Genomic DNA, 72,089 nt, shown 5'->3' with positions numbered 1-72,089 from the left:
ATTTTAGTAATTTTAATAGTTGAGATCATGAGTCAATTGAAGCTAGACCACCATGGAAAACCTGGAAGCGCTTGACGGCCGTTTCATCCTATCGTGGGACTCCTCAGCAGTGCGCATCCACGATCCCGTATCGCGGGATTCGAACCTAGGGCCCACAAGTCTCGCGCGCGAATGCTTAACCTCTAGACCACCGAGATGGCCAGCATCCAACGGTATTAATGTCTAACTTCAACTAATTCACGAAATTGAGCGACACATCCACCATTGTCTTCAATGAGTTAATATCTCACAACAGACTCGGTTGAACTCCACTGGTCACTGCTTCTCACTAAAACTCCAATGAGTACCTCATGGAGCCAGTCACTAGTGAGCATATGATTATCAGAAGGGGTCGTTGTAGTGACTTTAGTAATTTCAATAGTTGAATTCATGGGTCAATAAATATATATATATATATATATAAATTAAATGTTTATTGTGAAAACTATTATTCTTTATGTCAATTTGTTTTGATGAACTTTTCCCTTAATTGAAATCATTATTTTCTTTATTATCACCATTAATAACACAACCATTGAAATCTGAACAAAAAGAAACTTATGATTGTGTTAGTTGAACCTCTTTATCTTAAAATTCCTAACATCAACATAATGAATACTTGATAACAATTGCCCTTTGTATATCGGTCAATTTTCAAAGAAAAGAATTATTAGGATTCATAAATATGGATTGTATTTAGCTTTAATACCATTCAGACGAAACTATGTCATTAAGAAATTTTACGTCAAAAGAATCATATAATATAGGAATGTATAATGTCGTTAGTCTACATTCCTCGTAAGTTTTGATTAAGATATTCGAAAAAAAGGTGCTTAAAAAGTACGCAATACGTAATTATTAATGTGCATTCCTAAACTTTTGAAAATTGCCAATATTTTTCAGAGTATTACGTAATTATAGGAATAATATATTTTTAAAATCTCAGCGAATGAATTTGAAGTAAATCCAACGTTTCGCCTGGCAATCTGGTTCAAGCTTTGGAGGATGTGAAAATGTTTACATATCTGGGCAACATCATCGATGAACATGGTGGATCTGATGCAGAAGTGAAGACGCGGATCGGCAAAGCAAGAACAGCATATTCACAACTGAAAAACATCTGGAACTCAAATCAACAACTGTCAACCGACACCAAGATCAGAATTTTCAATACAAATGTCAAGACAATTCTACTGTATGGGGCGGAAACTCGGAGAACTACGAAAGCCATCATCCAGAAGATACAAGTGTTTATTAACAGTTGTCTACTCAAAATACTTCGGATCCGTTGGCCAGACACTATCAGAAACAACCTACTGTGGGAGAGAACAACCAGATTTCAACATAGGAGGAAATCAAGAAGTGCTGCAAATGGATAGGACACACATTGAGGAAAGCACCCAACTGCGCCACAGGGCAAGCACTCACATGGAGTCGTGAAGGTCAAAGGGTAAGAGGAAGGCCAAAGAACATATTACTCCAAGAAATGGAGATAGACATGAGAAAAATGAACAACAACTGAATAGAACTAGAAAGAGGCCCATGACAGTGTGGGTTGGAGAATGCTGGTCGGCGGCCTATTCTCCATTGGGAGTAGCAGGCGTAGGTAAGAAGGTAAGTATTCAGTAATCAATATTTCAGAAGATAGTTTTTATCACAAAAAAAAACAAAACAAAATCGGTTAATAAACTGATAAAAGACAAAAAGCATTGATGGTTTATTTGAACTTTTTTGATGCTTTACTTATTGCAATTTTCAACTATACTTAATCTACTATACATTATGAACTATAAACAGTTTCATCATTGATATACTACTTTACTTATTGGTTTGAATAACTTCATAGATGATGATTGAAATATATTTGTTCAACCTTTAGAAAAAAAACTGTCTTTTCACTTTTCTTCTACATAAAACACTTTCATAAAAAACCAAATATGTTTGTTTGTTTACTTTACTTTATTTCTATTAAAAATAACAAATGTCTATCAGAAAACATTATTTCAAAACAAGGAACTCAGTAAACAACTTTCTAACCATGCGGTTAATTGCATATATACATATATCCACCTATTCAGTTTGCTTACTTTATAAATAACACTGTTTTCTCATCATCGATAAGATAGATACAATTAAGGTGAATAAAATCTACCACATCAAAATCTAGAACCGAAATTTTGTCAGATTGTTTAGAATAGAACTTTATTTTCTTTTTTAAAGAAAAGAAACAGTAGATACCTTTCAGACTATTTTGTTGATAAGCATAATTTATTAGTCGGAATAGTAGTGAATTGATCACGTGTAAACAATTTTATCAATTGATAAAAGGTAATACTTTCTAATCAACAATTGATAAGTTGATTATGACTAGCTTCAAAACACTTAATCATATTATTTCATTCTATAAGGGTTGTTTCCACTTTTGTTAAAGGGGATACATATTTGGTTTAAGTGTATCTCATTCAATGTATTGAATATACAACATCTTGAACGAGACAAAAATCTAAGTCAGTAAGGCTGGGTGAAAATTATGGAAATCTAAATTATTAGGAATTATTTTTTGGCGAGACTAAACTTTACGGACGACCTTTGAACGAATCTTAAATGACCTTGAGAAATATTAGCCAATCAGAAGACAGTATACAGGAAAAATATTTCATACAAAACTCAAAAATTAAAGGGGATACTGTTCTTTTACTTGACTCAAAAACTTATCAAGGTTAGATATAGGTTCAGAAGTTCTAAAATCATAGTGCATTCGGTACAGGAACTCATCCATGTGGCTCCATAGTAGTCGACCTCTGGAACCATGATAAGGTCTTAAAAATTCTTTTAGCCTCGACCACATAGCTTCAATGTTGTTGGTATATTGGTATGGTTTAGGGTTTTGGGTTAGAGTTAAGGTTTAGGATTATGGTTTAGGGTTAAGGATGAGACTATAAATTATGGACGACCTTTGAGCGACGCTAGAGTGACTCTGAGAGTGTCAACATAATAACTAAGGCTAAATGAGGGTTATAAACCCGTGTGAAGAATTCAAATTATGATTTACAGTTCATGGTTAAGGTTAGGAGTTATACTTAGGGTTTTCATCACGAACTGACATCAGCTATAATGCCAAAACTCTATTGGCTCCAGGATGATTTCCTGAATTTCTAGTTAAAAGTCGTGACCAGTGGAGTCCAATCTGTGTCGGGTAGAGACAAGTATCTACCTTAGACAATGGATGAAAGATTACGCAGCCATTCATGGGTCGATGGATGTTAGACATTAACACCGTTGGGTTCCAATTCAGTGGTCTAAAACTTAATCGCTTGCGCACGAGACCGAAGGTCCTGGGTTCGGATCGTATGTGCGGGGTCATGGATGCGCACTGCTGAGGAGTCCCATACTAAGAAGAGACGGCCATCCAGTGCTTCCAGGTTTCCATGGTGGTCTAACTTAGATTAACTCATGAATTCAACCAGTGAAATTACTACAATCTCTACAAACCCGATTCTAATAAAAAAACTTCTGAATCATTAGTTTATACTAATCAAGCTTCTTTTAGAAACAAAAGATGAAAGAAAGTCAGTAAATATGAACCATTCAGTGGAAAAAAAATTTAGAAAGGAACATATACATGTGTTACATAATATATATCTTTATTCATAAGAAATAACTGATAATTGCATATTGCATCCTACTGTGCTTTGATAAAACTTACAGTAGTCTAAAAGAAAATTGTATCACCAAATGAACTTGTTTTTAGGGAAAATAAAAAATAGGAAATACTAGAATTTGATTTTATCTTAATTTGAAAATCCTCAAAATGATGTGTTTAAAACTTTCCATGAAGTTGAAATTCAGGTATTATAACGGAACCGACGCCCAGTAGTCCGCATTCATAACCGTAGATGGTTTGTAATAAAACTTGAACGCTATTCAATATCACTGGTGTATAATTGCTTCACTTTTTAATTTATTCAATCCAGTTTTCATAGATTGTCAATAAAAGCCTTTCATTATAACTTAAAAGTATCTGACAACAAACGTTCTTTGTTAACTCACTCAATCTATACTATAATAACTAACATGAACTGCGAATCTCAAATGTACTAAACATTCGATGCTAAGTCATCATGGGGAGTTGGGTGGAAATCTTTTACCTAAGTTCCGTCATATCTGGTGTTCATCAGCAAGAAGTTCCTACAGTTCTGGAGTGGGAATTGATGCTCAATCTAGGAAGGCTAACTACTGTACAAGCATAATACTGGATACCTATCAGTGATCATAATTATTGAACATTTTTGATCAATTCATTGTAAACTCGATCGTTCAAATATAAATCAAACGATCACATAAATTCGAATCAAACATACAGTTACGTTATTTGTAAACTTATTCACTGTAATTATTATGATCACTAGCAAATGATACTAAAAGACCATATATATATATATAAGCCAGATTTTTCTTTCAAGAGATACACTAGGTTCATTTTAGGTGTATTTAAGAAGAATACAGTTATGTATAAAAGTGATGCCAAAAAGTGCACTAGATTATTTTTTAAGTGTGAAATACATGAGACTGTTTCAATGAGCACAATAAATACACAGTTTTTTACAGTATATATACCGATATATGCAATTCCTGAGTAGATTCCTCGTTATTATTTAGCTTCATTTTCTTGACAGTGTTCAGGAATAGCAATCATAGAAATTTTGAAAAAAAATAGTCTGTACTCTTTTGAACTCATCAATTAGATATCTCTACAATATGTATGCAGATCAGTTGACTACTGTGATATGATAAAGCTTATTTCTTTTACTTCTATTCAACATACCAGTGGGTAACTTTCAGGTATATCGAGTGACTGGTGGTAATATGAGTATCTGAATCAAAGAACATTCTGATACATTAAACTGACTATCAGCTACTACCAAGTATTAATTACTTGACGATGATAGTGACATCAGTAATTCACTTATATTCCTTTAATCTAACTAGTCAAATCATAGACTTGTGGTAAGAATACTATGGTCACCTGTCTATTTGAATATGTGTTTGTAAAAAACTGGACTATTTTTAAGTCAATTGTTTACTACAAACCTAATTAATTAAACGTAATCATGGTCTGTTATAGTAATACAAACGCTTATAGTCATGTATTTTAGTCTAGAAATTTACCTAACCAGATGAAACGGTCTCAAGTACGAAGTCATTCGATCTAATACATAAGTATTTATCTTTTCATTCCTATCTTGTTATCTTTTTATTCTCTATTGTTATTTTTATCTTATTTATACAATTATTGTTTATTCATTCAATAATATGTTGGTAAACAAATTTCCAGTTAGTTAATCCTGATGAAAAAAATATTCACAAGCCTTGTGTGTTTGGCTAGTTCTAATTCAATTTGCTTATTATTATTATCGTTATTATTATTACTAGTATTATTTGCGGTAGTAGTGTGGTGTGTGCTACTTATGTTAGTGGACATAAGTAGCATGTAACACCTATAGAAAGTGGAATACATGGCAGCAGAAGGTAGAATAGATGAGAAAGGGAACAGAAGGTGATTGGTATGGAAATGAAAGAACAACAAAGACTGAGACAATTGATGAATATTTTACCAAATAACTCTGAAATTTTGTATTCAGATAGTCATGGTTGTGCATGCTGATGTTGTCGTTCACTACGATAGTATCGACACTCATTTGTAAGATAAATAAATCGTACATTGATTCTTCACATCATTGGTTGAATGAAATAACTATAATCATTCTAACTCGAAATATTAACGAGTTATATTACATTGACCTAACTCAAGACATTTACACAATGAATGAGACGAAATATGAACAGTTTTCTGTCTCTTAGTCATATGATAATTAAGCGTAACATTTAAAAATTAGATAGTCGTGAAATTCACTAAAAGGGCACAGTAATTATAAAGGTATTAGTTTGAATTCATACACGACTTGAGCTTTCATCGAAAATTAACTACTATATTCTTTTGATTAGTTCAATTCAGAAACAAAGAGAAATCAGTGAAGAAAATTTTCTTCTATATTCATATTTATAGTTGTATGGTAAATATATGTCTATAGAAGGATAGAGATGATTGCATCATAAAGTGACTCGAGACTCTAATAATCCAACGAAGTTATGCAATTATCAAGGGGTAAGAGAAGAATATATGAGGATGGAAATAATTTGCGGGTCAGAATTATGAAAGATAATTGTCCACTTGACAGATATGAAGAAAAACGAAAAACATGAAGGTCATAATAATCAAGACTGAATAGTAATCAAGAAAACATGTTTAAGGATAATAATAATAATAACTGATTACAGTTTACAATTACAAAACACTAATTTAAAAAATCAAAAAAATGATAATAAAAAACCTCGAAACATACTACGAAAGGGAACTAGAGTCAAGGAGGGATGGGAGGTTGGATGTATCGTTTATGCACACAGAGTTCCGTCTTGAGTCGGTGGATTGCTAATACCTTAGCAGTGCATAAGTTTTTGATTCAACCTCCCTTCTATACAATTCTTTTGACTATGTAGATTATTTTAAAAGAAGACTCCTTGCGAGCGATGTGTCCATAGTTGATTAAATGTTCCTATATTGAATTAGTGATTATTTTGCATTCTCCTTTTAAAATCCATGCCGTATAATGTTCTGAGATGCGTTTAGAAAGTTATCGACTTGTGCAGCCAATGTAACCTGCCTCACACGAACAAGTAAATTGTTAGATGCACATTGATGAGACATGACAATCATTGAAACGACTGAATATTTCATTGAGGTTCATATCTTCACAAATAATGAAAGTATAATCCATATATTTCTTACACAAATGATATCTCTCAATTATCGGTCGAAGTACCACATTTTTCAGATTGGCCATGAAACAATCAGCAAAGAGGGGACCCAATCGTAAAATCATTGCAACTTCATCTGTTTGTCTATAGAAATCATCATTATATCTGAATTGCACATTGATAGTACATCCTAGAAGTAACCTTTTTAGGTGTCTTGGGATACAAATTTAAAAGTTATTATTTTCAATATAGTCACATAAAAAACATAGTTTCCGTGAGTGGGACATTTGTAAAGAGAAGAGTGGCAACCAATGAGATCGTTCTTCAACCATTCACATTGATATTTCTAATTGAATCGACAAAGTTAAGCTAATCAAGAGAGCTGTATCTATTGATGTGATGTCTCACGGGTTGTAAAAGAGTCAGCTGACCATTTGGCGATCAGATGATACGGAGAGTTATTCATATAAAATATAGGACGTAGGGGGACATTCTTCCTAAATGCATCTAGTAATTCACTTGTTCGTGTGAGGCAGGTTACATTGGCTGCACAAGTCGATAACTTTCTAAACGCATCTCAGAACATTATACGGCATGGATTTTAAAAGGAGAATGCAAAATAATCACTAATTCAATATAGGAACATTTAATCAACTATGGACACATCGCTCGCAAGGAGTCTTCTTTTAAAATAATCTACATAGTCAAAAGAATTGTATAGAAGGGAGGTTGAATCAAAAACTTATGCACTGCTAAGGTATTAGCAATCCACCGACTCAAGACGGAACTCTGTGTGCATAAACGATACATCCAACCTCCCATCCCTCCTTGACTCTAGTTCCCTTTCGTAGTATGTTTCGAGGTTTTTTATTATCATTTTTTTGATTTTTTAAATTAGTGTTTTGTAATTGTAAACTGTAATCAGTTATTATTATTATTATCCTTAAACATGTTTTCTTGATTACTATTCAGTCTTGATTATTATGACCTTCATGTTTTTCGTTTTTCTTCATATCTGTCAAGTGGACAATTATCTTTCATAATTCTGACCCGCAAATTATTTCCATCCTCATATATTCTTCTTCATAAAAGTGAATGTAACTTCTTTAACTGAAAGAATTCTTTCTGGTTGTGTTTTTGCTAACTGAACTGTTTCCCCTAATATTATTATTATTATTTCACTCTCATACATTAATTCATGTTTGTTGTTGTTCTTTTTTTATTATAAGCACTTTACATTATCTATCTCTTCATAACCTCATTGTTATCGTATGGTGCATATGTATCTGGTGCCCTCTTGTACCAATGTTTATGTGTTCAAATAAATAAATAAATAGCTCGTTTTCTGTTGATATTTTTATAGTTTGAAGACATCGGCTAGAGAACCTTTAAATTATTGTCTTACTTGAAGAAATGATCATCAGTTCTAATCGGAGTTTCGTACTTAAAATAAAAATATATACTAAGGATGTTTTTATCTATATTGTGGTCATTAATTCCAGTAGAAAATTATCGTATTTTAATTGTGAAGAGAAAAAAGGTGTTTCGTAGGTTTATTACTAGCAATTAATACGTCGCAAAAGCGAAAAAATAGTTAGGTTTTATGCCGAACCAGATCTTACGGTTATTAAGAGCATATGTTACTAAATATATGTTGAAAACACGAAACAATGATCTTAATACCGAAATTTTCAAATAATCAAGTAGTTGGAGGTCAAATGAACAAAACAACGAACGGGAACAAAATTGCATTTGTTCATAATGAGATCTATAAAAGGAGTCAGTTGAAACTGGGTAGTCAGAAATGACTAATTTAATACATGTGAAATAATTGGAAAGCTTACTTCTGTTTAAAGTAGAGTATGATGATGTTGTATAGAATGATAATGAAAGCTTCATAATCGAATCATCCAGTTTAAAGATGTCAAACACAGAAATTTATGAATTTAAATTTATTCCAGCGTTAGTTTTCACTTGGGTTTACTAATATGCAACAGAAAATAACTTTCCGAAAATATACTAAGATAATTGGAAGTTTTTATAAATGTGAAAAAGTTAGCACGGTTAGTTGATTTTATTTACGGTTCGTTAAACTAAAGAAATATCATAACTGAAAGTACTTTCGATTCGTACCAGGGAGAAATAAGCTACAATTTGAACACTTCTTATGCACAGAATATTATTTTTTTTTCAAATCCATAAGTTTATGTTTTAAGGTAACTGCTTAACTACTAAGGTTACATATTTGGATAAAGCAATTAAAATTTTGAACACATGCACATACCAATAAAAAACTGACCAGCTGCAGTCTTAAATATAAATGGGAAGATTCAAACAAATAATACTAAGTGAATTTAAACTTCACCCCATTTCACAAGCAAGTGGCTATCAGGACTCAGTAGCTGGGTGGATAACGCGATGGCGTTTGGAGCGAAAGGTACTGGGTTCGAGTCCCAGAGTGAACATCAACTCTGAGATGCAGGTACATCCAGCTGACGAGTCCCAAATAGGACGAAGCGCACGTCCTGGATTCCACTGCTAGCCACTATCCATCTTTGTTTATAATGCTTGTGAATTAAGGCTGTATCGAGGCAATACGCACAGTATGCACATATGCCAATAAGAAACTGACCAGTTGCAGTCCTAAACATGAATGTGAAGATTGAAACAAACAATACTAAGTGAATATAAAGGAAATTTTTGTTATAAAACTTCACAGCCTAATAGGTCATTCGACTAGTTTTGATTCTGAAGAAAACTTCAAGTTACGAATGTTTTAAGACTAGATGGTTGAATATACAACGTCTGCACAAAACCAACAGAAATTAGGGTATTTTTATTGTTTGACCGGAATCGAATAAATGTGCAAACTCATTAATAAGTATATCTGTTTCCTTCAAAAAATTAGGCCAGGCTTTAGAACAACAGTGTACGTCTGTTTCCACAAGAAGTTTGACCAAATCTCTGTCAATAGCGTTCAACCATCAGCATTATCGTTCGTCATTTTGGCCTTGAACTGATATACTTGACTCGTCCAGCGTAGAAACTGTAAGTCCCATTATAAACCATCACATGTCGGTCTCTCAAATATCCACTAGCACAAAATATTTCATTTAATTTTCCAAATACTTAGTTGCTTTAGTAGTTCAAAGTAGCATTATCGCGATAACTGAACAGTTTACTATTCTATAGCTTATCTGTTTTACGTAAAAACTATCAACATTCCGTCTGTGAATTTTAAGTCCTATTTTAATCGAAGTGACTAGGTAGTGTCATTAGATTATGTACTTAAATTTTGACTCATAGTCATATAAGTAAACCTGTACTTGATTGACGAGTTTATTATGCATGAGTTTTAAACGTGTTCTAAGTTGATGTTGCTTACACCTTCAAATATTTGAATAATACTTCGTTTTTGCTATTTCTACAAGCCTACATATATATATAAATGCACAGTTTGTTATTTATTATGTGAAAAAATTCAGTTATTTGAACAGCTGGTTCAGAATCGAAATTATTAATAACTGTTTTACACTACTTACTTCAATATCAATGGTTTATAATCATAAAAAAACACATCATAAAATGGAAAGTTTGTGTGATTGAAAACAGTAGGGTGATTGTATAACGCTTTTTATGATAGATTATGTATACCCTGTTAAGGTCGTTTTTGATAACACAAAGTTAATATACTTAGCTAGCATTATTCTTACTTATTGTTCAATCACTTATAACTGTACTTAGTTCCTTTGTATTATTGGATATCCCAGTGAAGAACTGATCATCAGAATACCATATTTATCTCATCTTATTCCCCTTTTTTAAACCAAGTTTTGAAATATAGATTTTGATAATGAAAACTTGTACAAGCAGTTCAATACTACAATAATAGAAATGAAGAGATTGGAAAATAGTTCAAAGGAAAATGACATACTGACCATTCCACTATGAATAATGTAATGAAAATAAGATCACAGAAGTCAGTGAGAACACTCAGCTAGAAATCAGAAAATATATTTCAATAGTACATTTATTCTGCTGTCATGTGGATTTAAATAGGGGCTTTCAGATTCACAATAAAATCAATATTATAATAATAACATATTCTGTAAATAATGGTTACAGAATTCATTCCAGTTTGCAGGCATGATCAGTTTGATATAGATAGTAATATCAAATGTAGAGAACAGATATATGATATTAGATTGTTTTTAAGTTTTCTACTTGAAAATTTGTTTAGGTAGTACATTTTTCATAGTTATTACAGCAATAAAAGGCATCAACCGGGAACTTTTGATTCCTTTTAAGTTGACAGCTAAGGTTACATTGGGAAATATCAGATCTACTTCTACATTAGGTATACATTGGTTATCTGAGGTCACTACAGGTTTAAGTGGCAAGTTAGCGTTCGTCATTGATAAATCAAAGTATTGGCTGACGTGTGATTAGCTAGTCGCACCAATGGGTCCCGATGCTGAGGTAAAGGAATCCGCTGCAATTTATACATCGTTATTTTTGTTTAAGCTACTCTTTTGAGTAAGGCTGTGATTGGAGGTTTATCTGAGACTATACGAGCATTCCTAAACTTTGAAAGTGAGCAGATTAACCGTTCAGATTCCTTCAGTTATCTAACTAATAGATGTGAATTGAATTTAAACAAGGTAGGGCAAGAGAACTGCTGATGTTTTTTATTAAGACAAATAGATTTACATGAACTACCTTGAAGGTTAGCTGCTTTTAGTATCGAATTCCTACGGATTTAAGGGCGATTTTTTCTGGTATACTATAAATAATCCCGTTATTTCGTGAAATCATTCGCTTAGTAACTTCGCAAGCGATAAGATTGATAGCAGATGCTGCTTTAATAATGTCTTCAAGTTCCGCAGAAACCACATCCTTCGATGAAAGTGGCTTTATGGGTGATAATGCTTTCAGTTCTTGTTCAAGATCTTCATGCATTGATAAAGAGCCCTCAAGTGACTCCATTTTTGAAATCATCGCTCAACTGTCTAAATATACTGTCTAATTCGCCCTTTATATTATCGATGCTAATTGATCCTAATGTAGAACTCCTTATTAAATTATAGACTGAGTCATCCAGCAGCATATGTGTCGTAAGTCCAGACCTAAGTTTATCAGTTTCGAAAGGAGTTACTGGGCTTCGGTTTAGGTGATAACAGAGTTGTTACTATTCGAAGTATTAGGCCTTTTCTGGTCTCGTTATTTTGTTATTAATATTGATCCTAATGTTATATAAACATTGTATACTAGGATTCAATAATAACTATATACTTCCCATCAGATGCCGTATTATTGCAACGCAAAGATCATTATTAAGTCTCAGCTCCTATCGCTAATATAGTTGCTTTGATTATCCGATGCTTACTTGTTGTAAACTGATGAATGAAACGACTTACAGTAAAACTGAGCAGTAAGAAAGTTAAATAACCACAAACTTCATATGAGAATATATAATTGAAGTAAGTCACATAGTAAATATAGTAACTTCTTTATTAATCATTTATCATATGTTAGATTAACTACTCAGATTGTTTCGATACTTTTCTTCTAAAGGGAGTTCAAACTTTCGTAATTCAAAGGACAAATATTAGCTTGCAATACAATCTAGGATGCGTATTTCATCCCATTCGAGACTTACCAGCTGAACATACCTCCATTCAAGTGTTGATATTTGCATTGGAAATCAAACCGATTCCTTACTAACAAACTAGAGAAAGCTGAAAACTTATATATGTATAATTACATACTTATTAGACAAGTTGGTGGCTATTTGGAGTCAGTGACTCAGTAAATAATGCACTGGTGTTTGAAGTGAAAGTTACTGAATTAGAATCCCAGTATGAACAACTCTAGGAGCTGAATAGATCCAAATGATGAGTCACAAGCAGAATAAAAGGAACGTACTGGATTCCATTGTTAAATACAATCCATTTTAACTGTAACCCATGATCAAAGATATTATTGAAACGATACTCTTAGAATATACATGTATCAATTATAGCTTTTAATAATGAAAACGGAAAACCTCAAGCGTTTGGTTGTATATTCTTAGTTAGAACTATAAACTATGATATATATATATCTACAAAATATCTAATGATTTTATGTTTTTTCAACCAAGTAATTGTGTTTACTTTGTTTACCTTATTATCATTGTTAATTGTTTACTCAGAATCTGTTCTACTTTTTTTGTATCTCTTAACTTATATCTGTTTTAATGGTACTACTACTACTACTACTACTACTACTTCTGATAATAATAATCTATCCTTTTAAGGTTTGGTTGTATATTCACATTTTGAAGTATTTGGTGAATAGAATCTACCTTATCAGATTTTAGGAGTGAGTCTGATTATACTTGATTAAAAACTTATTTTTCTTTTAAAAGATACTGATCTTTACAATTTTCTAGGAACTTTGGTTAATGAAGTGATGATATTGTTTATCAGTCCTTACTTTTACTGTGCATCCGAATAGATGAATGAATAATCATCGTTTGTACAAGCTAGTGAGGGATAAGGGATAAGTGGTTTTCATGTGGTCTAATATGCTTAGAATAACAGTTAAAAGTGGATCAACGAAAAACCATAGTTCTACCCGAAAAAGTAAATAAAGTTAGAGATATTATTTTCCAGTTTGAAGCACACACAATTACTTACAATTCCGGACATTCTTCTAGAAATCAGAAATCAGTCCGACTCCTGGATATAAGACTCACTTGGTATAGCAACGTAGAAGAAAACTTCACTCAGTTCACACACTCAACTATTTCTGAAGCTGAGAAATCAACAAAGGTCTTACGGTTCTACTCAACATCAAATGAACGTAAGGTCGAACTATATGAACATTGTTCAACTTGCTAACGTTATTGTATCCAACTCCCTGTTTGGATCACTTTGTATATCTATAATTACATATGAGTTGTTAGTACTTTTTTCCGGCATCTGATCATATGACTTTGTACACAGCTTTATATTCATCCTTTGTCCATTTACGATGGTCTGGTATGAGGTGTCCACACAATATGAGCAGAACTTCCCTATTCATTAAAAATATTTCTTTTAAACATCAAACTATTTGGTGAGATATTTTGCATTGCCATTATTGTACATTTAGATATCAATTCATAATAAGTAATCATTTTAAACAAAAGTCTATGCTATGGAGCTTCTTCGTAATGTATTCAAAGAATCACTGAAACAGGACTCAACTAAATTGTAGCTTACAACTGAATGTTCTTTACGAAACGATTCACCCTTTAAACTAGTGAACTGAAATTGAATATAAAATAACAAGTGAAAAGTATATACTGAAATAAGATTTTACTGTCAATAATTATTGTAGTAAATGATATGTGAATATTTTTCATTGATAACTAATGTAATTATGAAAAAGGTTAAATTAATTATTAACGGAAAAGGGAAATTCTTCACCTATTTAAAATATATTGAAATGAATCAATAATTGTTCTTCTCAAGTTCCGATTTTGTTAAATCATAAATCAATTGAAGCTAGACCACCATAGAAAACTTGGAAGCACTGAACGGCCGTTTCGTCCTTTTGCGGGACTCCTTGTCAGTGAGCATTCATGATCCCGCCTTGTGGGATTTGAATGCAGGACCTATCAGTTTCGCTCATGAATGCTTAACCTCTAGACCACTGAGCCGGCATCCAAGGATAATAATGTCTAACTTCAATGCTCGCACTCGCGCGTGAGACTGGTAGGTCCTAGGTTCGAATCTCGCAAGGCGGGATCGTGGATGCGCACTGCTGAGGAACTCCACAGTAAGATGAAATGGTCGTCCATTGCTTTCAGGTTTTTATGGTGGTCTAGATTCAATCGACTCATGATTTCAACTATAAAATTACTAAAATCTCTACGAAAAACCACTTCTGATAAATCATAAATGAATGATCATAGTAATTTTCTTATATTTTAATTAAAAGATCAGCTACAAATAATGGATAAATTTTATCATTGTAAAATTTAATAATTCTCAATTATTATATTATTTAAATAACTCTCAAGGGATATAAAACATATCTATATGTAGAATACAAATACAAAATATATGAAACAGACAAAGTTAAATTTGATAACCGATTGTAATATCATGAAGAATAGTTAGTTTTATAAGTAAAGATGGATAGTGGCTAGCAGTGGAATCCAGGATGAGCGTTTCGTCCTGTTAGGGAATTGTAATCAACGCGATGGTGTTTGAAGTGAACGGTATTGGGTACGAGTTGGAGAGTGAACATCAACTCTGAGATGCAGGTACATCCAGCTGACTAGTCCAAAATAGGATGAAACGCGCGTCTTCGATTCCACTGCCAGTCGCTATCCATCTTTGCTTAAAAAACTTGTAACTTCAGGCAATATCGAGGTAGTCCGCATAGGATGCACATACGCCGACAAGATACTGATCAATTACAGTCTTAAATAACAAAGGGAAGATACAAGTAAACAACACCAAGTGAATTTAGAATAGTTAGTTACTATACTGCATAATGCCTGTAAGCATGAAAGTGTTTGCGAAGAAGATTGAAGTGATAAGCATAATAAATTTCATATTGAACTAAATAGAATTTTCTGAAAAGCAATAATTGCTGTTAGTTTGGATTAATTAAATAAAGACAAAACAATAAGCGAGAAATGCTGATAGGAGCAGGCTGTTGATAAGTATCAGGCTTCACTAACCAAGGAAATAGACTGATATCATTGGCAGAGAGTATAGCTTCTTTTTTTGAGGGACACGTATCTATGTTTTTGATTGAGTTGTGCATTCCTTCTGCAGTCGGTACGTCAACAAAAGCTTCCTACTCGATGATACGCATATTTCCTATTGTATAATTGTTAAGTAACTTAACTATTAATATTCATGTTCCCTTTATTATGAGCTTTATTTTGATCCATAGACTATTACTGTAAAATTTACCTTTCCTTGATTTATATCCAGTCTATTAATTACTGTTCCCCCTACTCACAGCCACATTTGACCAAATTTTGTACAAATATTATTTTCTATTTTATGAACGATGTGGTCTGTCTGATTGATATATAAACCCAGTATGTTTGAGAATAATGATTCATATTGCAGAGGCTGTTATTGGTGTTTTGGACTTAACTGGCTGGGCTAGGCAGATAGCAGGATTGATAAGTACTCAAGACTGCTGGTACGGTTTTCGTGTATCATTGCTCTGATCGATAATTCACACCTCTCTGATAGACAGGAATAATCACGTCATATTAAACAGGGCACACACACACACGATATAACAGTGGGAACTAAACTGATGCAAACAGATCTTTCAAAATATTTTATTCGATTTCAGTCATCGCACATACAATGTGAAGCCATAGGAATTCATATCCATATATTTGACTGATGAATCCGTATTGAGCATAACGTCCTTTTATTTTGACCACTTATCTCATTATACGATCACTGTGTGAATACAATCACATTTTGTAGTTTTTTATTCTTCTAATTGTGTTATTCATTTGAAGAACTCATCAACTGACTAACTTTTTTCCTGTTTAGTTACTAACATACTTTTAATTTTTAATAAATAGAACTAAGTTTCGAGTCAGAGGGGGTTTTGCAGAGATGCGCACTGCTGAGGAGTCCCACAACAGGACGAAACGGCCGTCCAGTGCTTCCAGGTTTTCTATGGTGGTCTAGCTTTAATTGACTCATGATTTCAACTAAATTTCAAGTGTTAATTTTAGTGTGTACATTGTCATTTGATCGATACTGATTTGAAATATTTATTTAGAAACAGTGCACAGTCATAATGTGATCCACATTGAAAATAAATGTTTTCTCACTCAACTTTTTGATCTTATTACCAGCATTGTAATGTTTCATTTATGATCAACTTTATGATCAGAAGGAAATAAACTACTGTATTCAATAAAGTGTTATAATCTAGTTTTGTGAAATAATCACAAAGTTCACTATCAACTTACTGATTATTTCTAGTAGAATAAATTAGCTGCGAATTCAATATGTGCTTTTCTTTTAGTATTAAAGTATTCCTAATAGTAAGTTAATAGTTGAATTCATGAGTCAATTGAAGCTATACCACCATAGAGAACTTGAAAGCACTGGATGGCCGTTTCGTCCTATTGTGGGACTCCTCAGCAGATGCGCACTGCAGAGGAGTCTCACAATAGGATGAAACGGCCATCCAGTGCTTCCAGGTTTTTCCTGGTGGTCTAGCTTCAATTGATTCACGCTTTCAACTATGAAAATGATCAGTAATAACTGTAAATTTCATCTGTTTGATTGACACTTAATAGAATTTTATAAAATAATTAAATGGATTATAAATACTTTATCTGTTTTACAATACTTATGAGACAAGTAATTCGTTATGGCTTCAACGTTTACATTATAAAAAAACAACAACATTATTCTACCCACAGTTTCCTGACTGAAGCAAGTCTCAAAATGTATTTATTTCATCTATTTGTTCCTGTTTATTAGGAATCAACAAACAATTTTTTTTTGGTAAATAAACATAGACGAACATATTTACTTGTACTTTATTAATAGGTATCAAATATCAAATTAAATGTCTTATACTTTAGTTGAAAAAAGGCATCAAACTAGACTTACATTCAGCACCCAACGTTTTTGTCGATCGGAGACTAAATATGAATCAAGATCAGTTGAAGTGTTAATAAGAATGAAGATGATCTGTTGATTTTATTTATATGTATATTAAGTGTAGATTAGAAACTTATGTAAATCATAATAGAAGGCATGGTAAACTCTTTCTCAAATTACAAAAGCTTTTTTCAGAATCTCACATCGACATCTGTAGGATAGGATACCTGACCATGGATTTGTGGCAAAACTGCCACTCTACTGTCAATGCATGTGCAATATTTAGTGTTTTTTTGTTCATGTAATGATTGAGTGCTGTATCAAAGAGCATGATTTTCATTAAGAGATTCAAATTCTAACTTTTACTTTCTTCCCTGAAAACTAGTGTGCTCTATGGTAGCTTGTTTTCAGTAGCTTTAGATTAATGAAATAAAGTCTCCAGACTTTTAAATGCGGCACTGAAACAATAAATGACCGGATAAATGCACGAAAATGTAGATTACACAATTCTAATGAACATTGGAAAAGGATAGGTATCTTCACTCACACTTTAGCACTTAGTAGTTTACTAAATTGGTTGAACTTTTATCGAACAAATTTAATGAGATGAGCTGCTTCGATTGAAAGAGTGTTAAACGTAATTCTGTCATATTAACTAGATTAGTTTATCCATTTTTCAATCAAGGTTACCTGAATTTATGTTGGCAAAACAGTAATAATCGTCAGTCCTTAAACCAAATCCACACTGGTGTGTTAAATATAACATCACATCACATAATTATAGACAGTAAAACAAGTAACAGCAAATTTAAGATTGAGACAATCTTGTCTTGATACTCTCTAACCTACACGGACGTTTCTGAAAGATTTTTGCCACAAAGTGAAACTTATACAGATATGCATTACTGTATACTTCTTGATAAATCATAGAACACTAATACCTTGAATTTTTATATTTTGTGCCACAGTCTGAATTAGATTCTTCAAAAACGCGATCGGACTGAAAATAGTAATTAGTATGAATGTGTATTGTTGTGAACAAAACCTGGTGGTAGCCTTCTTCGTGATTCGTTATCTTCGTAGTCTTTATTTACACCGCTTGTCTTTGTAAATCAGTTGATTATCTCGCTCCGTTGACCTCTAAAAACAGTGATGATAAATATTTTTGAATACGTTGACTGATTGGGCCTATATGGATGTGTTTATGCAATGATGGCTGATCGTCATGTCATAAACTACTTAGGAATTTCTGGGGATTTACATCTTCGTACTTACAAACACCATCCAGTGTGATTAAGCAAAGGTTTAGTCCAGACAGATCATAGCGCCAGGATAAGTTAAATCATTATCAATAATATATGGGGTAGTTTTCTAACAAAGTTGGTCCGACTTTAAGTCCACTAAACAATAGAAACAGTGGCCATTCAGATTAAAAAAACAGGAACCATGTATGCAAAAGAGATATGTTCAACCCCTCCTTGTACCTTAGGTAACCTCAAGACCAATTAATCAACAGTAATCTTGACTATTGAATGACCTAATTTGCCTGATATGCATACATCATTTCTTAATCAAATATCATTGTTCGTATGTGATTGTGAATATTGTTGGGTTTTAATTGAGGTAACGAACCGATCAGTGTTAGACTACCATAGCGCAATATCGCCGATTGGTTGGAGTTAGACACCAACATCGGTTGGTGCCAGTTCATTGGTCTAGAAGTTAAGAGTTCGCACTCGAGAACGAAGATTCTGGGTTAGAGTCCCGCGTGCGGAGTCATATTACTGATTAGTTCCATACTAGGACGAAACATCCGTCCAGTACTCCCAGGTTTTTAATGTTGGTCTAACATTAATCAGTTCATGATATTAATTAAAAATATTGGTGTCTTTGTCATTTTTATTCACATATCTTTACATTGTCATTATTATGATAGTTCACCATCACTGTTAATCTTTCAAACTCGTGATTAATTTGGTTAGTACTCACCTCATTTTATTATTTCTTATTAAATTTCCATAGCCTCATACACCATAAAATCTTCCTCTAAACATTTGATACAATTTGTAATAACTTTGCTATTTCTTACACCCTATCTTACTCATATTTATTCTGACTATTAATCTTATAATTTCATTCAAGTTAACATTACATATTAGTCATCTCAACATGAACAATTCGATTTTGTTTTACAACTCATACACTACTATTTTAAACGATGTATTTACCTGTAAGATACTGGTTTTTTTTAATTATTAGTTTAATTGCACAATTATAGAAACTGAAGAGAATTTATTGAATATATTCTTCATCTATATATCATTGTTTTAACATGATGAAGATCTTTCAAGTTAAAATATTAAACCAAGTCACATTACATTCACTTGGTGTTGTTAACTTGTATCTTCCCATTGTTATTTAGGACTGCGAATGATCAGTCTCTTGTTGGCATATGTACATCCTATGAGGACTGCCTCGATATTGCCTGAAATCACATGCTTTATAAGCAAAGATGGATAGTGGTTAGCACTGAAATCCAGGACGCACGTGTCGTCCTATTTGAGACTTGTCCTAGAATGAACATCAACTCGAAGGTGCAGGTACAACCAGCTGACGAGTCCCAAATAGGGCGAAATGCTCGTCCTGGATTCCACTGCTAGCCACTATCCAAGTCACATTACGTTGTATTATCCACTAATTCATCATATTTTACATAATAATAATGAATTTATTGCGCCGTGTTTATTATTTCGAAATAGGAAATTTAAAGTAGCCTTTTTATTGTAATTAACAGTGAAACCATTGTGGTACATTTTACCTTGTTTCCAATAGATATGATAATATTCTATTAAAACGTGAATTAGATTTCTCATATTTAGGTTAATGAAATTTCTTATTTATTTCTTAGATTTTAATTAAGTAGTTAATTAGAATTTACTTATCAGCATCTGTTAATATATGATGATGTTATCGTCCTTATGTCTTTATTATTATTATTGTCAATAGTATAAGAATACTTGAAGATGATAGATCTCAGTGGAATATAAAAATGTATGTTACGTTCAAAAGAAGTCAAATGTCAGTATATATTATTGTATTTCAACAAAAGTCAAATATTTCGTCTAATTAGAAGATAAGAAAAATATCCCACATATGTCCAATAATTTCTAGTTTTCAATAGTTTTCCACGCCTACCCATTGGTCTAAGTATTAAGCGTTCTCACTCAGAGCCGTAGGTCTTGCGGTTCGACTCCTGGACGAATCGGTCGTCGATGTGCACTTCTGAGGAGCCCCCTGCTAGGAAGAAACGGATGTTCATTGCTCCCAGTTTTCTAATGATAATTTGACTGAGATCCGTTTATGATTTAGACTACGAAAGTTCTACAATCTCAACAAATCACCCTCCAAAAACCATTCGAATAAACAATATTACACGTCTAAAGACCACTTTTCCTACAGAATTCGGACATGAAAATCCATTAGTTTGGTACGAGCCCACTTATTACAAAGATGAAAAGATTTCTAGAGGCATATATTGTTAAAATATCTTAAAACACGGATTCTATTGCTATCTGACCATCTAAACGAGGTATATGGTTCACTTGTTCACGACTGTTATTTTGGTCTGAATAGCGATGATCCAATAAAAGTTGATGACGCTATATAAAAACGCTAAAAACGTGAGATTTTGGATGGTTATATTGACTACGTGTCAGATGAACACACTAATAACAAGAATAAATATTACTAGTGATTCATTTAATAAATCCAATAGGATCTGATAGTGATTTGTTTGACAAAAAAACTGATGAAATATGACAGCTGTAAGCAAATAACTGAGGTGTTTTGTGTTATTCGTTACTCAAGAACGTAAACACAATCATGAATTGCATTACTGTTCCTGCAATTTTATTTTAAACAATGAAGTCTGACATCTTAGACCGTTACAACCGGATGACTCGCGCAGCAACCTCAGTTTCTAGATCGAAGTCTGTAATATGGAAAAACAAAAAAGTCACAACTGCATGCAATATATTCGGTTCAAACTACATTATAGAGATGAAACATTTAGAGTTAGAATAGATGCCTCAAGATTACGGTGCATTGATTGAAACAAAACACCAACAATATATATCACATGACTGATTTCAGTGAAGTACTCTATAACTTGAACGAAGACCCGACTACTCCTCAAGAGTAAATCACTTACGACTTTTGCACAGTGGTGAATGACAAAAGCCGTTTTTAAAAACAACAACTTCATAGTCTTAAAGTTTACTTAATTTGACCTCAAATCAGGATCGAGAGCCACAAATGATCCGTGGTCCCATATTAAATTATATGGTTCTTCAGGAGCACTAAATAAACTAGGCATATAAATGTATATACAAGTATACTAAAAGTCTAATTATAATTATTCAGTACAAACAAGTATGATTATAGAAATAGACATTTTATGTTTTCTAGTCAAAGAGTAGCTTGGAAGAAAGCTAGGCGCGGCCAAACCAAAACATGGCACCAGTTCATAAAGTTATTGATATTTGGACTGAGCCACCTTAATGGGTGTAGATTACCTGTCTGTGGTCCATGTGATTATCGTAACAAATGGTCAGGGACTTTGAATGAGATGGCTTAAAATCGTTGCAATGGCACAAATGTATCCATTCTTTGCCTTCCCCCAACTTCTAAGCTCTTGAATTCCTCGTAGTTTTTTTGCTTTTATTTCACCAACGTATATTTTTTCGAATCGTATCTTCGGTGTCTAATCCTCTTAAACATTGTTCATACTGTTGCCACCTCTAAAACTCTGAGATTTGGCCAAACAATTTCATCTCTCTGAGCTAATGGGGTATGGCAACTTTAACCACTGTACTTATGTACTAGATTCTGCGTATAGACATTACAGATTTTCTACTATGAGCATTTTATCGTTAAAGGACGAGCTAATTGCTGTTTTTCTTTTATCTTCATACAATCCTAGGGTACTGGGACATACTGAATGATCCATATCAGCCTTAAACAAAAATCAATATGTAAAAATGAATGTCGTTATTTTTAGAAGTCGGGAAAAGAGTTATGGGCTGATTATGCAAGGTAGTACAAGTAGCTCTATCATAGAGCATCTATAACCACTCACATATAATTGATAGTGCTTAGATCGATGATAGACTTGCTATCCAAAAAGTGTTGATTGCAAGGTAGGCTGGACAGTATCCATACTGGAAACTTTGACTATGACAAAACATTTAAAACTAGTGTTTGAGAATCTTCGCGTACTTTTTTAGGCGTCTTTACAGTGTGATACTATAAACAACTGTAAATTAATTTTATAGTGGAACAAAATATACATAATAGATATAACCTGCCTACTTATTGAAAAAATATTGCAACAATAAATCCGTAAACGATTATCACCAGTCCAAAGTAAGAAACATATTTATGACGCAACTTACATGAAACATACAAACATTTTCACCATTTTTACGAATAACCAAACGTTCTTTCATATTTAACGACTTATGATCATTGACAAACTGACGTAAAGAACTTTCAGCTAATTCACACCCAATAATTTGACGACCTATTTTGATAAAGCCATTCCGTGTCAACAGATTTCCACAGAGTGGAATAAATAACCTGTTACCTGGATTATCATTCAGAAATAACTCATTCCAAAACGTTGTCAAACTACTGTGCGTGATAAGGATAAATATAGTTCTTAAAAAATCATGAAGAAACAAATAACCAAGTTGATTTTTTTATTTTACAAATAATATAGAACTATGTTGGCATATGTACATAAATGCTTGGAAATAATCCCAAGTAGTAATCAATGTGTGACTTGAACTTTCGGGAAGGACAGAATTGTAGTTAACAAGATCCACTAATAAGTGCACTAAACTAGATGCTGCTGATTAGGGCTAAAACATATTACTCTTAACTAATAGGGGAAAGGTCTAGTTCCCTTACACTTACTTCCGTCTTGAGCGAAAGGTAGTACCACTAGTGACCGAACGATATTGATCACAGTGAAGCAATTGCGTTTAATTTCTACCGTCCTCCAAATCTTTATTTTAGTATAAGTTTACACTTGACGTTATTCGATTTTGTTTGAAAAATTTCCGTACTTAACTTCTCATTGTAACTAATGATTTTTTCTACCGATGTTTTCACTCAAATAATTTTCTTTTTTCATGCACCGATGAGATATGTAGCCTTTTGGATCGATACGAATATGTGCAGGATTATACGCTGAAAATAAATGAATAGCGTTTACACAAACATTGTGACTCAAATCCGAATACTTAAGCCCGCACTTAGGAGATGAGTATCATTATGTAGATGCTATGAAAGGATTAACATCTAATCTCGTAACTACTCTTTGAGTTTAGTGTTTATCACAAATATGTATTTAAGGCTTATGGAAAACGTGTACTACCAAAGAAGTACTATTTAACAAGAAAAGGTAACAAGAGGAAGGTAAAAGAACTTTTTACGCCGAGAAATAGAAGCAGATATGAAAAGGATGAATAACAACTGGTAAGAACAGGAAAGGATTGCCCAGGACAGGGTTGGATGGAGAAAACTAGTATGCAGCCTATGCTCCTCCACGATAGTAGTTAGACTGCAATCTGTAGAGGTAATATGAATGTGATCATTCTTCAATATTTTATCTAATGTTCAGTGAAGCTACAAAAAATCTAGTAATCATATAACACATGAGTATGAGTTGATTGGCAACAAGTACACAGAATTTATGAATATAGAATCATTTTTCTGCGAGGTGAACACAGTTTCTGTAACAGGTTAAAAAACTGAGGTCGTGTAAAATACAAAGACAAATAATAAACTCTGTATGCATTAGAAGTAAAATGAGGTTCACAGTCAGTGAAATATATAGTACTTAGTATGCGAAATTGTCCTCGATAACGTTGTAGTGACCTACATTTATGACGAGAATGCGATTAGTATAATGGAAACAATTATTATTATAACCAATTGTACCAGTGATTGTTTTTACTGTACTTGCTTGTTTAACTATACCAAAAACACTTTTCCTTCCGTTGCCTGTGACCTTGCACAGACTTGCTTACTCTCGGCAGTTCCGTCTGTAAACTTTGGCACGTTTCGGTATTCTTACTATACCGCAATATCGCCAACAAATCTATATTATTGCAACCATTAACAGCCATCTGGTTTGCGGCCTACCGAGGGATCCCAACCTAGTCACACCAGAAATCAGAGATGAAGTGGTTCAAAGGTATAAAAGAAGGCTATAGATATATCAGGAAGCATCTTGTGTAAACTGTCCAACAATTAAAAGAGATGCATAACATGGTTTACTCACTTATTATCTGCTGCGAATGCATGACCTAGAGGGCCTCAAGCCAGGTGTGTGCAGTAAAACTGGTGAGGTCAGCATCAATGTCGATAACTCATGGAACTATTTATTTTGGGATTTATTTACCGCTACATGTACATAAGTAAGGCTATCCTAAGGTGATTTCAGTAATGTTACGTAACCATTCATTCGTTTGGTCAGTCATGTTCGAACAAAACACAATAACGCAAAGGAGGCACTCAGCTGTTTCGAAATAAGTCAATAACGGGAGAAAATATGATTAAGTGTGCCCTGAGAAGGAAGGAATTTATTCATATGCTTGACCTTCTCAGGAACTGCAAGTTGTGTGAGGATTGATCACAGGTATATTTATGGAAATATCACTCTCTAGCTTTCATAGTTGTGATCTCAAATAAAATTTAGAGTATCGCATTATTTCAGCATCAAAAATGATTAAATTTTGCATCAACACCAATAAACAGAGAAAAAGCACAGAACGAGGTAAGCTGAGTATCATTGATTAAAAAAATGGGGGAAGTGATAGTTCTACATTCATTCTGATTAATCGCCAAGCAAACGAACGAAATTAGGAACCAGGGTTTAGTTTATTAGAGTCTTCATCACTAACTGTTTTAAACTATACTTGTTTGAGGTCACAAGCTGAGAGTGACTTTAAGAGCCAGTACCTTTGCTTTCGTAATGTGGCGACATATTCTCAAGTTTTTTTGTTTTACCATGATGATTTTTTATATTAGCCAGAAGTTCGGCGACGCACATTTTCAAACGTTCAAGGTTGTATATCGTAACGACTAGATAGATGCAAATTGTGATTTGCAAAATACTGAATAAAAGATTGTCCGCATCAGCACTCTATGTTCAGTGACCGCAATTCGTTAGGCGTTCATTAGGTGAAGAGTTTGTAATCACCTGATAATTCACTCTAACCGCAGCCATCTAATCGAGTTGCACCTAGCGATGTCAAATTTACCGATTTCGGTAGGAAGTGGATACTCTTCTTTGGTTAGCCTTCAGTCAGGCGAAATTATTTGTAGACTGGGTTTATTTTCCTTTTCAACATTATTGTTGGCACTGGCGTTTTGACACTTCCAGCCGCGTTTCAGCAAGCAGGATGGTTGATCTCTTCATGTGTTGTAGTAATCCTGTGCTTTTTGAGGTGAGTTGTATACTTCCTATTCTCTCAGCTTTTTGACTTTTACATTTGTCATTGAAGCGTTATCTATAACCAATGCACTACACAAATCTAAATGTCTACGTGTTCGCAAGTTTTTATCGTGTTTAAAAGCTTACTTTGCTTTAGGAGAGTGAAGAGCAGGAAGACAATAAAAGTTTGATTGGTAGAATGTCTAGTGGTACGTCATCGACTCTCTTATATGTTCTTTTTTGAAAAGTTACTACTAGAATTGATCCAAGTGACTTCGAAATTACGGAGAAATACGAGCTTGTTGGTGTTTTCCCTTTTTTAATGCTTCTTTTTCAGGGTCAAATGTCGCTCTTATACTTCGGCAAAATGGGGAATGTTTTGATGTACATCAACATTTGTGCATATTTATATGGTGACCTAACCATTTACTCTTCAGCAGTTCCAAAGTCGTTACGCAATGTTATCTGGTTAGTCAGAATTTTATCTATTCACACTAGTCATTCAAATTTTCTGCATCTTTTTCTTATAACCTATCTATTCTGGTATTTATCACTTGGTCAACTTTTGTTTGAAACTAGTTTATAAGAATTTGGGTTTCCGAATAAATCGTTTATTCTGAGTTACTTGGACATTTTAGTTTTAGTCTTATTTTTTTGCAAAGCAATTATTATCCTCTACGAGTACCCCTTCAGCTCGTGAATCTAGATTAAAATTCACATTACATTCCTCTAGTTAATATACCCTCACAAATATGAAAATACGACTGAAAACTTATTTTATTTATATAAATGACCAACTTTTATATCTATACACTGGCTGACATGTTACCTAATCTATTCTAATATTACTAGCTACCCTACCGTATTTATTCATATTTTATTGTTTCTGTTTTTTCGACGTTTTTCCATCAATCTGTTGAGAAGCTGTTTATGAAATGGGCTATTAGATTACTATAATACGAAGAATTTATGTTTTATACTTCTATCAAATCTTTACGTATTCCAGTGATCTGCAAGTAGAAGTTTTTTACGGATATTTTTCAGGTGTAACTGGACATATCACATTTAGACGACCAATTCATTCATAAGCCTTCATCCAGCTTGTTTCTTGGTAGCATTACTTTTTCAGCTTTCTTTTACTTGGCAACTGTCTTTTACAGAAGTATAAATATATCATATTGTCTAACATTCTCACTACCCTATTCACTTCAAGTTGACAACCCTATGGACTGACTCACGCTTTTAACCTTGTAGACACATTTTTATCGACATCCTTTACTTGAAAGATGGTGTTATCAAATATTTCCAACCTTTCCAATGGTTAAAAATCACAGTATTTATCTATCGCCGGCAGCTTAATTGTTTAGTGATTGGTATTAAAAATTTAAACTTCGGCACTCGTATGAAGAAATAATATTTCGGAGTGTGCTTGAAAACACTAAATAGATGAATGTATATATGGCAACAGTAAATTTATTTATTTGTAATGACAAAGTGCCTGTTTTTTGCCTTGAAAGATACTAATCATTTTTTTAACGTATTTTAGTTCTTTTAATAACTCACGGGATTCTTTATCGGATTCAGATCTTTGTTGGGGATCGTTATCTCTTACTCGCTTAGATGTATATAGGATATTAGTTGTAAGTTATTATTTTGATCGGTAATATTGGTCATATATTACGCATTGTTATCGGTTTCATACGATATGTCAGTTCATATTATAATCAATACAATCCCGGCCACATTATTTACAATGTCTCATGTCAATTGACTAGCACATAATTTTAATCTTTTATTTCACAATTTCTCATTTTATGTCATAGTTGCATGGAGTTTTGTAGTAAATTTGTCAATGTAACCAGTGTATTGTACAAAGGTGGCGTTTGAAAAATGATTTTTCTTTGGCCTAAATTATTATTTTGTGAAGTCTTAGTTTTATTTATTTCAACACAAACATTGGTAAAAGGCGCCACATAATAACAATAAGGTTGTGAAGAGATAGATAATGCAAAGTGCGTATGATAAAAGAAGAACAACAACGAGCGTAAATTAGTATATGCAAATGAAATAATAATAGTAATAGAAACGGGAGAAACAGTTCAGCTAGGAAAAACAACCAGAAAGAGTTTTTTTCAGTTCAAGAAGTTACATTCAATTTTATGAAGAAAGTAAAAGAAAGTTACAACAGTAACGCTACTGACTCCTCTTCCGAGTCATGTCGGATAACGTCTCTAGACAGTGTTGCACTATTTTTAGGACCCTAATCAGAAAGCCTTGAAGGACCGACAGAAGTCAGTCCTGCACAGCTTTCTTCCATACCACGACACTATGTCATACACTGACCACCCGTCCGCTTTATACAACCAGTCCCAGAGTCGGCAATTAGTGCAAGATGTGTAATTCTCTGGGATGAAATTCGTAGGACATGTTAAAGCCACCGAATTCGATGTTTTAAGGTGGTGAGACTAATTGAATTAGCATCGCTGTGCTCGAGTTTACTAAATTAGTTTAAGTAATTTAATTACCTATGTAATAGAGTAGATCAGTCATAGGGATTATAGAAAAATACGATTTTTGTAGCTTAATTTGAACAGTACACCGAACATGAATTTCTTTGAAAATATTTTTCATCACCTACTAAATTCAAACGACAGAATTATTAAAAAACAGAGACCATTGATCAACTGTTTTGTGTTAGTTTGGAAATTATCGAAAGGGCTCACTTTCGGCCTTAAGAAAGATTGTCATCGTTCTCCAATCCGTCATAAGCACTTGATAAAATTTAACTGGAGTCTCCAAAAAACTACTTGCAAAAATGTTTCCTTAAATTTCTTGACTTTTTTGGATCAAACTGTCTTCGGATATATGCACATTAAATACACAGCAGTTTCAAGTTAGCTGTGTAATCAGATCGTGGAGCAGTCTTCATAAGTAATTAAAGGTCATGATCAAAACATGTTAATGAATGATAAGGTTCAATTTGAAACCATGGCTATTGTAAGTAGTTTGTTCATTTTTTGTTATTCAGTTATTGCTAGGAGTTCTCAACATTAGGGAAAAGTAGGGTTATTATAAAAATTCTGTTTTTCGTTTAGTAAATGGATTTGGTAAAAGAGTAAAACTATCTTTTTAAGTAGATAACTGCTCACATCATTTTCATAGTATAATGGAAAAAAGATACGTTTCGAAGTTGGGAAATTCATATTTATTTATTTTTATTTAAACGTATAAATATTGGTACAAGGAAGCACCAGGTACATATGCGCTGCACAAATTTCATTCGATTTGTGTGAGGACTGTGATACTGCCCAGGTGCCCAAACTGAAGCAGGTGGTTTTCTTAGTGGGCCACACCCCGAGCCTTTGACCTAAAGGTCTGATCCACAAGGCAGTGGAGCATCGTGAGGAGATGCAGTCCCATGGTAGCCGGTGACCAACAATTGGTTCATACGCCATTTGTTTCCCCAGGATACTGGAGCCCATGTGCACCATTGGTTTGGAATCAGGGTTTTCCAACTCCCCTAGGTGGGTTTTCTGTGTCCACCAACCCGGTTAAATCTCCGGGCATTCGCTTTTCGTCCTCTCAATTTCGTAAACAACACCCTGGTGCGAGAAGGCAGTGAGTAGGACTTCCCTGACAGAGGCTATATACGCGTGGCCATGTGAGAGCATTTGGAGAGGGAGAGCGGACTCTCCCCACTCTCGGCCGTACCAGGGCATTTGGGGGCGTGTGAATCTGTTTAAACCGTTAACTAAAATATCGAGGAAGGGGTAGGTTTAAAACATAATAATGGGTAGTTGTTGTCTAGCTTCTTTTTCAGTAATAAGAGTATTTAACAAATAGTTATTATTCAGTCTCGTTTTCTCACCAATATCCTCGGTCATAGAGTTATTTTAATATCTATTTCCGTTAACTTGTTTACTTCTAGTATTTGGCATATAATTAGTATCTTAAAAGCAAATGAGGTTAGTACACATACTGAAACCTATTTTTCTTGTGCGTACATTAGATACTAATTAGTTTGTTGAAGGTTTAAATGGCCCCTTTTCTGGCTTTTATGGTAAAATTTTCGTGAAAAGTAAACCTAGTAGTGAGCCGTAATTCTTTCATTCGATTTTTTACTCCATTTAACCGGGTCATAGCGTATATACTCTTGTCTTCATTAAAAGAGCGTTGGCGATTAAATGTGTACTGGATTAACGAACTATCATGTGTCCAGTTAAATTCCTACTTTTACCCAGTCTTAATCTGTTTTATTTCTGTTTTCCTCTGGGTGAACCTGTTTGTTAGGTTGCTGACGTTTGTAATATAATCGTCATACCTTCTATAATCCTTAATCTATGTCAAACAAAATGTTTCTCGTCAGGCTGATTACGGAAATGCATGATTTCTATTGAGTTACTTTTCAAGAAATAGGTGGGAAAAGTCAGTTAGCTACAACGTAGGACCAGGCACATGTATACATCGGTCCATATTGCCATACCTCATTAGCACAACAAGATGAACAACGAATTCATAGAATTAGTTAATTTAATAGTGGTGATATATAAAGGAAATATTGTATAGTACAGGAAGAAAGAAAGATATGAAACAATTTTAATCCTATAGTTTAAGGGAAGGCAGAGTGTATACACCTACGCCATTATGATCGATTCTGAACCATGTCACAGAGTCTCCAACCATTGGTTACAATAGTCACGCAAACCCCAACCAAATAGTCTGCATCTACCAACATGGCTCAGACTAGAAGTCAGTGACTTCAAGGACTGATGCCACGTTTTGGAAAGGAAAACAATGAACTAGTCAAAAGAAGATACAGTGAAACCACTTGCGCCGTTTGATGTATGTTATTTGTGATTCGTAGTTACTGATTTTTACAACTCAAAGATGCTTAGTAAGAAACTCTAAATATCATGTTACACCACTCAAAGCAACGGTCGCTGAATTCATAGTTTTGTCACCGTCAGTCTGTTCAACACGGCGGTCTACTGAAGTCAATATTTGGTCGAATGTTGAGCTAAACGTTTATCATATTGAATTAATTAATAATCTCACAATTGACCTATTGCTATCAGTCTCATAGCCATCTTAGTTGGCACATCTTTACAACTACATTTACAGACTCGGTTTCTCTGTCTGAGATTTTACACACAAACCCAACGTAGCTCACGTGTAAGGACATCAATAAGATTATATGCGCGGTCAAATGCCTGTAATTCACACGTATCTTTCGCTTTAAATTGCTGTTTCGTAGCCATAGAAATTATCAAATAAGTTTTCTGAATTAGGGTTGAAGTATTACTGGCCACAAACATATCATGATAGAAGCACCTCCCCATATAAACTTAAGGTGTACAGACTAAGCCTCTTCATTCATTATTCCCAAACCAGGTGTGAATAAGAATCCATTCATATATATAGCTCAATGAATATTAAAGTATCAATTGTAAAGTGCCTTCATTATGCAATTGTCGTTTTTTTATAAACAAGTAGTTATGAAAATATGCAGATACTTGTAACAATGATTCAAGGATACAAAGTACGTCCTAATATTATGTTGGCTACAGTAGGAATATATCATCAAATCGTATTAAATTTTTGTGTACGTGTGCTAACTAGATTTGTATTGATCAATTTAGTCCTAACTTTTTAAAAATTATTCAACTCATTCACCAGGTAATCGTTGCTGCTCAAGCCAAAGTAGATAGAACAAGGTTGGAACCTGGGACTTTGTAGCTGTGCGTGTTACTCTTGAACCTTTGAACCATCGCCAGTAGTTAAGATAAAAGAAACCAGTCAGTCATATTAACTGTAAGATCTGATACTTATTTGAATCTATCCAAGTTACTATAACTTACACTAGTCAGTCAGTCACAACGTAGAACTTCGTACGTACGTACATCAGTTCGAGTTGCCATGCCACATTAGCACAGAGATGCGATTGTCGATTCAAATCCCATAGTGGTAGAAGTAGTAAGAGTATAAGCATTAATGTGAAAGATAAAGGTTTGAAGATGTTATTGAAGGAGTATAATCTAGTGAAATGAATTTGGAAAGAGAAAAAAGAAAGAAACATGAAAAATTCAGAAGATTGGAATTCGGCAGAACACAAAGAGTGGATGCGCCTGAGCCATTACAAACGATTCTGAGCCATGTCATCCAAGGTCTCTAACCATCGGTTGATATCATCTCGCGGATCCCAACCAGATAGTCTACACCTACCAACATGGCTCAGTCCACTTATCAGTGACTTCATGGATTTGTGCCACATTTTGGTCTAGCCACCCCTAGCTTTCCTCCAACCTACTCCTACACCATAAAACATTGCACGTCGGTGGTTGGGCATACGTAACACATGTCCCAGCCATCTCAACTGATGAAGTTTCACTACTTCATATATCGACTTCCCATCCTTACCTAGTACCCGTTTCCTAACAACTGCATTACTTACTCGGTGGTCCCAGGATATACGAGAAGTGCTTCGAAGACACCTATGATCGAATACTAGTAGCCTACGAATATCCCCTACTCTTACCAGCCATGTTTCACTACCATAAAGTAGAACGAAACAAACTGCTGCACAGTAAACCCGTCCTTTGGTTGGTAGACGGATATCTCGCCTACGCCATAAACGACGCAAGTTGGCGAAAGCTAGACGAGCCTTCTGTATCCGTGCTGAGATTTCGTCACACACCAGACCACAAGGGCTAATGAGACTCCCAAGATAAGTGAAGCTGTCAATACGTTCAACTACTTCACTCCCTATCGTTAGTTTAGGTGTCGATACAACCCAGTCCTGAAGTAACATTTTGCACTTCGAGGGGGAGAACCGCATCCCGAACATGTTCGCATTGTTGCTTATAGTGGTCAGGAGACTCTGCATGTTGCCAGCGTCTTCACCAAATAAGACTATGTCGTCGGCGTATTCTAAGTCAACAAGTGAGTCTCCCGGTAAAATTTCAACTCCTGAAGATTTAGATGATGAAAGTGTTATCTCTAAAAGCATGTCAACGACAAAGTTAAACAAGAATGGCGAAGGTGGACAGCCCTGACGAACACCACTTGAGGTAATCAATTCTGATGACAGTTCACCATAAGCTCTAACTTGACCAGTTGTTTTCGAGTAGAGAGCCTTTATGAGGTTAATGTACTTCTTTGGTACTCCTTTCACTGACAAACACTGCCACAGAACCTTAAGATCAACGTAGTCAAATGCCGTCTTATGGTCAAGAAATACTATGATTGTGAGATGTCTGAATGTGTATCTATGTTCTAAGACCTGACGTAGAGTGAATATCTGGTCTATACAACCACGTCCAGCTCGAAAACCAGCTTGGTTTTCTCTAGTCTACTCTTTACGAGCTTTGGTTAGGCGTCGAAGTATTATTGAAGCTAATATTTTAGATACTATATTAGTCAAACTGATTCCTCTGTGATTGTCACAAGAGGACTTCTGTCCATTCTTATAGACTGGCACAATTGGGACCAGTCAGATGGAATTACGTCCAGTTCCCAGATTCTACCTAAGACCTCAGTCAATTTCTCTGCTAGTACTGGACTGTCATCCTTAAAAATCTCAGGGCCTGCTGCTCTCCCACGCTCCAGATTTCCTATAGCTTTTTCAACCTCGTAAACAGTTGATGGACTTACATTAAATTGCCATTTAGGTCGACTGGGGATTGTGGGAAACCGAAGCGTAGCTGGAGGCCAGTTGGACTGGTCCCTAAGGTGTTCTGCCCGTCGATCCGATCTCCTGGGTTGAGAATGGATAATATGTCCATCTGTTTCCGGGATAGTTTCGCTGACAGTTGAGTTCCTAATACCGGTTTCTTTAACAAGTCTGAACAGTTGTCTGCTTTTGCCTATTGCCGCTGCCTTTTCCATCTCTCTTGCTTTCTCTACCCACCAATATTGGTGATCATTGCGTAGTTTTCTTGTTAGCCTGCGCTCAAGTTGACTCCGCTCTTCGTTATGTTCAGAAGCAGATGGGGTGAGTCATTGAGCATCTATCAGTGCGGTAGATGCTGTTGAGATCCAGTGTTTCTCCCTAACCTTATGGTTTACCGTACTAGCAGATATCACTGCTGTCTCCACAGCTTTTCGGAGGTCATTCCACACTGCCTTGGGGTTGGCACAACTTACATGGCTGCCTGTTTTTCTAGTTGTTTCTGAAATATATTTTTAGCTTGGCTATCATTAATTGGAACCCTAAGAGGCTTCCTTGAAGCGACTTTCCTACGTCCAGTAAGACGCAGACAAATAGGCGCTCGCACTAGAGCATGATCTGAATATAAGCATGTGCTCCAGAATGAGCGACAGTCTTCTATCGAGCCTCTCCATCGGTGGCTGATAGTGATGTGATCTATTTGGGTCCAACGTTGGGACGAATTCGGGGGTCGCCATGTCAAAAGATGTTTTTTCTTGTGCTTAAAGATAGTATCTTCAAGAAACAGGCGGCTATCTGAGCATAGCTGCAACAGACGGTTGCCATTATCTGTTCTTTTAGCCACGACACCATAAGATCCACCCAGGTGTCTTTCCTTTTCGCTTAGTTTACCTACTTGGGTATTAAAGTCACCAGCCGCTATTACTACATTGGAGCGCCTAGCTTTTCGGAGAATGACGGAAAGCTTTCTGTAAAACTTATCTTTTATATCATCTGAGCTGCAGTCAGTGGGAGAGTAGGCAGAGACGACGAAGAGGCAATGACGAGTGTCATATCTTTCCGAGTCCTTAATGTTCCGTGTAGTCTAGTCTTACACTAGATTGGCAAAGAGAGTAAATCATCAAAATACAAAGCAGAGAATAATAAATAGTATCCACAGGAGTAGAAACCCAAACATAAGGAATCCTGTTCATGAGTTTCTATTGTTTCATCGTTAATATTCACGACTAAATTTGGGTCTTTGTTAACATATGTGCATCCTTAGTGGATTGCCCGGATATAGCCTTTTTGTCACAGATTGTTGCTAGCAATAGAGTTAGGAAGACGTGTTTCGTGCTATTTGTGACTCGTCAGCTGGGTGTACCTGCGTTCCAGTACCAATAGCTTTGAACCCCAACACGTAACCTACTGAGTTCAGGTAGCTACCAAATTTGATCACTGGTTATGATTTTCGTTTGCGAGACCGGATTAAATTTCAGTCGGTCTTGAATACCGACAACGGAGTAGGAAGAACTTATGGATAAACATTATGTTCTTTGAACAAGCTGGGGAATATCTGTATGCAATAATATACAGTTCTAAACTACAGATAACTCGATAAAGTCTATTTGGTATGTTCCCAATCATTAACGCACATAACGCTACAACGTTGAAATGCATTATCCTTAAAATTAAGGGACCATTTGTTGTTTTACTAAAAATGGTCAAAATTTTTGTGCATTTATGTTAACTACAGTGTTCCAAATATATTTTAGTTTTCAGTCAAACATTTATTGGATAAGTTGCATTATTCTACGATAAATGTAATAGTAAGTTTACATGATGTTATGGAAACTGTTACCGATTTGTCGTACTTATTTTTTTCATAGGTTTGTTTTGGTGCATGTGTTTGCCCATTCTTGTTTTTCAATGTAATTCGTTCTCGATGGCTTCAACTACTGACCGTTTGTCTACGATGGATTGGTTTTATTTTGATGTTGAGTCTTTCAATTGAAAGAGCTATTATTCTGCGCAAAAATATTACAGTTGCATCGTTTCACCATAATGTTAGTATGTATTGGAATCCTTCAATCTATTCACTACTTACAAAATCTGAACCAATACCAAAACCGCCAGCCTTTCAACCTCAAAATATTCCAAGTTTATTCGGAGTTTGTGTGTACGTATTTATGTGTCATCATTCCATACCTGGTATTGTAACTCCTGTTAGAAATAAGAGTAAAATATTATGTAGAATATTTATACCTGTTTTCATTACAGTTCTATCATTTAACCTCTTATTATCTACTACAGCTATCATTGCATTTAATCATATTGAAGATATTTACACATTGAATTTTCTACCGAATAATGAATTTATTGACATATCACAAATTCCTTATACATTAGCTTTGGTAATAGGTTATTTTTTATGTTTATTTCCTGTGTTTGCGTTGACTTCATCGTTCCCAATAGTTGGCACTAGTTTACTTGGAAACATTTTTTCTTTATGTAACTTCTTCTCTGTATTCAAAAGTGATCAAGCTCAAAAAATTTTGAAGTACATATTACCATTTGTTGTGCTATTGCCACCTTTAGGGATTTCATTAATAACTCATAATGTTGGATATTTGACTGGTTTTACCGGGGCAATTTTTGGCTCAGGTATACAGTATATAATACCAGCACTGTTAGTATTTAAAGCACGTCGATACTTTACACACTGCGTCACTTTGAAAGAATCTAATCTTGAGACAACAACAGATCTACAGCAAAATGATGATACGGCATCGGCAACTGTTGGTGATGAAATGACACAACCAACTCCCAGCAATAATGGCATGGAGAATGAGAATATCATATATAGCTCAACAGATCATATAACAACACCACATTCTGTTTCAATTATAAGAAAATGTTCCACCCATCATTTATTATCTATTTCAATGCATGCATCACCGTTTCAGCACTTTTTCTGGATAACAATAATAATAATTTGGGCTTTATTTTGTACTATCATTGTCCTCATTGACAAAATACACCATCTTTAAACACAACGTTTCTTAGGATTTCATTTTTTCTGAAAAATTCAAATATGTTTTATCCCTCTTTATCAGGAGCTCTTTGTTGATTTTGGTTACTTCTACTGAATCCTAATAATAATTTGATATTTTTAATCAACATTAAACTGATTAAATCATACATATATTACACACTTAACCATGTGTTTCAATGTTGTCTAATTGTAATATTTTTACCTTTCAACTATTAGTAAGTCGACCACTTATAAGTAATTTTAATCCAACCAACGTAAAAATTGATACCCATGTAGAGAATTTTTTAAAAAAGTGTATACTTTCTATACGACTTGTGAGTAACCAATTTTTCAACGAATGTATACTATTTTTATAGTTGAAATCATGGGTCAATTGAAGCTAGACCACCATCGAAAACCTGGAAGCACTGGACGGCCGTTTCGTCCTATTATGGGACTCCTCAGCAGTACGCATCCACGATCCCGCACTCGCGAGACTCGAACTCAGGATCTACCAGTCTCGAGCCGGAGCCCTTAACCGATATATATAACCGAATGTATACTAGACAGAACTAGCCAGCATGAGAATTTCTCCACTAAAAGTACATATTTATTTATCGAACGTATATTGTTTTTCTTAGCAAACCTACCAGTTTATGAAGTCTTAAATCGAAATAAGTGATTATGAATAAAAAAAAAACTTACTTGTAACACAGTTTTACACTAATATGTGAGCGAAGATAAAGTAAAACTAATGAGACAGGCATGTGATCATAACCTGAATTCGACCGTAAATCAAATAAAAAGTACTATGCGACCAGTTGGAAAAAGTATAAACGACATATTAGAGGTAATAATTAAAGCACATGTTCATTATTATCTGCATAAAACAGGGAATCGCAAGAATTAAGTGGGAACGGATGCACGACAAGAAATTATACATGACATAAAAATAAGTGGAAAGGTAATATGTACACTGAATGTGTAGGTTTGAGTCTGCAATTATTTGATAAGGAAGACCAAGGATTCATTAGCCCTTAAAGAATCAAAACGTTTCAGGTACGTCTCTAGCAAACTCATTGATTACATTGCTTTTGTTAAAAACATGAATCTGTGATACAGTGGTCGTGACTGAAGACATGTTTTGTCGGCTGTCGACCAACCCCAAAGAGTCCCACTGTTTAAGCTTAGTGCTTTATTCAGCTGTCATATGAATAGGGCGTACAATACTACACCTCAATAAATTGTTTTCTGAGCTTAGTTTGTTTCATCTCGATACAAAGTCAGCTTAATTACGTTATTCTTATGACCCACTAATTACCAGATGACTTAAGGTTAAAACGTAAGCAGAAGCTATTTTCAAACCAGTGAGGAATCCAAGATCACTCCTGCTATTTATGTTGATTTCTGAGGTACTATAGAACTTATTCTTCTTTTTCGAAAATTTCATCCAATTTAACAAATTCATCTTACTTTTGTGATATATATGAAGAATAGGAGAAATTTATTGAAATATTTTATGCCGAGAATTTCATACTGTACTAACTATATGGTGATGAACAAAGTGATGATTATAGTTACTCAAAAATGGCAATTTTATATTACAAAAGTGAACATTGTAGCTGTTTTGTGGGTAGGATTTAAAAGCTATCTATAGTGTATTTCAAATGTCCTGTCAGTCATGTAAAATATTACCCTACCATCAAACAAACTGCCAAATTGTCCACTTTTTACCATTTACCGTGAAATACATATGAATATCTCATCCTTACTCCGTTTTAAATAACTGAAATTCAGACAGTTGGTCATCGAGTTAGTCTGGTGCAAGTTCATCAGGTGCAGAGTATGTATCTTTTTGGTGTTTTATAGGTAACATCTGTGTTCATGAAGATTTTAAGGCTAATACCGACAGCCATAAGTAGTGTTGTAGATACACTGTGCAAACACAAAGTATGGTTGGTTTGAAGTGTTTGTACTTCTTACGTAATTAACCAGCGCATGATATAACTTGTGTAATGGAATATTGGTATTTTGTCCAATTCCTTGACAACATGAATAAATAACCCAAGCGTTTTATTGAGAATACTTTGATGATAGTGAAGGAGACGTTTGAACATGAAGGTTCGGTAACTGTTCAGCTAAAAAGTGACAAAAAGCCAAACAGTCTTATGTAAACTAGGGGCAAGAGTGTTTGAACTATCTTATCTCAAACATTAAATATATAAGCTTCCAAGATAGCCAATTAATAATCCTAACTGGAAGATATTTTGAAGGGTCTTCAAAAGCTACTACAGATTCTACTAAGACATAACCAAGGTTTATTAGCAGATCAAAAATCTATTAAACGGGACTATATATAGAAGTGTGTGCGTGTTGGTCACTACTGAAAGCATTTAATAGTCTAAACTTAGTGTGATAGCAATTTTGATAGTCGGGTACTGTGGTGTGTTCTACTTCTGTCGACAGATATAAGTAGTATGTATCACCAATCGAAAGTGAAATGTCTGGCGGCAGAAGGTCAAAAAGGTTGAAGAGGACGAGAACGGAGAATGACTGGTGTGGAAACGAGGAAGCAACCAAATCTGAGACAATTGAATGACATTTTGCAAATGAATTATTTACTGTATAGTTCTCAGATTTTACGAAGAGACTCTATGATTTTGTATTCCAATACATTCGGTTGTACCCACTGGTGTTCTCGTTGACTACAGTACTAAATATTGTGGGACTGAACGGCATCGTCGTTACATGTAAGGTTATTTATAGAATTATAACTTTATGTCACCACTTACTGTTAAGTAAGTTTAGTTGTGCAAAGCAAATAAAGAACATTTAGATAATGAAACTGAACAAATATCGACCACATTTATCTATATAAATGATATATACAGAATATATACAAAGATCGTTTAATCAAAACGAAGGTCATTTGTTGCTGAAGATATAAGTTTACATTTCGAATTTTCTTCCACACATTTAGGAGCATCGTTAACGTACAAATATACTGTACTGCCGTCAGGTACAGTAAGAGCACATGCAGAAAATAAACTCATAGTTAATTTATGTGGCCAGTCATATATATAAATATAAACTTGATGTTTATGAATTTTATTAAAAAACGAGGTAATAAAGCTTTGAAATGATGAGCTTAAATTTTGACTTTCATAAAATTGATTTAAAAGAGACGAAGTAATCATTGGATTTTCTGACAGATTTAAAGTATGGAGGTAAGAAAGAGTATCAGGTATCATACTTAAAAATGTTGTTGCTACAGGCACTTGGATGTTATGTGATATAAAAACTGAAGATAAGTCCAACTCTTCAAGGTGCGGGCAAGTTTGCTTAAGAAAAGCTGACATCTTTTCAAAACGCATGTTCAGTGGACAAGATGCTGGAGGACCAAGAAATAAACGATAACATTTTGATACATTTAGATACTTCAGACTTTTTGAAGCATTTAAACCAATCAATGCCGATAAGTGTACGTCATATACCCAGCTACTATCAGATAACTTGAGATACTTTAACGAAAATCTTGGGACACTGGGCAGAGATTCAGGATCAACTGACCTAAAAACAAAACAACCCCGAAATTATTCAAAATAAAAGTAGCACACACGTTTATTTTCAGATATAAAATTTGGTGCCTCTGGTGATATCCTAGATGATTTAGTTTTTACGCATTTAATGACATGGCAAAACATAAAGTGAGTATAGATTGAGATCAGTTTGAGATGCTAATTATAAAAGATCGGTAACTAACCATCAGACTGATTCGAGAATGTGGGTATTTAACTTGCAAGAATTTCACTGTTTAATGGCTAGAACACATGATTTATTCTAAATTTTGATCAGACAAGTCACTTCAGTCTTTTTGGTTTGTTCTGAATAAGAGCCACGATCAAGCTGATCAGCTAGCGTTCCGTATAGTCAGGCATGAAACGGAATGTTAGTAATTGGACGCAAGCATGCGTGAAATGGCGAAAAATCAAGATTCATCGTCATACTAGTTCCACAATATCTTCTTTCCATCGTCCCGGCGCTAGATTCAAACACATACACACCAACATTGTGGGACCAAAGTTGGTTACGATTGGTTTCAACCATACATTTTTCCCGCATCGATAGGTTCACACGATGGCTTATAGCGGTGTCAATAAAGGACATACGACCCGAGATGGTAGCCAGAACCTTGGTTGAAAGTTGGACTTCTCGATGGAGTGTCAGGAAATATTACAACTGGTAGAGAAGCTCGTTTCGAATATAGCCTTCTCCAGCAGCTCACAGAATTTCTTGAAATTAGACGCGTACACATGGCATCCTACCATCCTATAGCGAATGGTATAATAGAACGGCTACATAGGTAGCTAAGAGCCTCTCTCACGGCTGCGCTTGACAACAGTAACCGGGTCAATAATCTTCTTCTAGTCATCTTGGGCTTAAGAGCACAAATTAAACAAGATATCGGATGTTGTCCAGCAAACTTGGTTTATGGAATTATTCTATGTCTACCTGGAGGTTTTCCGCTTTAGGTAAGTTTCCTGACTGATATAACCAAATATATGCAACATCTAAAGCAGCACAAGAGTAATTTAAAAATAGTGCTTCCAAACTAACGTCAACGATGGGTATACGTGACAGAGCAATTGGGTAACGGAAGCCAAGTTCCTCACATCTTAATATGCATAGTTCGATATTTTCTGTATCATAGCTATTCTGTCCAGTTTGCGAACACAGACACTGTATTGTATGTTTGTTTGCATTGGGGAGCTATAATAACACTTGACTTGAAATTTAGTCTGTAGGCGTTTCATTTTGTCAAGCCCTTCACTTTATTTAACAGCGTGTCATTAGAACAGCAATAATTCGCCAATATCTTTGAATTATTATTACAATGTCTGTAGGAGCATGTATGTTTGATCATGTGTTACAGTCTATAAATATATCTTTCTTACTAGGTGAAATGTTAGTTCCTTGAATCACTCGATGACCCAATCGCTTATATATATATATATATATATATATATATATATATATATATATATATATATATATATATATATATATATATGCTTCTAAAATCTTAGCAATTCATTCGCCCTTAATCACTAGTATTCATTCGCACTCGCATTATTGTTCGTATTCACTTTATGTGCTTGTGGTTTTGTGACCTGCGTTGTATAGTAATAAACTGTGGTCAATGCTTTGTCTTCTGAAATCTAGACAACGTTGGGATTAATCTAATGACGGTTATTAGGACGAGTGATACACGAAGCATTGGGAACTATCCCGAAGATATTCTACTCCAGTAACAACACAAAATGAATCATTTACCAGTGAAATGCATAGAAATCTACAGACATGCAAGAACACTTTGTGTAACCAGTAATATGAAGATTACATTACTCACGATAAAAATACTAAACAAATCAACTCACCTGTTTTTAGCAACAGTCTCAATTAATTCAAGTTTTTCAAGATAATCAGAAAATAATCTGATAAAATTTTGAAAGTTATTAATACTTCCACCCCGAATCAATACATGAGTCAAAACACCACAAATTTTAAAGACTGGTGCCAATCCTGCTTCAATATTTTTGGATCTCGGATTAACTTTGGGACAATTCAGTCACGACGAAAAGGTACCTACATTCAATTTTAACGCTACCAGTTTGTCGTCCAACCAGTTTCTGTCTTGAGAAAAGACGCAAATCTTTTGGTTCTACTTCATAATTACGGAAGTCTAAATGTTTCCACAAGTATGAACTTCGGGATAATACATGTAACTTCTTATTAACTCTGAAAATACGTTAGAATGTAACACTTACCTTGAAATACATTTTATCAGGTCAATTTGTGGCAAATAAACAAAAACTCGAAGCAGTAACTCATCAGGGAGATCACCAAAAGTTGCTGGAGATAGAGTGCTGGAAGAAAAATGCAATATCACGACGATTCACTTAATAGTGGTACATTAAAAATTTGCATACTGAAATTGATGCAGTAGAAATATCTATATAATTTGAGTGATAATATCCGTTATTAATATGAAAAGGTTGGTTTTATACAACGGTACGTCTAAAATTCTTGAACCGCTATACTTAAATAACTTTAATGGATGTGATAAATCTGATTGATTATAAAACTAACCCAAAACAAAATATTCGTGTACGAAGTACACATTTAATTTTTCAAGCTAGAGGAATAATTGCACACCACTCGTGTGTTAAAATTTTATGAATGTTTACTGGAGCAAAAATTTGCTTGACATAAATCAAGATTCCAAGCTAAACTTCGCTTTAAAGAAACTACTTACTAAGAGATACCCACACATTGAAATAAAGTAGATAAAAGTATAGAATATCCGAGTATATATATATATATATATATATATATATATATATATAAGTGGCGTTCTTTTGTTTTTAAATACACGTTATACTACTGAAAGAGAATCAGATAAGCTTTTTAATATAGAATATGGTAGAAATGTTTATACCCATTATGGCACGTAAATGAGAAGAAAATAGATATTAAGGTATGCAACTAAAGATGATGTATTATCCAAGATCCAAAAGACAATAGGTAGGTGCATGTGTATCATTTAAATTATTTTTGATAAGTAATCGCTAATTTTTATTACTCTGAGGAACCTACTCATCTGAAAAGCCAAAAATAACAACCACAAATTCGGTGAAATGGTTTGACTTCCCTTCAATTTACTTTAAACTAATCCTATTCCGCACAGCGTTACAAGTCAGAATAAGAGAATTAGCATTTATAAAATTTACTAGCTACCCCAATCATTGGATACTTGTAGCTTTATATCTTTTTTATATCCTCCTTACGTAAAGGTTTGTGTCGAGTCTATTCTCCTGATCAGAAGTTTTATGGAACGTGAAAAGTACTGAAAATACACCTTTAATCAAATATTTGAATGCATTTCACCCTTAGTAGCTGTCTCATGGTCACAGTAGCGGAGAATGAACAGCTGCACAGCATACTCATTCTTATATATGGAGTGAAATATTTTTTGTTATGGAAAACTAGTGCTAAAGACATTTCCTCGGGATATGTAACGATCCAGAAATACTGCTTTCACGTATATGAGATGATTTCTGATAAGTCTTGCTAATTGAACGCTATAAATGGTTCTTAAGCTACTATCGTAACCCCCGAGCTAAAACTATACAGCATCTTGAACACGAGAGAAAAGGCGCAAAATATGCGAGCACTTTACTCCAAAGGTTCATTCATGTACAGAAAATATAGAGCTTTTGTAGTATTTTTGATGTCCATGGGTTTTCCCGAAAATTCTGGAATGCTACTAAACATAATAGCAGTATAGTAATCACTCAACCAGAAACTCTACATGTGACTTTTCACTTTCATGATGTTTCTGACACAACTTCTAATGAACACTGATTGGATAAAATGCTTCTTAGTGTTTCATGAACTTTTCTTGTCTTTTGCGAGTTTTCTGAATCACCCCAACAATTCCTTCCTAAATAATCAAAGGACTATAGTTGTTACTATTTGCCACAACTATAGTTATATGCTATATTTAAAAACGTTTGCATACTTTTGATTAGTTAGATAGAATTCTGTAGTTTCATAGTATACTAATGGACGTATAAAGTATGGAGAAAACGATATCGAGATCGTGGAGACAAGACAAAAAGTAGTGTAGACCAGACATGTTTTATCATTATATTCAGATTTTATCTCGTTTGTCCTTATCCATATCACTCAACTTGTCTTGTTCGTCTTGCAATTCACTCTACGAAAGTACCTTCATAATTTGTTTTATAATGAGTTTGAAGATCGACCACTGAGAAATTGTATTTTTTTGTTACTTTCCTCAATGAATACCACGGCCATAAGTAATTTGCCAGTAATCTAGTTCCACCTTAAAAATTCTCGGCTTTTTGTAAATTACATGTCCTAGTCTTCTCTTCTCTAGGTTAACTAAAAGTCTAAGGAACGATCGTGAGCAGTGGTGGGCAACGAAAGCAAAAGAGATGGAAAAGGCAGCGGCTGTAGGCAACACCAGGCAACTATTCAGACTAATAAAAGAAACTGGAATTAAGAAGTCAAGTGTAAGTGAGACGATCTCGGAAAAAGATGGAACCCTTATCTGCTCTCAACCCAAACGTTTAGAACGATGGGCGGAACACTTTAAGGAGCAGTTTAGCTGGCCTTCAGCTACTGCACAACTACCCACTATTCCCAGAAAACCTGAATGGAACATTGAAGTAGGCCCCCCGACCCTACTTGAAGTTCAAAAGGCTATAAGTAATCTGAAACGAGGAAGAGCAGCTGGCCCAGATGGATTGGCTCTAGAGGTCTTTAAATATGGTGGTCCAATTTTAGCGATTAAGTTCACTAATATTCTGGCTAAAATTTGGGAGACGGACGTAATCCCATCTGACTGGTCACAATCTCTGATTGTCCCAATATATAAGAAGGGGTCAAAATCATCCTGCGATAACCATAGAGGGATCAGTCTGATTAACATAGTATCTAAAATACTAGCCTCAATAATTATCGGGCGCCTAACTAAGACTCGTGAACTGCAAACACGAGAAAATCAGGCTGGCTTCAGACCTGGTCGTGGCTGTATCGACCACATATTCACCATTCGTCAAGTTTTAGAGCACAGACATGCTTATCGGCGTCCGACAATGTTTTTCTTGACTTGAAAGCAGCATTTGACTCTGTAGACCGAGAGGTTATGTGGCAGTACAGACATGCAGAGCACAGACATGCTTATCGGCATCCGACAATGATAGTTTTTCTTGACTTAAAAGCAGCATTTGATTCTGTAGACCGAGAGGTTTTGTGGCAGTGTCTTTCATTGAAAGGTGTACCTCAGAAGTACATAAACCTTGTGAAGGCTCTTTACTCGAACACTACCAGTCGAGTCAGAGCTTATGGCGAACTGTCATATGATTTTACAACCTCAAGTGGTGTCCGTCAAGGCTGTCCACTATCCCCATTTTTGTTTAACTTCATTATAGACCTGTTGCTGGAAATAACACTCTCCTCGACTGAATTTTCAGGAATTGATCTTCTACCAGGAGGTTCACTTATCGACTTAGAATACGCAGATGACATAGTCCTGTTTGGTGAAGACGCTGACAAAATGTTGAGTCTTCTGTTGGAACTCAGTAATAATGCCAGGATATTTGGGATGCGTTTCTCCCCATCCAAATGTAAATTGTTACTCCAGGACTGGCCTGCGTCAACACCTGAACTAAGGATAGGGAGTGAAGTAGTCGAACGCGTCGACAACTTCACTTATCTTGGAAGTTTGATCAGCCCTAATGGGTTGGTGTCTGACGAAATCTCAGCACGGATTCAAAAAGCTCATTTAGCTTTTGCCAACTTACATCACCTATGGCGAAGACGAGATATCCGTCTATCAATTAAGGAACGAGTATACTGCGCAGCAGTTCGCTCTGTTCTACTTTACGGCTGCGAAACATGTTCATTAAGAGTAGAAGATACTCGTAGGTTACTAGTATTTGACCACAGATGCCTTAGAAATATTGCTCGCATCTGCTGGGATAACCGGGTAAGTAATAGTGAGGTTAGACGCAGGGTTTTAGGGAATGATGGTAAATCAGTTGGTGAGGTCATGAATCTTCATCGACTGAGATGGTTGGGCCATGTGTTACGTATGCCTGAACATCGATTACCACGATGCGCAATGTTGACTAGTGTAGGGGATGGTTGGAAGAGAGTTAGGGGCGGCCAAACCAAAACATGGCATCAGTGCTTGAAGTCACTAACTTCTAGTCTGAGCCATGTTGGTAGATGCAGACTACCTGGTTGGGGTCCGCGTGACTATCGTAACCAATGGTTGGAGACTCTGGGTGACATGGCTCAGAATCGATCACAATGGCGTAGGTGTATACACTCTTTATCTTCCCTTAAACCTTAAGATTAAAATTGCTTCATAACTTTTCCTTCCTATACTATATCCTTCTATACAACCTTTCTCTATATTCTACCACCACTAAATTAATTACTTCTATGAATCCGGTGTTCATCTTATTGTGCTAGCGAGGTATGGCAACTTGGACCGATGCATATATGTGCCTGGTCCTACGTTGTCGCTGACTGACTGACTCTTTTGTTGTATATTTCGCATCCACCTAGAGAGACGCTTCATCCTCAAAGTTTGGTTGAATAAGCGTTTTTGCTTCCAGTTAGTTATAGAGTAGTACTGCTATGATGGTTTCTGTTCTTGACTTTAAAAAGCAGTCTTTTCGACATCTATAATAATAATAACAACTGAGAAGTGACTTGCTATATTTAGTACGCACGCAGAAAACTTAATTTTTCTTACAAATCTTATAACTGGCTACTTAGCGAATTCTCAAGTGATCAAGAACGGTCAGTCAGATAACAATTTTGACTTTCAGGATAGCATCTCCAGTTCCATTTAAAACCTCGACGAAGTCATGAGAAATTCTAAACATTAAGAACTTGTGTTTGATATAATTTAATAAGCTGAATATTGGATCCTACTGTTTGAAAGCAACTCTTATCTTTACGTTTGAAATTGCTATTTCTGTGTCATAATTTCCGAACTACCACGACAACCCGGATCAGAATGACTAACAAAAACTCACTGTTGTGGTCAGAACTCTTGAATTTCAATGGTGACCTCGTGTGCTATATTCGGAGTAGGTTTTATCTACATCTTTTTACTGCTAGGTCAGAAGTTAGAGCTAGAGTTCCCATCACGAACTGACACCAACTATAATCCCAATAAACGATCTAGCCATTTGGATGGATGGGTTTTACGCCAAAATCCAAGACTCGCTAACTTGAATCTGATTGGCATGTTTATAAATTACAGTCATGTCAAATAATTTGTCAACAAAATACCACTTTCCATCAAAGCTCCACATTGACTAGGGAGAAGCTTGACAACCGCCAATGAAGTGTAAATATTGGTGCTTATATATAAATCCTGACAGCGAGCAACAATGGGATGGTAGACAGGGAACCTAAACATATACGTACGGTGGTGAAACATTTACAGAACAGATGGCATGAAACACATAAACTCAGTCAACAATAGATTGAAAATGCATGTAGACGAGACACGCTACTTGTGTTTATATTCTTAAGACAACCACGGATAATGTTGTAAATATATTTACAACAAAATAGGATATCTCATTCGTATTATATAGTACGACTCGACCTAGTCATAGTACTATTGCATTTACATTCACAAGGAAATATAGTAATAAGTATTACTGTATCCAGCAAAAAGTTTCAATCTTTAGCTATAACTAGGAACTATAAATTCTAGTTTAAGCCATATATCTTAGTTGTTAAATTTATATACTAACTGGTTTATTTAATAATACAGAGGAAAGATACGTTAACATTGACTAGTGTGCCTTAGTAACAAGCATCTGAAAGGTTTTAAACTAGATGAAGTCCAGAGGAACTACGCATACCCTGCATTCATCGAAAGAACTGTGCAGAGCGTGACCTCCAACGTAGAAGTGTGAGTTGAAAAGGAGCTTTCAATGTACAATTTGTTTTCACTCAAATTGTTCGAATGGTTGTGGACGGAATGGAAGAAGCTTTCACTTAATGGGCTTCCGTGTCTGGTAGCAGTGGATCACCAATACCTTCGGACAAGAACCTAGGTATATTGACGATAATAGGAAAAAAGAAATCGGTAATTCATTACAAGACGTCATCCATAGTCCTTAAGAATAGGTCAAGTTTCCTCTTAAAGGACTCCTGAGAAGTCGTTTGGACTAGTTCATTCGGCAGAAAATTCCAGCATTTGACAACTCTTACGAAGTAGAAGTTGTGTCTACAGTCCTTTCTGCTGTGCTTGGTCTCCAGTTTCTGGGTGTTACCCCTTAGGTTAATATTGTGACTAAGCTTAAGTATATGTTTAAGGGGATGACCAGAAGTTTTAAGGATACTGTAAGCCGAAAGCAGGTCATTTCTAAGACCCCTATACTCTAACGAGTAAAGGTTAAGGGATTGGGGGCGATCTTCGTAAGGTTTGAATTTGAGTCCCCTAACTGATTTCGTGACTCGACGTTGGATACGCTCCAGAATGTCCTTATCCTTTTAGAGAGAGAGCATCATTAGCGTTGCTAAGTTAACGTGGCTCATCCATTTTGTTTGGCGAACTCTCGGCGTTCATGTATACGCAGTTTATGCTTTCAATTTGGAACGCGTGAGCTTCTTCCTGTTTGTCTGTATGAGCCTTACGTGAATGGACAGGTAGCCTACCTATACAAGGTTTTCCGAGTCGGTAGTCCCTGTCGTTTAAATGTTTTTTACGATCAAGACAGTCCACATGTGGAATTTTCAGCTCCAGCTCGTATTTGTGCTTGATCCTGGTGTTGTGTGGCCTATCCGAATGCATATGGATTCCAGTTGGCAACCGACGTCTGTTGGCACGAAATGCTACCAGAGTTGCAGCCGCCATATGGGAGGATAAGAAGGTTATCGACATTAGCCGGGATCTAAAGTCTCCGTCTTTTTTGGCTAGTCTCTACACCTGTCAGTATGTTTTTGAGTTTCAATAAATGCTTGATGAATGTTCATTCACTAATATCAGAGTTTGCTTGACCAGAGTCCATATTTTCCAGGACACCTTGCACAACGATATTTCTTCCGCGGAAAAACTTCTCTCAAGATTATTTAGGGATGTTCTGGTGGAAATTTCGCTCAGAATACGGTATGTCAGGCATTATTCTTACGTCCCCATTGGATTTCATTAAGTGACTAGCTAGCAGGACGTCCTCTACGTCGGAAGCATCCTTTAGTGTTACACGAAGCAGCCTCGGAGATTTTGATGGTTAGAGTCCTTACCCCAAGTGAGCCGTGTGACCATCAAAGTCTCTATTCTAGGGAGTCCAAGCTTCTTATTTGATTCTCTCCAAAGAATCCTGTCATTTTTGTCCTTCAAACTTAGGGAAAGGTCAGGGATGTCTTTAAGATTGATGAATATGAGAGAGTCATTACGATCCGTTATTGTTTTCCCAGGTTCTCCAGTGCGTCCAGGTTGGGCACCCTTTTGTTTGGAGGTCAAAGCGGGTTTACGATTCTTAGGCTCTTGGATAACCGGGCGGACATTCTTGGGGGTAGACTGTGTGGACGACCAGTTGATTTCCGTACATTACTTGGGGTGTTCAGCTTAGACGGTGACGCCTGGTCCTTTTTAACCCTGTTAACGTGGGCCCAACCACCTACAAACTTTTTGGGAACCACTGTCGCATCCAAGGACTCTGCGCTGGGAGACCCAAGTTTGCTGAGGGAGTCAATTACCGTCGATGTGAAAATGGTTCTGAGTTTCAGCATTATCAATAGTGCTTTTACCTGCTCCATCGACATGTAGACATGTCGATATCCCTCTTCTTGTTTACACTGAATGTTCCTGTTTTATTACCAGCTGTATGACCAAGTTTCCAGACAAGTTCCTCAGACCTGTCAGTAGTCAAAGATATAACTCAGCAAAACTACAGTATCCGTGTTGCACATAACACATACTCACTTAAGAGCCGGCTTGCTGAGTCTGTTGTAGGCAGTTGCTGTGGGATCTGTGCACGCTTCCTGGAGCCAACCTTTGCAGTTGCCGCACTGCATGCCAGATGTAACAGCAAAACGGCAACCAGGTCTTTTACTTTAACTTTCCATGACCATATTGATATCAACTGTCTTATAAATACAAGCAGTAAGCCTAGGACCGTTAAAAGAGACACAGTACACTAAGAAGGGTAAAAATGGATAAAAACGGGTTACGATAAGCTAAAACTATCCTTTACGTGAAAACTGAAAAAGAACGAAAATTAAGCTGAGGCAGAACCACAGTTAACTGTTAACTTGGTTGAAACTGAAAAAAGTAATCTACCGAACGTAAAGCTCAGAATAGATTCTTTAGATCAGAAATGGAACTTTCGTAGCATAAGATTACAGCAAAAGTTTGAGAAATGTGAATCACATTAGGACTAAACTTCCCGTTCGAAAAGCGCAAGTTTTATTGACGATTAGTGCCCCAGAATGGTTTTCCCGTGTTTGAGGAAAAAGTAAATCCTCTTATTGTATATTTTTTACTACTGTAGATGTTAAATGAGTCTGATTGTATTAGATAACTGTGGTCTGTCGACGAATTCTATAAAAATTTGGGCTAGTAAATCTTACAAGATGTAGCGGTATTAGTTTATCTTATTATCCACTTGCTAAGAGTGAAGTGAATCGGCACTAAATTTCTTATTCACATCCCAGTCAAACCATCAGTCAGGGATGAAGGAGTTGATAGATAGATCTCGAAAACACCATTATATTGAGAAGCGTTTGATCTAAACTGGATAGTTGTTTCAAGTAATGCGTAGTATGGCTAACCACTCTTGATTTCGTGGGGATGCATGACTGGTTTTCGAGCTTAGTTTCTTTTATGATAATTTCCTCAACCGTGTAGTATGCTTTTCTTGCATTGTCGCCGAAATTGGTGATTTTCGCATTTCCACGAAGTTGGCCGGTTAAAGGTCTAATGGTAGACAAACAATTCGGTCACATACAAAGAATAGTTAGCAACACCCTTCAGACACAGTCTTACTATAGCTTTGTATACAGTAAGTGTCTCAACCTCGTTGTACTGGCGTACATTCCTCTCACTGCATAGAGTTTAGAATGAGATATCGAGTATCCAGACTTTTGAAGTTACTTTTTCAACTCGTGTTACAGATTTCGGAGTATTTTAGGTAACACATGGAGTTACCATGAATCTATCTTCATAAAAGTAATCAGACCTCGTACATTTTTTTCGGAAGATTTAGCATGTAACTGAATATACAGTTAGTGAATATTCTTCAGTATTTCTGATCTCTTTTGAGTGATGATTCTATTTATCTCAAATGAGCTATGTATTACGGGCCATAACATTTTTTGTGTATTTCCGTTAAGAATTGTGCGAGATATGTTTCATGACCACTCCATTCATGCGCTTTAAGTGAATAATGAACAAATGGTCAATGGACAGTTAATAGCCTCACTATTCACCAGATTTTGTAAAAGTTTCTTTTTCATTCCGCTTATTTAAATCTGATAGTAGTAAATTTCTCGAAAAGTTACATAGATCTATGCTTACACTCTATAAAAAGAAAATTAAGTAAATAAAACAAAAAGCTTCTTTTAGTAATTTTTGGACTAAAAACACAATTTCCTATATCACCATTTTGACCGAAAATAAAGAAAAATCATAATAAGATTTTCATACTATCATTTTTCAGTTTCTTCCCTCCAAATTCAATCCATTGGTGAGACTAAAAATATAAACAATTTTATGGGATTACATGAATTTCTCTAGGCCAAATCATCATGATAATGTTTATTAAATCGCAATCTTATATTTTCTCAGAGGCATGATATGTTCACTTAAAAGAAGCTAGAAATGAATTAAACTTCCATCTTTGCTTGTAATGCTTGTGAATAAAGGCTATATCGAGGCAATACACACAGTATGCCTATATGCCAATAAGAGACTGATCAATTGCAGTCCTAAACATCAATGGGAAGATACAAACAAATAATACTAAGTGAATTTGAATTAAACTTAATTAATATTTTTTCTGGTTACCATTACAAACGGTCTGAAATGAAAATATCTCGATATACTATTAGTCATATGTTGATTCTTTTTATGCCTACATAGCTGTATTTTCAGTCAATAAGAAAATATGCTGAACAGTTTACTGGGCCAAACGAATTAAAAAAATGATGAATAGCGGGCGAAGTCTTAATGTGACATCTAATTTCTTTATTTTGTGAACATGCAGCTTGAGAATAGGTCTATTGAAAAGATATTTCTTCAAGGAAATTTTTCATTTCAATCTCATATATATGTCATTTAGTACACAGATATGAGTACCATTTTGATAAGCTTCATGATATTTCATCAATCAGAAATTTTGTTTAACACTTTGTATATTACCACTCGTTTTTCGAGCATTGGTGAGCGTGCACGTACGTCAAGCGGGGTTCATCACGATAAATGGATTTGTAGTAATCAGTTTAAATATAAATTTATTTTGTTAAGGATAAGCCTTCGTTTCAGGTCGGAGTATAAAGACTGATCGTTTTTTCAGGTAGACGAAGATGTTTACATTCTCTAGGAAATCACTGCCGACATATACACAATTAATTAAGGTAGACGAGTCATAAAAGAATGCTTGCAATCAAGACGGTGAAAAGGAAGCCTGAAAACTCCGTGAAATGAGACTCATAATCTTACAGTAACTATACTTATGTTGAGGTAGTCACTTTCAATACAGTAAATGTAATGAGAGGCATCTTCAGATTTTCCCTCATTGTGATCAGATGTTCATGTAATCGTGAAACATCCAAAGGTGAACAATCAAATTCATTTTCAAAATGCATAGTTGACTAGCTAACTATTTGAATGATGTGGATTGTGACAAAGATGACGAAAACACTGAATAAATGAGAACTAATCAATATTTGAACTTCCAGTTTAACTTTCTGAGATGTTATTTGTCAGTTGCTTACAAGTAATATAATTGTACACACAAAATTGATTTATGAAACTTGAGATTATATAGATTGACAAAATATCACATGATCTTCATTGAGATTACTGGTGATTTCCAGTATGATTTGTCTTATTTTACAAGGCACCTAAAACTAGAGACAGTGTTAAAATCAATGTGTTTGCATTTAATCTCATATTTGTATGCATAGGTACCACAACATTTAATATATTACGGACCTACTTTTTCGTCACAGTGTTAAATATACGGAAACAAAATAAACTTTTCCTACAAGTTTATAATTATTATTTGATTTTTATCTAGGATCTGGTTTCTGGGAGACTTCGTGTTAGTCGAGATTGCTAAGAAGGAGGTCAATACCTTAATCAATAAACCTTATTCACCCTCCCGTCACTCATTTCTTAAGTATCCAGTTGTGAAGCATACAGTTGATATGAGAATTGGTGATACTAACCATCTATTTAGGCAGAAATGGATCAGAATTATGGATCGGAATTATGACCAACTGCCTGAGAGTCGAATGTTTTAAACACTAAGTTCGATGCTAAACCTTCCTCGCCCCGCATAAAATCTGTCAATAAACTAGGTTAAACCAAATTACATTACAAGCAGAACTAAATATGAGTACCCAAAACAGCCCTTTTTCTGAAAGCATGTAAACATGAAGTTTACAACCCGAAAATGTATAGCCTTTGCACTTTAAATTTACATTATTTACCATTGTTGTGGAAGATAAACTAATTTTTTATTACCTCAGTAATAATAAGTGAGTAAATACTAAATGTTTTCCTTACTTTTTGTTCTGGATACGAATATTATTTATTTTTTATACATAGAAATTTACAAATATGACCGAAAGGCAGTCAACAACAGAGTTTAATGCATGTAAGAATTCATTGACTTTCGAACCTATGTTATTATACTAATGAAAATTATTGGTTCGGTTAAGTTAAATGATTTGTTTGGAGGCATTAACTACATTGACTCCTATTAATAAATGAAGTGATCCACTTATCCATAAGTATTTCTTAAGCCTATTCATAATATATAGATAACAACTGAGTTCGTAATACCAGAAGGCCGGTAGGTTAGATGCTTGGGATATATATTTTACATAAGCATACTAAACAAACGAATTGAATAAGTCACGCAAGAGTTAGGTAAATAAGGAAAGTTCACAGGATATTCGTAATCGTTCCTGACTCACACAAAAGAACAGAAACATACTATTACTAAAATTCCCAAAATGCACATGCAAATACATAAAACAGAGCTAATACAAACTCAAAATTGATAATATTGGCATGAATACATTATTATTCTTTAATTTTTAATTGCTTTATTATTCTATTCGAATTTTGGCTGAGTTTGAAATGTAGTTCAATTAACCAATCAATTTATTTTCAGCGTCATATGTGATTATGTCCTCTGATACCAAATGGCTTGCACAAATTATCATTTGAAACAAAAGTCAAATACTTTTAGTAATCTAACATTCTGACAAAAGTAAAGTATTATATGCAGATAAAAATTATGATACTTGTATTGTAGTGAACGAAAGCACGACTGGGGACAATCGAATGTATTTGGACACAAATTACAGACTATCTCACTAAATTCTGATAACCATACTGATATGTCTTGTAGGTTGAACGCTTTATTCAGATCCTAAGCTATTTCGATAACCCCAGGGCTAGCACTACTCAGCGACTTGAACACCAGAGAGAAGACACGAGTATCAGAGAAACACTTTACTGCAAGGTTCATTCTTGTACAGAAAAACATAGGTATTTATAGATGATGGCATATGTTAAATCAACATCCTATTTCGGCCAATCCATTTAACGACATATATTGCTACCGACCAATAGTAGCATGCCACGTTGGACTCTGGAATGTTCTATCGTACTCTGATTGGCTGGGGCTCTTTATGAGCCTCTGGAGGCTCTGTTGGAGTTCTCTGTAAGCCGACTCAACACATACAACAAACGGTTAATTTGCAAAGTAACAGCCAATTGTCTCAATCTTCACTGTTCCTTCTGTAAATATCAGTTCATCTTCTCTAATTTCATTTTTCATGCATTTTCCTACCAATTGCGCTTCATTTCAGTCCTTTCCTTATCGGTCTTCTGCCAAAATACATTCAATGTCCGACCCTCACCATATACTACTTAAATGGATATAAGTAGACCACACTACAATATGATAGATTAACCAGAGATAATAATGGTATGTAAAGTGATTTGTTTGAAAAGAATTAAATAACCCTACCTCAATAACTATTCTGTCTTAAATGACGCACGAAGTTCTTTTCACCTAAGAAATAACATAGTCAGAAAGTCATGTAAACTGTTATAAACAAACCCTTATTATTTAGAAGGTGCCAAATAACTGACTGGAATTCTACATTATTTACCTTTAAAAGATTCATAACAAGTATTTCAAATCTATATACAATAACATCGAATAAATACAGAAAATAAAAATGTTATGTCTGTTACTTTTATAGTAAACTCTCAGAAAATGTACACCAGAATCCAGACATTAAAAATTTTATTACAAGTATTTTCATAGTTGAAATCATGAGTTGATTGAAGCCAGACCACCATGGAAAACCTGGAAGGACTGGACGGACAATTCGTCCTATTATGAGATTTCTCAGCAGTGCGCATCCACGATCCCGTCTTCCGAGATTCGAACCCAGGACCTACCAGTCTCGCGCCAGAGCACTTAACCGATAGACCACTAAGCCGGAATCCAGCGATGTTAATGTCCCACTTCAACCAATCCACGAAGTTGAGCAACCGTTCACCAATTGTCTTCAGTGAGTTGTTATCTCACAACAGACGTGGTTGAACTCCACTGGTCACTGCTTCTCACTAGAACTCCAGGACATATATCTTGAAGTCATTCACTAGTGAGCATATGATTATAATCAGAAAGGGTTTCGTGGATATTTCAGTATTTTCATAGTTGAAATCATGAGCCAATTGAAGCTAGACCACCATGGAAAACCTAGAAGCACTGGACGGCTGTTTCGTTCTACTATGGGACTCTTCAGCAGTGCGCATCCACGGCCGTCCAGTGCTTCCAGGTTTTTCATGGTAGTCTAGCTTCAATTGACTCATGATTTCAACTATAAAAATACTGAAATCTCCACAAAACCATTTCTAATCGCCTAGCATTTGTGTGGAATTGCTTAGGTTTCATAAACCGCACATTATTCCAAGAATAGTTGTAATGAGAAGTAATAAAATGTCTGTTTCCTATCAGCATAATAATTTAAAAGAAATTACTGATCTAAAGAATATATTTACTGGATAAAAATAGTTCTCTTAAGTAATTTTAAAGTGGACGATATTTGTAAACATTCTAAAAAACAAACAAAAAAAATACGATTTTCCAGTTTTTTTTGTTTTTATAAGTCATTCAATGAAAAAGAAAAATGTGGCAACAAAATGGTCTAATATCTTGGTGATTATTAATTGAAGAAAAAAAAAGGGAGATACAATTTATCAAATACAAAAAACGGACAGAAAAGTAGTTAGTTATTTAATATGAATGAGATAAGACTGTCAAAATAATCTAAAATTTATTGATTTTTTTTATGCGTATTAGATATCTCAGAAAATGACTCATCTAATAAAAAATATATATATTTAAGATTATACGTGGTTAGAGAATATATGAGCAGTCTTTATCTTGTTTCTAGGTAGAATAATAAAAACTGAGCTATTTTATGTTGGATAAGTACCATATTGTACTTGAAAATGTATATCATAGGATTTCTATTTGTCCGAATGTATCATACAGCTTAAATTATTTCCAACGTTATAACTGTCTAATGAGTGCTGAGTTACCAGCAAGTATTTTTGACAAAAGTTTCCGTTCACTTAGTGGATATGTGGTGTGGGTTACTTATATCCACATAAGTAGTATAATACGATGGTCGGGCATTGAATGTATTTCAGTAGAAGGTCGATAAGGAAAAAACGGGAACGAAGTGCAGTTGGTGTGAAAATGCATGATCAATAATAATCTAAGACGATGAACTGATATTTACAGAAGGAACAGTCAAGATTGAGTCAATTGGTTGATGATTTGCAAACTAACTATTTACTATATGGTTCTCATATTTTACTGAGATATTCTGTAATTTTGTGCTAAAATACATTCGATTGTCCCCACTCGTGTTATTGTTCACTACAGATAGGTGTTGAGTAATAGTCTATAATTTTTGTTTAGAATGTTATCTCAGCCGGCTGAAAGTACTCAATGTACCGTTACCCGAAACATCGAATAAAAAACACGACTTCAGTTGAATTTAGGACTTGAAATGAAATATTCAGTGGATGTTATACTTTAATATTCAGCTTTTAATAAATTAACCGGAACATGACCGAACACTAAAAGGTTGAAGATGACAAGAAATATTACTTGTAGCGTCTGCTATGTATGAAATCTGAATGGAAGCATAGTGACGCTTTTAAATAAAATATTTTTCAACTGAAGTCAATGATACTTTTACAATCCTGATATTCTATATGTCGTTTTACAATTGTCGAATAATATCATTAGTTGACTCAAGTCGGTAGCATATATATAAGGAGATTTCGACTAATCTTACATGACCTGACATTTAAAGATCCTGAGTTCAGTCGAGTGTGAAGTCGTGAGTTAAAACTGGGAACAACAAAATGTCTGTTCAATTCTTGGTGACATTTATTGCTTCTGCAGCTTATATCCCACAATGATGACACTATTGTCAAAACTAACTTGTGTCGACGTTTATGAAAGGTGAGTAGCTGTTGAACAATGAAACTCACTTTTGTAAAAAGTATTCCATAAAATAACTACATGATTGAGACTCCATGTTCGGCTTGATGAAAAGTGTAGATGTCATCGGAAGTCATCTCTAGGAATATCGTCATAATATGTGATGAAATAACCAATCTTTCCCGACGATCCATGAATATAACTTTATTTACCTATAAACTCTACTCAAATCGACTCTGGGTTAATATCACTTTCGTTTTCGTTTCCAAAACACTTTATCGTTCTCAGATGAACATTTCATTTTCTAATTGTCAAACGTAGTAGTAATTTTTTTAAAATTAAAAATTGAAAATTTTATATATTGTAGTCTTGAAAAGAACGATACAGAATGTCGTCATTATTTCGTTTAAATTTCTAAAGAAAACCAATCATCTAATTACCAGAATGATTGATATTAATCTCTGGATATCAACTAACACACAATAATCAGCAAATGCTTTCAATGAATAGATGTGCCTTTTTTCAGTTGTATTTTCTATCATGTATGAACTTAGACACTTGAAGTAAAGAATTTATAGTAAACTGATCAGAATTATAAGCAAAGATGGGTAGTGGCTAGCAGTGGAATCCAGGACGCGCGTTTCATTTTATTTGGGACTCGTCAGCTGGATGTACCTGCATCTCAGAGTTGATGTTCACTCTAGGACTTACGATGATTGTGAAATAAGGCTATATCGAGGCAATGCGCACAGTATGCACATATGCCATTAAGAGACTGACCAGTTGCAGTCTCAAACATCAATGGGAAGATTCAAAAAAGTAATACTAAGTTAGCTAATCAGAATTAGTTCATTGAGTGTCTCATTATTAATGTCATATAGAGTAATGTTTATTTCAACAAAAGAGAACTTCTGTATAAAATGGAGTGAGATTTTTATTTTTATATCACTATAAAATTCACTAACTTGCAAATAATAGTGATTTAATTTTGACCTTTAATGATTCACTTACGTAAATAATTAATTTCAATCTAAACTTAATATAACCTTGATGAATGCTTCCCTATATATCTCCTTCTTTATCATTTAGCTTAGTTTACCTACTATTCTGTTTTAATGAATGTTAGTAGTATAAAATAATAACCCATAATAATGATTAAATAGAAGTATAATATAGAAGTATGTGTTATCATGAGTTCTCTTTTTTTTTGTTGTTGTTGTTAAGATGAAATACATGTAATTCTGTATGCATTATTTATGATAGCTTACAGTTTTCTTCTTTTTTAATGATTATTCATCCAGTTGTTTTTCAATGGTAATATTGAAAGGTGAAGAATACTGACTTTTTCCATAATACACGGTTAATTATATTTTCTTACCTGGAATAAATAATCACACATAAACTAAATAAAAAGGTATAGAGAAGAAAATCACCTTTTTCTACACCTAAGCAAATATAAACATACAAAGATTATGTGGTTAATATGTTAGTTTAATTTTACATAACTGACTATAAAGTAAACTCTTTGAACTGAAAGTTTTATGTTTGATTTTAATACACTGTTAGCGAAATAAAAACACTGTGTTACACTTTGTACACAATCTTTCGATTATTGATAAGGTTAATAATGATAGAAATGATATTTAATTTGAAATCAGTCTTACATATGAATAAAAGCAAATAAATTCACATTTTAAGTGTATGGAAGCAATATTGATGAAATGTGTTTATTTCCATAGTTGAAAGCATGAATCAATTGAAGCTAGACCACCATGGAAAACCTGGAAGCACTGGACGGCCAACTCGTCCTATTGTGAGACTCCTCAGCAGTGCGCATCCACGATCTCGCCTCACGAGATTCGAACCTAGGACCTACCGGTCTCGCGCCAGAGCACTTAACCGATAGACCTCTGAGTCGGCATCTGATGGTGTTAATGTCTGAATTCAACCAATCCACGAAGTTGATCAACTGTTCACTAATTGTCTTCAGTGAGTTCCTATCTCATAAAAGATGTGCTTTGAACTCCATGAATTTCTCGTTTATAAATAGAATGTAGTTGTTCGGAAAAAAAAACTATTTACAAGTAAATTTTAAAGATAATTGACGTCATGAAATCGCAAAGTAATCACTCGTTGATTGTCTTCCACGATGGAATCTTTCGTCATAATTAACCACGTCGTGAATATAACTCCATGTCTTGATTTGGTTGAAGTTCAGAAGTAGAGATAATTAGATTTCCACTCAGTGGTTCACTAGTTGATATAAGCATGTGACGATAACTGTTTCAAACCATACAAATATCCTCAAAAAAACGTTAGCTAACAAAGTGTGAAAAAAACAACTTCGACTTAAATTGAGGTTTGTATCTGAAATTATCCGATCGAGGTAATAGGATGTCGTCTGATTGATGTTAAGGAGTCAATGTAAGTTAAAAAAATACTGAAATAAATAAAATAAATGACCAAACATCGCATAGTTAGACTACTTTCACCTTGACAAAATATATCAATTGGCTAATCATTAGGTTAGCATGCTGATCACAGGAGGTAATTAACCGTTATCCGATCAGTCAAGTCAACTAATTGTAAAAATCTAAGCACCTACCGACCTAACAAAGCAAGAACAATTCTCGGCTTTCATGGCTAGCATATCATTACCCAGTTGTTTATTGCAATAGGAGGTAAGAGTGCATCGATTATTGGATGAAACTGGTCAACTTTAACAGGCTGGTTGAAAGCATGTTCAACATAGGTTATAATAGTAAACTAGGTTCTCAAGGTACATGAGAATATGTGGTCTGGAAGATTGATGACTATCTAATTCCCTAATGTAAGGTATCATAGATTTATAAACAATACTGAGACATATTTGAACTTTTATTCATCCTTTTATTAATTCACTTTTTTGATGTAGTAATTTGCGTCACCCTTATTTTAATTCTTTCTATTCACACCTAGTAAATTCATCATCCGAAATGACTAAAGATTGGAAGATAATAGAAGTCTAGTTTAGATAAAGGAAACGATGTTATCATACATAAATAAGTATACTCTATAATCGAGTGTAGAAAAGAGCTGAAAATAAAAATCAGTTAAATAATACAACGAAAACATTTGATGACATAACATATTTGCATCATAACTCAACTCTTCAATATGTTAAGCCTAGGAGTGCAGATATTTTATGTAGTAGACCAATTAACAGACAAATACGATTTGTATAATTCTAGTTCATAGAATAAGCATTATATTTATCAATTGGTAAACGGAATAATGTGTTGACATTCTTTTGATGTAGTAAATTTATGGAAAACTGTTATTCGGTAAAATAAGAATTTGCAATTACACTGAATTGAAAGCTGGTCATATCATGTTCAAATTGATTTTTTAATCATTATGAGGTTATAAATTTTAACATAATGATATCTCCAATTACTCAACAATCTTCCCAGCAGACTTTACACTTTATTGTTTAATTTGATCATTTAAGTTGTAGGTGAGGTCAACTATAATGAAATAAGCAGCTGATAGAAGTATTTCAGCAAAATAATGATATTGTTAGGTAGTATTGGATTAATGTTGTATCTAGCTATAAGTATTTTTCAATAATAAATAACTGTCACATTTTATAGTAACGAATAATGTTCCTGTTGTTCGTAAATAATATATAGTAATTAATCGTAAATTTTATATCACTTCAAAAACCTAGTTTTTGTGTAAAATAAATCGATCTTTCATTGTTATCTTCTCAACTGAGTCATAGTTATCAATGTAGAGTTCTCCAAAATGAGAATTGTACTACAGATAGTCAGGGGATGACACTCGATCACACATTCAGTTGTCACCGTATAGCATTATTAGTCATAGGGGAAGCAGTTTTCATCTGCATATCAAATGATACCGGTTTTACGTTATATGTATTTATATTTATGATGGTGATTTAATGCCAAAGTATATTTTGATTCTTACATTATCATCAAGTAGCTAATTTACAACTTTAGTTGCAATAGTTAGTATTTAAATGATTGTTTGGAACTCAGTAGGTATTTTATGTAGTGTGCAATATTTAGTAGTAGGTATGTGTTTAGATGAATTGTTTCCATATAAATTACCTCTACATAGAGTAGTAATAAAAAGATGATATTTTTATCAGTCTGTTTTTTAGATCTTATCGTGAAATGTCATAACATCAAAATGCTTATTTTATGGAAGTCATATTTTTAGATACCTAAATGTCCATCATGTAATGTATATTCATTTATGTTGTTTGCTGTACTTGAGGCAGTATCTTATGATTTTAATTTCTGTTACCATTACAATGATCATTTCAGTCAGTTGCATAAAGCATATTTCTGAATAAAATTCAGGGTGACTTGAGGGTCAACATTAACTTGCTTAATAGCTTTGTCGGTCTACAGTTGGGTAAATCTATGTAACTTGACATATTTTAATTTTATTTCTTGTTTTGAATTCGTGTGCAATATAGTAAACGTAAAATTCATATGTGATTTCAGTACATCTAGATAAGGATATTCAAGCTTCCTGTGGTTTTGAATAAAATAAAGTATATATATATATAAATATATATAAATCACCATTACGCTGAACAAGGCAGATTGATTTAACTGTAAACTATGGTAATTAATCTAACATTACGTTGAACCGTAGTGACTAATCAAATGTAATAAATAAACTATTTTAAATTCAATTTTAAAACTTGAAAATACAAACTATCAAAGTACATGTTCTTGACTACACAGTCTTAGATAGATGCTGTACCTGAAATTAGAGAATTACAATAGTCAGCATTAAATCTAAGAGTAAATTTTGATGAAGGTCTAAATTTAAGAACGCGTTTTCCTTTGTCCCCTTTGATTCAACCAGCAATTCATATGATTTCTAACGAAACTATTAATCATCTGTGGGTTTATTATATGAAAGAATAATTTGATGACTTACCTAATTACGTCTGTTACCCTCCACGCAAAACAGGCCACCAACCAGGAATTTTCAACCTACTTTGACCTGAGCTCTCGCTTTCAGTCGTTGCCAAGTACTCTTCATTTTTTTATGTATGCCTCTTCTCCTTTTACATTCAGGATTCCAGGTTAGGGTTTTATGATTTTCACAATGTGTATCCTATCCGCCTCCAGAGTCTTTCCATAATTTCCTCTTAAGACAAAAGCTGGTTTGTTAATTGCCACAGAAGTTTGTTGCTGCTGATGCCTGGGCAATGGATCTGAAGTATCACGGTCTGGAACCCTTCTCCAAGTACATGTTGCAATGAGCATGTACATTTGGTAGTTATGTTAAAACCTAACTATTTGTTCGATTGATTCATTAACACCTAGTTGCGTGAATGATGTTGTAAATGTTTACTTATCAGACTTACTAGATATTTACTACTATATTTCAAAATTATACACTAACTTCACGTTTGTATCAAGGATGTTAATTTTATGAAAGTTAAATATTAAAAGATATCAGGAAAGCAAGTTAGATAAGGTTTAATCGCTTGACAATAGAAATGTCCTCAAAGAAAAATCAACTAGTATCTTTGAATTAAAGAAAAGTTTACTTGTATATATTCACTTTAAAAAGAAACGATTCAACTTTATAGTTCTTAAATATGAGAGTCAAGATTTTATAAATAAAGACGAGTATACTTTATTAATAATAGACTTGACAGTCACTTAATCCAAGGTTAGAAGTCAGCGACATTTTCTTTCTCATTAGTTTTCTTTACCAGTCGATTAAAACAAACTAAGAATGATGAGATTACAACTGATAAGAACCGATCCAAGTATTTGGAAAATATGTTGGTTTATAGATTATGGAAGAACTTTGGTTAGTTAAGACAGCTTTCTCGCTTTTCTAGTAAGAAACATTCGACGAATATTTTTTCCAAACTTGATACCAGAGAACTCTCATTCTACTTACCGTCTACTAGTGACGACTGAATTCCCACTATTAAACTTGATAAAAGGTCGGAAACATTATTTTTGTAGGATGGATGAAATCTCCAATGAACATCAGTATACATTGTAGTTTTTGTATCTTAAATTGATCGAAACTTTGAAGTATATTTGTCTGATATAGTAAGAGGCTTCTAGCCCAAAGTTATGTTTAAGAAGCGAAAATGCTTTGGATATACTTAGTTACGTTTCTAAATGATCAAGTAACTTCGTGTATAATACTATTTTAATGATTGTCTTTTAAAATATTTTTGATGTTTTGTTAGTTATTAGCGTTTATTTATCTCTAATCCTCTTATATAAGAAGATGCATCAGTTGTAAAAGTTATTCAAGCGTTGTTTGGTGGATTCATGGTTTGATGTTTAATTTGCCGAGAATTCAGGGTATATTTTCTTGAACTTTTTGTTGTCAGAAGCACTTAACAATTAAAAAGCCAGTACAATATATCACGAATACTCATCTCAGATATTTTAATATGAAAATAACATGACATATAATAATATAATATGATGATGTGATAGAACCAAATATATGTTTTTATAATTGTAGTACATCGAATTTGAAGTAGTGCTACGTTATTTTAACACCACATATGACAGAACATTTCCTAAAATTTCAATTTATTATAGGATAACAAATACCTCATAACTTAAAAACCTCTTCAAATTTAATTTAACACGGTTGGTGTTTGATGACCTAATCCAAACTATATCTGTCAAACAACTGCTGAAAATAGTTTTTGTCAGGTAATTGATAAACTGTCCTGCTGAAAATAAATTGTAGTTACCTGATGATGATATATCCAGAAAAGATGCATAGTGGAATTTGTAAACTCACAGGTCTCATAGTTTATCCAGTAGCATACTTGGTTAGTGTTAGGGTTCAATAACCGCAACATTTCTAATTTAAGCTTATTCACTGTTTCGATTTTACAACAATAAATATTTGAAGAAACTGTATACAGAAGACTTCCAAAAATCTTCTTCTGGCTTTTACTTTTTTAATTTCTTATATTTATTGAGATAGAAAGCATAACAGCGAGTAATTGAAATAAAATTTTATATTTTGATCTATTTCAGACATCATTCTCATGTCTCCGAATGAAGGAATATAGAAAATGTCATCTACTTGACGTGCTTGATATTTACAAAATAGAGAAATGACACTGAGAAAGATCATATTTCAAAAAATGGTTTGTTGAAACATTAAAACTAAATACACAGATTTAAAGCTTAATTTCAGCCATATTCTCTGAACTTCCAATGCACGTTTCAACTGTAGACGGTGGTAATATAATATTACTACGCTCATACGTAATACCTGACCACCAAATTGGTACATTCGCTTTGATCAACTGAAGCATTGAAAATTGTTTAACAACACAAAATAGTCTCATGTCCGAACGAACTAATTCAAATCGAAAGCCATCATAAACTGAAGCATTAATTAATGGATCACATAATCTTAATTTCCATGTTTGGAATACTTTCGTATTTGAATTAAACTCATTTTTAATGTTTTTATTTCTACCTGATTGTTCCAATGTATTATTCACATTTCTTTCTGTTGAGTATGTTTTCTCGAAATTCAATAGGTTAGTATCATTTTGACATATTTTGTATCTATAATTTTGACTATTATTCCTAGGATTATTGACTTTATCATTACATTGATGATGATAACATTGTAAGTGAAATAGTTCACTTGGCGGATTAAAATAGATACTGAGAAATGATTCAGCTGACATATTGTATTGTAAATAAATTTTAAGTCGATTCAATATCATACCTCTGGTGTGATAAGTGTGTTGTTTAGTAAGACGTAAATATTTACATACTGGTCCAAATAGCTTTTGAAATACATATTCACTTGACTTTTGCAACTGATTCTCTGATGAAGAATCTAAAATTTGAATAAAAAATTTGTGAACAGAAAGATATTACATCATTATAACAAAGGGAAATTGTAATATATATATATATATATATCGTATTAGTGTAGCTCAGTTACTAAGTAAGGGTTCATTTATTTGGTTTCCAGCCATACATCTAATAATACAATACGTGATTTCATACCAAAGTAAGCGAAACAAAGTTCAAACAAACGGGATGCTTCTTGAAAGCACCAAGACCCTCCCCTACTTTAAAACCAATCTAAGTATCCTGATTATTTAATGCGATATATATATATATATATATATATATCATTTCAGCCAAGTGACTCAACCTTTTGGTAAATCGTTTATGTTTTATGAGCGTTTGTAAAAAAACTGGATAATCTAAGCAAATAAATTTAGTGGGCTTAGTGGATTTGCTCAATTTCGGTTTTTGAACTGGATATATTATTAAGAGTCATTTAGTTATTCATATTTAACTAAGATCTAATGTATAAAATATCTCACAAGTAAGAACGTTCAAATGTGGCTTGTGTCAACTGGAACCTATGCACATCCATAGCATGTCCACCGTTAGGGTTAACGTGATTTCTGATTGCTGCTAAAATATGCAGACATACTGCAGTTAGATAGATTGGTTCGTGAGAGTTTTAGTGGTTCTGATTGTTTCTATTGATCATATAAGTCTTAAGGATAAATGTGAAATTTCACATCCACATTAGAATATTTAAATAAAAAATGAGTAAATTTTCTTTATAATTAGAAGTGATTTAATTAAAATAAACAAAACACCTAATCAATGTGTTAATTCATCTTACTTTAGGTTTGTTCTAAAGTCATCTTTTCATCCCTTTGAAATTTTATTCAACTTTTCTCATTTAATTTATCTAATGAATTATTTACCTAGCTTCATTTTTAAAACAGAAGAGACTTTGAACATTTTCCAACGGAGTTTAATTATTTTAAAAGGTTTCTAAAGATATATGAACAGCTACGGAATATGTATAATGACAAATAATCGGATAGGTTTTTGATATAGTTTTACAACCCAAAAAGATTATTTCAACAGTCACCAAATGTGACCTATAATAGAGGACGTAGTTCACAATAGATTAATACTCTTCAAAAGTATGCAATTTTGGTCCCAATGGAGAGGAAACTCAAGAAAAAGAAGTCATCTAGTAGTTTTGGTAATTTTTTCAGATTATCTTCAGAGAAAGCAAAATGGACGTCTATTGTCGACATTTGATATTCATCGCATTTTGTGCATGGATTAGAGAGAGAAAATGCGGACTCTTATGTTTTGATTTAGCGATTTACTTGTGTCGTAGAAACCTTTACCTTTCAACTTCAACTGTGTTATATTGTTTGATTTCAGCACGAATGAAATGTAGCGATCAAAATCTAATAACAGAAAGTTTAATCAAGAAAAATTTTTAAGTTCAATAAATCTAAATGATTAAAATCATTGCCAAAAAAAACGATTTCCTTCCATTTAATGGAACGATTTAGTTCATGAATCTTGGTTTTCCAATTTATACCATTCACTGTGAAATTAGAAAACTAGTGAAAATGTAATTGATAAATGTAAACATGCTACCAGGTTCATTTACACTGAAGATGACTACTTGTCAACTAAACATACTTGAATGAACCTAGTATATTTATTGGTTATCAAGTTTCAACGAAATAATGCTCGCTGTAAATAGCTTCGAAATTTTCTTTGCCTATGCTCTTTGTTTAAAGGGACTAGTTTTATTTGTGTATATATAAAATTTATGTTAACTGTAAATAAGTATATTTCGTCCAGTGTTTTTAAGTTCTTCATATTTCTATAACTAAACACCACAAACACACTAAAATTACTTAAATAATTGATTTACAATTTTAGATATTTCGGAAGATTGATTGTTTGAATCGTCCCATTGATGTTTACGACTGCAATTGTTCAATCTCTTATTGGCATATGTGCATTCTATTCGGATTACCTCGATATTGTCTCAAATCAAAGCATTATAGGCAGAGATGGATTGTGGCTAGCAGTGGAATCAAGGAAGCACGTTTCGTCCTATTTGGGACACGCCAGATGGATGTACCTGCATTCTAGAGTTAATGTTCACTCACGGACTCAAACCCAGTAACGTTTGCTTCAAATGCTATAGCGCTGTTCACTTAGCTATTGCTTGTAATGCTTGTCATTTGAGGTAACATCGAGACAATTCGAACTGGATGCACATATACCAGTGAGAGACTGATCAATTGCAGTCCTAAAAATCAATGGGAAGATTCAAACAACCAATACAAAAATGAATTAAAACTTCACTTCACTGTACAAGCTTGTGACCTTTTTGACTCAGTAGCTAAGTAGATGACGCGATGGAATTTGAAGCAAACGTTACTGAGTTCGCGTCCCTGGGCGAACATCAACTCTAGGATGTAGGTACACTCATCTGACGTGTCCCAAATAGGATGAGACATGCTTCCTGGATTCGATTGCTAGCTACTATCCATCTCTTATTATCTGTATGTTTGCCGATTAGTAGCAGTTATCAGCAAAAAAACATCAAGTAATTTCCATGAATATATCACCAATACACCAACAAGTTATAGTAAATTATAATATTATTTTAAAGTTGGTACTTACCAACAGCATTCACTGCAAAATCTGATTTAGTATACACAGTATTGAATAAATCAGTAATCAATGCAGTAAGTCGTATTTGACATTTTCGTTTATATTTTAGATAACTAATCTCACTTTTTAGCCTTTTAGCAGCTTGAACATTTAATTCATAAATATCAGGCATTTTAAAAAAATCAAATGTTTCACAAGATTTTCGTGGATTGTCCTCTGCATATTCATCATCAACATTTGATTCAGCATCATTCAAATCTGTCTTATTAATGGAATTATCTGTAAGACTAGAAATAGCGGTATCAGAAACAGTACTATTTTTGTCATATCGAAAACGTAACGGATTATTATGTAATGCTTTAATAAATTGTGTAGGATGACAATAAGTTTTAGCTTGTGTCGAACTTGTTAGTTTCGGTTTGAGTATTTTCATTTCTTTATATTCACTTTTTGCCATATTTCGTAATTTATTACAATTACTAGTACTGTTAATTGTATTTCGAATACAGTCAGAATATATGGATTGACTATATCTGGAATTCCGTTTCTGACGTACAATTAACGGGTCATAAGGCTGTAAGGCAATAAATCAAAACATCGATATTTAATATAGGGGTGACATACTTTTATTTAAAAAAATATTTCGATTTATCTGAAACAAGCTTAGCATGTTGGTTGGGTGAAAATGTCGTGAAATCCCTAAAATACGTTTAGCATACAGTGATACGTTTCAACGGAAGGTATCACTAGTTTTGAATAAATCATAGTACTTCTAGATTTAAATTGGAGGAATTCACCACTGGGTTCAGATATATTGTTGAAAAGCTAGTCAAGAAGTAACTGACTCAGCACAACCAAAACAACCACTGTCTGGTCTTTGAGGCCAACTGAAACTTCATAAATTACTAATATCAAAAACAATAATAATTTAATAAACTATTAAATCACATATTTAAGTTATCAGAATTCAAACTTCATCAACGGAAATAGTTGTTTGACACTGAGTACTAGGTAACATCATACCTGATCCAGACCTAAAATAAGTGCCTTAAATAAAAAATATTCACTTCATTTACAATTATGCATGACTACTTGCTAACTGAAAAGGCATCCGGATTTTGGATCATAAGTAAGTCTTGTTAATGAAAAATTAGTGTAAGCTTTTATGTGTCTTATGAAACAATTACAGGTGTAGTTTAAAAACTAATTGGAAATCTGAGGTTTGCGGAGGACGTACTCACTGAGTTACCAATTGAATTCGAAGCTTAGTAGTAGCAATACATGAACAAAAATCTGAGGAAAAGAAATGGTGAAGTCATACTACTCTAGATGTAGAGAAATAAAACACCTATGGTGTTGTGACATAATTTTGAATAGTAATTGAGTAGAACTTATTTATTTGGCCTAATTCTTTCAAAACTATATTTGACAAAATAATAAAGAAGAATGACAACAAATCTTAATTTGTAATCCACTAGTTTAGACGAAAGCAAATAATAAAAATATTTGTGGGTCATATCCAATAATGACAAGCAAGAATTGGTTTAACTGCCTAGTCCCACAGTCGAATGACTGGAACTATTCATTAAAGCTATCTAGATACCATTTAACTGATGAAATACAACATCTACTATAAAATATGTAACTTTCTGATACAAACTAGAGTTCTTTTTAACTTTTTTGAATGATGTTTTTTGGAAACAAAATATGCGGTCTTTTGATTAGGATGTAATTGTTTTCCCAGAAGTATGGTAGAAAGAGATGACTGTTTCGTTATCTGTATTTCCGTAATTGAGAAGTTCAGTTAGGAAAGTTGCTTTTTATTTGGTTCAAAAGTTGAATATAATAAATAGGGACAAAAAGCCACTGACTTCGAGGTATTAAATATGACGCCTGAGATCTAGCACGTACTTACTATCAAGTGACTCATGGAAACAAATTTAGTAGCATGGTGTTTTGTCTTCATTACTTTTCTTGTCGGTTTCGTATCATTATTTTAATAAACCATTGTGTATAAAATTAAAATACTGAACACTACTGAAGCTACTCAGTTTGCAGCTTCAGAATTAAATCCCGTGCACACTTTTATTTTGGTTTAAAGTTTGTCTAGTATATATCTGCATACTGAATATCATTCATTTCATTGTTGAACAGTAGTGGATCGAGTCCTCATCACAAAAATGTTATATATATAGATAAAAAAGATGAAACTCAATTTTGAAATTTTGCTCAAACTACTTTTCAATTTAACCACAGAATGTCGGTTTCTACAAAGAATTTTATGCAAGCCTATAGGTGGTTTGATTAATATAAATTCATTCTGTTTTATTATTAGTTTTATCAATTCTTATGTAACGGTTAACATTCTCACAAATCAAAATTATAAATTTGTCTAACTAATCAGAAATTTTCAGGCTCAAAAATATTTTTATAGTTCAAATCATGAGTCAATTGAAGCTAGACCACCATGGAAAACCTGGAAGCACTGGAAGGCCGTTTCGTCCTATTGTGGGACTCCTCATCAGCGCGCATCCACGATCCCGCCTCGTGAGATTCGAACCCAGGACCTACCAGTCTCGCTTCAGAGCACTTAACCATTAGACCACTGAGCCGGGATCCAATGGTGTTAATGTCTAACTTCAACCAATCCAAAAATATTTATTTTATATAAGAAAAGACAAATAATTTTACGTGAGTGAGGAAAAATGTCCTTAATAAAATCGTCACATAACATGTATAAACGAACTGCTTTTACAATATGATTGCACGAAATGTAAAAAAATAAACTGTTTAAATATATATCTGAATATATCAACAAAAGGTTCATAAAGTAATCATATAAAATATTGAAATGATCAATTAACGAATTTAAATATTATATCTAAGTAATATAACTGAAAATCCAGATTTGTAAAATGATGACTTATTATTTTATGCATTCAAAATGAAGTATCTGTCTTATCATTTTACTCAGAGCAAAAAGTAGAACTATAACAATTCACATTTAAAGCAATTAGTCCCTTTGATAAATTTCGATAGGGTAATAAGAAGATGAAGATTATAAGAACTATGTGATATGTTAGCACAATACATTTCAAACAATCTGATCACACACATACTTGTTAAGACTATTTATATATAAAAGTAAATGCTTAACTAGACTGGAAATGGGGAGTGGGTAAGAGGAGACAAGGATAATAATAATAATAAAAATAATGTGAAAACAATTTGAAACCTAATCACTCTGGATAATAAGCTAATATTACCAGGGTAGGTTTAAGATGAGAACAAACTGTTTTTGAATATACAAAGGGGGTTTGAATTTTCGTATGGCTAAGGCTTTAATAACAATTCAACCTAATAAAGTGCTAAGTTTATGGTGTACAATGAAATTATATATATATATATATATATATATATATATATATATATATATATGTAAATTGAAATAATTTCATTAAATTTGATCAATTATACATTGACTCAAAATATAGATTTGATCATTATAAGTAATATCCCATTGCAGGCCACTATCCATCTTTGCTTACAATGCTTGTGAATTAAGACTATATCGA

The 72,089-nt window shown here is 34.0% G+C and overlaps 3 protein-coding genes across 3 annotated transcripts; 1 reads left to right on the top strand and 2 right to left on the bottom strand.

The window, feature by feature from the left end:
• Positions 1 to 25,806: 25,806 nt before the first annotated feature.
• Smp_174410 (hypothetical protein) lies at positions 25,807 to 36,844 on the top strand (the record flags this gene model as incomplete). The annotated part of the gene is made up of 6 exons (XM_018795685.1): positions 25,807 to 25,851; positions 25,884 to 26,005; positions 26,034 to 26,153; positions 26,251 to 26,460; positions 27,539 to 27,632; positions 35,527 to 36,844. The coding sequence occupies 6 exons, from the start codon at positions 25,807 to 25,809 to the stop codon at positions 36,685 to 36,687; spliced, it is 1,752 nt and encodes a 583-aa protein (XP_018649974.1). The 3' UTR covers positions 36,688 to 36,844.
• Positions 36,845 to 39,508: 2,664 nt separating this feature from the next.
• Smp_174420 (hypothetical protein) lies at positions 39,509 to 42,511 on the bottom strand (the record flags this gene model as incomplete). Its single annotated transcript, XM_018795684.1, has 3 exons — positions 39,509 to 40,241; positions 42,318 to 42,460; positions 42,500 to 42,511. The coding sequence occupies 3 exons, from the start codon at positions 42,509 to 42,511 to the stop codon at positions 39,581 to 39,583; spliced, it is 816 nt and encodes a 271-aa protein (XP_018649973.1). The 3' UTR covers positions 39,509 to 39,580.
• Positions 42,512 to 65,210: 22,699 nt separating this feature from the next.
• Smp_174430 (hypothetical protein) lies at positions 65,211 to 68,971 on the bottom strand (the record flags this gene model as incomplete). The annotated part of the gene is made up of 2 exons (XM_018795683.1): positions 65,211 to 65,887; positions 68,524 to 68,971. 2 exons carry the CDS (start codon positions 68,969 to 68,971, stop codon positions 65,211 to 65,213), a joined length of 1,125 nt encoding a protein of 374 aa, XP_018649972.1.
• Between the last annotated feature and the right edge of the window lie 3,118 nt (positions 68,972 to 72,089).

The sequence above is a fragment of the Schistosoma mansoni genome, chromosome 2 (assembly GCF_000237925.1).
Source record: "Schistosoma mansoni strain Puerto Rico chromosome 2, complete genome".
NCBI lineage: Eukaryota > Metazoa > Platyhelminthes > Trematoda > Strigeidida > Schistosomatidae > Schistosoma > Schistosoma mansoni.
The sequence above is the reverse complement of the archived record's forward strand: the minus strand, read 5'-3'. Positions and strand labels throughout refer to the sequence as shown.